The sequence below is a fragment of the Chamaea fasciata genome, unplaced genomic scaffold (genome assembly GCF_029207755.1).
Source record: "Chamaea fasciata isolate MVZ Bird 193981 ecotype frontalis unplaced genomic scaffold, bChaFas1.0.hap1 SCAF_10, whole genome shotgun sequence".
In the NCBI taxonomy this organism is placed as follows: Eukaryota; Metazoa; Chordata; class Aves; order Passeriformes; family Sylviidae; genus Chamaea; species Chamaea fasciata.
Window position 1 is genome coordinate 32,529,059 of NW_027094095.1, and position 62,880 is coordinate 32,591,938.

Here is a 62,880-nt window from a genome sequence, read left to right on the forward strand (position 1 = left end):
ATCCAGATTTGTCCACAAGTGGAGGAAATCTGTTGTGTCCTTTGTAGAAGTACAGGCGTGGTTGGCAGTTTGCACGCTGTGAGGGAGAGGGGGCAGAGCGGAAGGGAGAAGCTGCCTCTGGGATGCTGATGAAAATTTCCCACCTGACGTAATTGGCCGGGTGATTATCTGCTCCACGTGGCCGAGCTACAGAAGCTCTGGCAGGGAATAGGGCTGGTGAATCTCTGTGGACAGAGATCAGGTCTCATTCCCGGCTCTTTGCATTGGCCAGAAACACCAATGGTGCAGAAAGGATCCATTGTCATATCTGAAAAATCAGTTCCAGCACCGATTCTTTTTCAACAGGATTTTTTTTTCTTACAAATACCTCTGCATTCTGTCTTTTTCCCTTGCTTAAAGTAACCGTGCAGTGAGTCTGCGTTTAGTGACTGGGCCTGAAAACCAGAAACTGGATTAGAGAAACAAGAGTGGAGCAAGGAAGCAGACCTCATGTGCATTGATACCTCTGTGTATACCTCACTGATACCTGAGCAGCTGATGTCACCCCTGAGCACCTTGTCAGAAGGGAACACATGGAAACAACAACAAAATATCAGAATGCAAAACCTTTTTCATTTAAAAGCTCTTTACAAAGACAAGTGCTTGCAAATAATTTCAATACTAATTAAAATTACTGATTCCTTGAAGGAAACAATGTCTTATTTAATTGCTCTCTACAGAAGAAAATCAGGCTCAGGGGAAAACGTGTTTCATAGGAGTGATAGGTTAGTAAAACAAACAAAAACTCTGAAAAATGTAAATGAGTAGGACATGTTCCAAAGCAGTTTGTGGGACTGCAAGTAGTCTGTGCTGTTCCCAGAGAAGCCCCAACACACCAAAATATTTACCAGGAATGAGCTGCTAAGAGGTTCGTACCCTGCTTTGGAGACCTGCCAGTGCCTGGCAGCTGTGGTGATATTTTAAATTGTTTAACATATCAGCAATAGGTGATCCAGATTAAAACAATCTGGTGTCCAACCAGACAAGGGTTTGGACAGCAGCCAGAAGTGAGCGCAGCATCCCTGCAGCAGGTCCCAACATTCCCCAGCATGGCACAGCACAGGAGTGCTGGCACAGCATGGCACAGGACAGCACAGGACAGCCAGGACAGCTGGGACAGCACAGGACAGCCAGGACAGCAAAGGACAGCCAGGACAGCAGAGGAAAACTAGGACAGACAGGACAGCACAGCACAGGACAGCCAGGACAGCACAGGACAGAACAGCTGGGACAGCACAGGACAGAACAGCTGGGACAGCACAGGACAGCCAGGACAGCCAAGACAGAACAACCAGGACAGCACAGGTCAGCACAGGAGAGCCAGGACAGCCAGGACAGGGCAGCTAGGACAGCACAGGACAGCACAGGAGAGCCAGGACAGCCAGGTCAGCACAGGACAGCTGGCACAGAACAGCTGGCACAGCACAGAAGGGCCACCTCAGAGGCTCAGCCCCAACAGGCAGGCAGAGGGGTTGGTCATGCCTGGTTTGTACAGCTGAGCCCCAAAACCACTCAGGCAATTCCCAGCCAGGAATCCACCCTGCAGCCCTCGTTTCAGACAGATGGGTGAGCTGCCCGAACTGTCCACCCCAGCGTCCTCGGAGGTGTCTGTGGGTCACCACCCACACCTCTGCCAGCAATGCCAGGGCTTGGTGCCCAGTTCCAGGAGCTGGACTTTGAACTTCTCCCACCCTGTGTCTGCAGTGCACAGCTGGCATGGTTTTGAACTGATGAAATGCGTCTCTTCAGCTGTGGAATGTCACCAGGTTCCAGCTGTGTGAGACATGTCTGAGGCACAACCATCAGGAGCCAGTGACAGGCAACTGAAATACCTGACACTTCAGGGAGTTAAAAATGAGCCAAGAATGAATTTTGCCAGTGGCAACACTGTTGGATAGTTTGCTTTGCTCACATATGCTCACTCTAATAATTAGTCTTTTTTTCTTTTTGCTGCACATCTTGTTTTTCCCTAAGTGCAGCCTACTTTTCACTTTGAAGTTAATTACTAATTAGCATCACATAGGAGAGCAGAAAGGACCATGGGAAGCTTTTCCAAACCTATACAATTATTAAAAATTATCCATTTCCATGATTTTGCTTATTACCAAACTTCTGTCTGCTCAAATGACAGGGACACTAATGTTTTGGAAGCCCACACATGTTCCTAACCACAGGATTCTTTCCCTCAACTGTTGCAACCATCCACATAAGTGTCACTTATAAATATTTCAAGAATGTTAAATAATGAGCTGTCAGCAGTGCAGTTCCTTGCAGTCACGCTGCTCTGTTCATCAAGGCCTTCTCTGATGCCCCCGGGGGGCTCCCAGGGAATCTCTGCAAAGGCAAATCCCTGCATCCCTCCCTGTCTTCGCTCACCTGTAACCCTGGAATCGCCACCCGTGTGTCCCAACGCCCAGGTGCGGCCACCCCCACGGCCCTGGGCATGAGCTGTAGAGACACACCTGCACAAAGTGGCTTTAGTGGCACAAACACTCAGCCTAACGTCAGTCAGCCCACTGGCAAGCACAGACAAACACCGAAGCTCAGGCCCTGCTGCACTGGCAGGGGCTGTTCCCACAGTTAGAGCACTGGCACAGATTGAAGGAGCTGCACAGACTGGTACAGGTATTTAATAGACCTGAGTGCAGGTGTGGGTATGGACACAGAAAACACAAACCTCGGAGACAGTCCTCAGCACGAGTGTGCAGACTGGACGTACAAATGCAAACATCTCTAGTACAGGAATGTCTCTAGGAGCAAACGCACAGCAACCACTTGGTCACATTTGAGTTTCCAGTTCCATGGATATCGACCTGAAGTGACTCACAGCACCAACCCACTCAAAATCCTGCTCATTCCAGTGTCTTCCCTACCCGAAAATGCAGTTACAGTCCCCCACTGTGCAGGGCTGAGTCTGCTGCACGCACCAAGCTCGGAGTGCCTGGAGGGAGGCTGCCGCACACCCAGCCCCAGCAGGGGCCTGCCCAAAGGGCTCCGAGGGGCCCCAGGGCTGCCAGAGGAGCAGCAGAGCTGAGAAGAGCCTTGGGCAGCAGAGGTGGGCAGCCAGTTCCGGGCTGAGACAACTCTAGGCCCCCCTGGCAGCCTCAGCTGAGCTTCCATGGACCCCTCCTGGGTGTCTCCGGCAAAAGCAGAAGGCCGGGCTCCATGCACTTGCAGATACTTGTTAGGATTGTTCTGATTTGACAACTTCCAACATTTCCACACGCCGAGAGTGCCCCGAGGCGTGGCCAGCAGCGAGCCCGGATCCCCAAGGAGAGGGAAGCCCCCCAGGGCTCCTGGCACAGGGGCACCGTGCAGGCAGGAGGGCTCCCCTCCCCTGACATGGGGTGGGGAAGATCCCGGGATAAAAGCCCTGCCCACCTGCAGGAGCGAGGGGTGCTTGGGGGAGAAGGGAAAGCTCAGTCACTCCAGCATCTCTCCGATTTTCGAGAAAAACAAGCCAGGCAGCTGTGGAACAACCCTTGTGATTACTGTCTTCACCCTTCCAAAGGACGCTGTCTCCCGGGCTGGCACACACGAGCTGGTTTCAGCTGTCTGCTGCACGCTGAGGAGCTGCTCCAGTGAGACGTGACGGGTGGTTGTGGTTCCCACAGAGTAAACAGGGGGGTGACACCCAGCCGGCACAAAGCCACGGCCGGCTGAGCGCATGTGGCAGGACACAACACTGAGGAGCTGCAGAAAAGGCTCAGAGCAGAGCTTCTTCCCCATCCTGAGGCCGTTCGGAGGACGCGATGGGTGGGTCTGGGTGTGCGCCGTCCTGCAAAACAGCGACCAAACACCACAGAAAACGTGCTGAGCTCGGAGCTGCTGAGGTTCTGCTGTGTCATCTCCTGCAAGGACAGGCCAGGGAAGCCGAGCGCTCCCAGGGCTCACCCCGTGCCGCCAGAACTGCGACGTGCTGGGGAGGGCGAGCTGCTCTGCCCGGCCGGAGGGGAGGGAGGGAATCAGTGCCACAGCCAAGAGATTTATTTGCACGGGATTTGGGGAGCAGGAAACAATGCCGAAGCCGCCACCCAAAAGGATTTATCCCCCCTTGACCCAGACACCATCAGCAGATATGGGCAGGATAAGGAATGGAGAGATAAGGAATGGGCCGAGGTGGCGCGTGCTGTGTCTGACAGGAATCAGCCTGGGGAATGCCGGGGCAGAGCTGATCCGGACTCACCTGCCGCGGCCTGCGGCTCCTCTCGCCCGCACCAGCGGCTGCCAGGACACCCGGGCCCGCTCCGACGGGACCGTCCTTGCTCTGCTCCGCGGCTCCAGCGGCGCTCCCTGCACTCTCCCACACATCCCTCACCGCGCTCTCCCTCGTGTCTTCACAGGGGCTCGGCCGTTCCCCCTCGGCTTTCACTCCTGCCTGCTCCATCCCCTGCTCCATCCCGGCCCTGCCCCGCGCTGTCCCTGTCCCCGGAGCCGTCGGGCACAGCCCTTCGCCTGCTGCGGACCCTCTCGCCCCCGGTTCCACTGGCCCGTCCCCACGGGCAGGGGGGCTCGGGGAGGTTTCTGCAGCCGGCCCTTCCCCCAGTGACATCGTTCCAGGCACCTCTCCGTGCCGTGGGGCCCCGAGCACCGCGCCCGGCTCCCGCTGCGCCTCGTCCCGGCCCCCGGCCCCCGCCGGCACCGCTCCCCTTCCCTCGCACCCTCCCGCCGCCTCCTGGCTCTCCTCTCGCCCACCAGCCGCAGGTCCATCGCCCACCCCTTCCCCGTCCCTCCCAGACTGGGCGACCGCCTGGGCTGTCACCTCCTGTGCCACTGCCGGCCCTGGCCCGCCCTGTGCCCCCCGCTCTGCTCCTGTCACCTCCTGTGCCACTGCCGGCCCTGGCCCGCCCTGTGCCCCCCGCTCTGCTCCTGTCACCTCCTGTGCCACTGCCGGCCCTGGCCCGCCCTGTGCCCCCCGCTCTGCTCCTGTCACCTCCTGTGCCACTGCCGGCCCTGGCCCGCCCTGTGCCCCCCGCTCTGCTCCTGTCACCTCCTGTGCCACTGCCGGCCCTGGCCCGCCCTGTGCCCCCCGCTCTGCTCCTGTCACCTCCTGTGCCACTGCCGGCCCTGGCCCGCCCTGTGCCCCCCGCTCTGCTCCTGTCACCTCCTGTGCCATCGCCCCTGTGCCCGCCCCGGCCACTGCCGGCCCCCCGAGCACTGCCCCGGACACCGCCCCGGCCACTGTCCCGGACACCGCCGGCCCCCTGCCCGGGGCTCCCGGCCCGGCGTGGCCGCCCAGCACAGCGATGGCCACCAGCCCCGGCTCCCCCGCCCGGGGCCCGCACAGCCCCGCCTCGCCCACCACCCCCTCCCCGGGAGACCTCCCCTTCCCTCTCCCTTCTCCACAGCCCAGCCACCCCTGTGTCCCGGCTGCCGCCTCCTCTGAACCTGCTGCTCTCTCTGCGGCCTCCTCGTCACCTCCCGAGCCCGCTCCGGCCGCCCCAGCAGACCCTCCCACCACCTCTCCTTCGGCTCTTCCTCTCTCTGCTCTCTCTGTCTCTGCTTTGCTGCCCTGGGACGGGTTTACACTCCAAAGCGCTTCTGCTGCACCCTCCTCCTCCTCCTGCGCTGCCGGCGTCTCCTCCGCCCGCACTGACCCTCCAGTGGCAGGAGCCCCCCGAGCCCCTGACCCCGGTGCCGCTTCCCGGACAGGACCCGTGCCAGGCTCCACAGACTCTTCCATCGTGTCCTCCACCCTCCGGGGAGCCTTCCCTCCCACCTCCCATGCCTGAGCACTCTCAAGTTCTGCCGCTCCTGTGACAGCTTTCCCCGTCTCCAGCCACTCTTCTCCTGACGCTTTCAGCTGGGAAAACTCACTTGGCTTTACAAACGCTTCCCCTCCTGGTGCTGCCTCTCCTGTTTCCACATCCCCCAGTGCTTCCCGGAGAGCCCCAGGCTTTCCCATAGCCTCTTGCCCTTCGGAAATGTCTTCTTCCACAGCCTCTTCTCGTTCAGGGCCGGCAGCTCCGGCAATCCCACCTGCTGCCCTGCCAGCACCCTCCACAGCCTCCTCTCCCTCTGGCACAGCGCCCACCGCAGCGTCCTTCCCTGCAGACCCTCCCTGCCGCGGGGACTGCCCTGCCTGGGACACTGCTTCCCCCGCCTCCTCCTCCTCTGCTGGCGGCCCTGCTGCTCCTTTGGGGCCTTCCTCTGCAGCCTCCTCCTCCTCCTCCTCAGTGATGCCCCCAGCGCCCTCCTGCCCCCGGGGCACGGCTCTGTCTGCCTCCCATCCTGGCAGTGCCCCAGCTGGCCCCTGTCCCCCAGCCGGTGCCTTTCCCAGTGCCACCTCTCCCTCCACCAGCACCTGGTGCTCCCCAGGTGACACCTCTGTGCCCAACTTCATTGTCCCCCCTGTCCCCTTTTCTCTGGGATGTTCCCCGGGTGTGGATTCCTCCAGCGCAGCCCCCGCGCCCGCCTGGGGCAGGGAATGCCCTGCCCGTTCTGCTCCTCCTCGGTTCTCTGCACTGCCAGCCCCTCCCTCAGCAGCACCGTCCTGCTGCAGGGTGTGTCCCTGTCCTGTGCCCTGCCCTGTCCCCAGCCCTGTCCCCAGCCCTGTCCCCTGCCCTGTCCCCTGCCCTGTGCCCAGCCCTGTCCCCAGCCCTGTCCCCTGCCCTGTGCCCTGCCCTGTCTCCAGCCCTGTCCCCAGCCCTGTCCCCTGCCCTGACCCCAGCCCTGTGCCCTGCCCTGTCCCCAGCCCTGTGCTCTGCCCTGTGCCCTGCCCTGTCCCCTGCCCTGTCTCCAGCCCTGTCCCCAGCCCTGTGCCCTGCCCTGTGCCCTGCCCTGTCCCCAGCCCTGTCCCCAGCCCTGTCCCCAGCCCTGTCCCCAGCCCTGTGCCCTGCCCTGTCCCCAGCCCTGTCCCCAGCCCTGTGCTCTGCCCTGTGCCCTGCCCTGTCTCCAGCCCTGTCCCCTGCCCTGTGCCCTGCCCTGTCCCCTGCCCTGTGCCCTGCCCTGTCCCCAGCCCTGTCCCCAGCCCTGTGCCCTGCCCTGTCCCCAGCCCTGTCCCCAGCCCTGTGCTCTGCCCTGTGCCCTGCCCTGTCTCCAGCCCTTCTCGTACTGCTCCTCCTGCTGCCTCCTGCACGTCAGGGCTTCTCTTCCCTCTTGCCAAGGAACTTCCATCTGGAGCTGGTAGGAAAGAATGAGACGTTGGTTTACTCAGCACCGTGTCAGTGTGACAGGCTTTACAGGGTTAGGGCTAAAGGTGCCATTTCCGCTCTGCAGGGAGGGGCACCAGCCTGGGCACCCAAAGAGAACTTGCTGTGCTGCTGTCTTTGGTTCTGCTGTTCTGGCACAAAGAATGTCAGCAAAAATGTTGATGCAAGGCCAGTCACGCCTGCTCTGCCGCCCTCCCTATCTGCAGGGAGCTCGTGTGTGTGTGTGTGTGTGTGTGTGTGTGTGTGTGTGCAGCACCCATGAGCTTGACAGTGACACTCACAAAGTCAGGGATAGCGGGCAAATTGCTCATGTGAAATATGCCCACAAAGGAGGAAGAACATTCAGCTTCCTGTGGATTCTGGGATATCCAGGAAATAATACAGGGTTGATTCCTGCCCCTGGGAACCAAGGCATTTCCCAAGGAGGCTGCACACTACCTGGAAGCACATGGAACCTCACTGCATTCCTGCTTTCCACAGCTATTTTCCTGACTCTCAGTTTTTTCATGGCCTGGGTTCTTCTCCTAGAACCCTTTAACTGCCAAAAAACCATTAACTATACATGACTACAGATGCCAGCTAGTCATCACCTGATTTTTTTACAAGTTAGGAAAGAAAAAAGCACAAGGAGACTTTGATAGCCAAAGGAAAGGGAAAGGGCAAACACTTCTGTTAAAATACTTCAGGTGAGCAATTTAACCCTTGTCCCTGACTGACAGCCAATCTTACCTCCGCTGACACCATGCTCTGTATTTGCTGCATTCTTTTCCTCCTCACTGGCACACAAATCACCAGGTTCAGGGTCAGAATTCACAGGACAATCATTTCCAGTTGCTTTTTCTATTTCCTCCTGGACTAGTTTGCAATCTTCAAACACTATCACAAAGAATACAGGAAGCAAGAAAGAGAAACAATTAAAGAGCAAAAGGGGAGTAGAAGCCATCCCAGCTTTAAAAGGGTTTAAAATTCATTTTTGGACAACTCCTCACACTTGAAACAGAGAACCACGGAGCCAGTGCTCCATTCTGAGTGGACACTGAGCTCTCAGCGGCTCCAGCAAGTTCCTGAGCCGCACCGTGCACAGTGCAAAGGCAAACGCAGCAGCACAGGCATGCAGAGCCGTGCAGGGCGACTGTACTCACCAGCCCCCTCCTCACAGCAGGGAGACTCTTCCTTGCCATCCTCCACGTTCAGTGCCCTGCTTTCCCAAGGCACTGGGGGACATTTCTCCTCCTCACTCGTGTCACTTTCTCCCAACTCAGTCTGTTTGAATTCCCCATTAACCTCAGGATTGTCATGCTGCATTGCCATTATGTTTTCATGAAAAATTCTGGAATCTTCCCTTGCTGTTGGAGCTTCTGGTTTTGCCTTTTCTGCTTCATCTATTCCTTTCTTCCCCAGTGCAGAAGTCTCCTGGTTCTCCTCCATTCTGAGCAGTTTCTTCTCCCCGTTCTCATTTCCACAGGGTGCATGTGCTGCACTGTCAGATGGACTTTTGATGTTGCAGTCCTCTTTGCCGTTCACATTGTCTGTCATCGTGTCATGAGGGTCAGTGTCAGTGCTGCACTGAGTGCTCATGGATGAGACAGAGCCTGCAGGCCTCCCCACTGAAAACAGCAAACTTCATTTAGTGTTTGTCACTAAACTTCTGCTCATGAATGATTCTGACTCTGCAGGCCTCCCCTCTGAAAACAGCAAACTTCATTTAGTGTTTGTCACTAAACTTCTGCCTTCACTGGGCGCTCACAAAGGGGCACAATCCCATCCAACAGCATTCTTGGGACTACACCATCTGAGGATACTGTGACAAATTCCAGAAAGTGTAAATAGAACAACATTGCCCAGATGCATGAAGTTTTAAAATTAAAGCCATTTAATGTGGAAGGGTTTTTTTCTGATAATGGAAATACACCAGATTAGTTCTATCAATCACACGGAGATACACCTCCAAATGCACCTCCAAATATAGCTCAGACAGGGTTTAGCACAGACCAACAGCTTCATTTTTGATATGTCATTTTGACAAAAGATTTCAACCATGGCAACAATCCCTCAGTGCCCTTCTGTTAACTCATTGAATATTAGAGATCTCCAAAACCATCTGTAAACCCTTCAGGTTGAACTGGAGATGAAGTTCACTGTCTCCTCTAAGAAAACATACAGACATCATCATTTTAAATTCATAAATGGAAAATCTGAGGGGGAAAAAGGCAGAAATCCCTCATTTAACAGTGAGCTGACCAGCAGAGCTGACTGCTGCACAGCCTTGCTGCTGTCCATATTCTGGGTTCAAGAGGAGATTGGTCTAACTCGAGGCAGAAAAATCCAGTCAAACTGAGTAAATAACTGTCGGAACTATAACCCATGCAGAAGTGCATGTTCTGAAAAAGACGTTGCACCAAGAAACCGTACAGCCCCAGTTTAAAGATTCCCACTCAGAGTACTACTTCTCCACCACAGGAAAATCCAGATGGGTTCCTCTACAGACAGAGTCATAGAATCACAGAATCACAGAATCACAGAATCACAGAATAAGCTGAGTTGGAAGGTGCCCACAAGGATCAAGTCCAACTCCCAGCCCTGCACCATCACCTTTCCCTTCAGACAATCTAGTTCTAGATCTCTGGCACAGCCAAATAAATTCGGGCCATATTCAGGGCCATTAAAGACAGCACGTTAAAACCCAGGGTGGCCTGTCAGGTTTTTTGGGACCCCTCAGGGGCTGTAAGGGGTCACAGATCCCCATTTGTGAGAGGCTGCTGACACGGAGAGCTGTCCTGCCAGGGTTCTCAGGGCCAGCCTGCTGCCAGGCTCCATGTCAGCACCTAAACAGCCCAGAAAGGCCCATGCTCTCACTGCCAGGGGGCTGCCTGCACCTCAGTGGCAGAATTAATAAAACAGCTGTCTTTCACCATTTCAGTCGGAAGGGCACAGGATTTCCTATGCAGGCTCAACGTACATACTGGGCACACACAAACTGTAAAACATGCATCAGCTCAGCTTCTCCAGGCCTTGTTATGAACACAACTAACCTTGTTGATCATCTTCAGAGCCCCTGCCATCAGAACATCCGTCACTTTCATCTTTTTCACTGTCAGAGCCCTGCAGCACCTTCTGGGATGAGGTTTCACTCTCCTTTCCATCGTCTAAATTACGGGTTTTATCATCTGAGGATGACTCTGACACTCCATTCATTTGATCACCAGTCTGTCCTTCTTCATTAACTTCTTCATCTGGTTCAAAATCATCATCATATTCTAAAACAGAAGAATTGTAGTGTGAGACAGGAAACGGAATTCACAATTAATAAAGTTCTTTTTAAGCAGATAGAAGTTAACATACTTAATCTCCTTTTGCCCTTGAATTTGCTCAGTCTTTTTAAAGCCACGAGAGAATCTAAGACCACAGATAGGAATTGTAAGAGCACATTATCATAAAAAGGATCGTGTTCTTCACACAGCAGCAAAAATGCAGCAAAACTACAACTACGATTAATATATTAAAACAAAAATAAACAAAATTACCAGCCATGGAAAGTACTAGAAAAATTCGGAGCTGGGAAAATTCAGAAATTAAATGTAAGAATCTCTTATTACAGAAGGAAAAACTGGTGGTGATGGAAAAAAAATCACAAACAATTGAGAAAGCTGGAGAAAGGTAAGATATTGTAGCACACAGTAGGATAAATGTGTATTGACATGGCTAAATAGCAAAGAAGTGTCTCATAAGCTCAATGAATTTAATGTACTCCAGCCAAAGGGCACTGCAGAGGCACTCTGTCATCACCCTGCTCCAGCGTGCTCCTCCAGGGCCCAGGGGAACAGCCAGGGCAAGCAAAGCCTGCACAGAACTACCACTCTGACATCCACACTCTGGAGTCCAGCCTGACAAGCTGTGACACCTCAGAGATCACAGAGGCAGCTGGGCTGGAAGGGATCCACCAGGATCCTCGAGTCCCAGCACTTTGCCTGGCTCTCCAGGTGAAGACCCTCTTCATGCAGGTGCATTGGAGAAGGCTCCCCTTCCCCACCAAAGCTGTGCCGGGCGCACCCCGGCCCCAGCACAGGGATGTTGGTGGTTCCCACCCCAAATCCGGACACGGCACTGCTCCCTGCACACGCAGGGAACACACCTGCACCACGCAGGCCAGCTGTCCCTGCTGCCACACCAGCTGTCCCTCGTGCCCATCATTCCTCACTTTGCAGATTTAATTGCTGCCCTCCTTTCCTTCCATCAGGGCTTTTACACACTGAAATGACAGAACAGCAAGGACAGAAATGAAGAGCTCCTGATGCAGAACCACTTAGGCAAACAAACAATTACCAAGACAATGAGAACTAAGGGAATAAGGAGATTTATTTTCCTGTATTAAAAATCAATTGCAGTGTTAGCAGTGAGGTCTCTTTAGGTGACTGTCAGAAGGGCAGTTCCTCCTGAAGGAAAAACGCTTCATTAATCCCAAACACACATCCGGAGGGATTAATAACTGCCAGATGAGCAGCAACACGGCAGAACTGTGAAAGCAAAAATAGGAATAGGAAGTAGGAATTAAAATCTCTCTGTGAATGCGATGTGACACAGACATCACCACATCCTCTCCTATTTCCCATCCCCTGCTCATGTTTGGGAATACTGTACCACTATGACTGGTGTCTCTCTGACTCTCCTTGTCCTCCAGACTAGATTCGTCTTCTGTTTCCTCCTCGCTGGACTCCTCTGCAGTCTCCAGTGTTTCCTCCTCAGTTTCCACACTTGTTTCATTGCACGGCACGGTGGCTGACACCGACTCTTCCACTGATTTCTGCTCAATGCTGTCACATGGGTCGCAGTGCAGAGCATGTCCCCAGCAACACACCGGCTTGTGACAGCACCTGGACCTCCTCTTCTTGGGAGGGAACAGCTTTTTGTCCAGCCCCATCGCAGCAATGCACCTGTAAAACAACACAAATGGGGAAGTTTTGCTTTTTTCTTCCTTTGAACAATGGAGGGCAGCAGACACAGGGAGTTCAGCTCGTTATTAGCAGTGGAACCAAGCACCCATCTGCCTGTGCACTGACACCACGGCCCCCAAGGAGAGGCACCCTGAAACCCCAGAGAGCTCCCCTAACACAATGCAGTTCTTCCCTGAAGGACAGTAATGCTGCCCGCACTTACGGGCAACAACTGACATACAAACAGAACCAAGATTTTTACAGGTGCCCATTAATTTGAGGCTGCACCAAGCACTGGCTGTGAAGACAGAACCACTGAGAAAGGCAGAGGAGCTGTGAGTCAGACGAGTCCTGGATCAGATCCTGCTGTAACTCCCCGAACCGTGATAACTGAGGGTTTGTGGGTGAGACTGGGGGTTCCTGAACTTATCTGCTGGGTCTAAGAACTGTGGGGGAAGGAGAAGGTTGAAAGGTAATAATTTTCTCGTTCTCTTTTCCTACCTAAAAGAAACCCAAACAGATGGAAAACAAAGCATTTTGAATGAGTTGTTGAGACTGCTCCTCCTGTATAAAATGGAGTGCTGTGCTCTCTCTCTCTCTTGCAGTCAGGAGCTGTACAGAAATGCTGGACCTTGGCCAGCAGAAAGCTCCCAGAACAAGGCTGACAGCACAGCACAGAAACCACTGCAGCATCACCTCGGTGTGAGCCAAAGCCCTGACCCTCCAGGGAAAACCAATGGGACTTTTACTGGGAACCAGTGGGCACTCAATGCATGTCAGAGCAGAAAACAAACCCACGAGAGCGCTTGGCCTAAAGGGATGTGAAAATTGTTGTCATTTATAGGGAAATCAGGTTAATGCAGATGGGGTTTAGTCATCAGATATGGTTGGCTGGATTGATAAGAGGCAGGAAAAGAGAGATATCACTAAGAGCAAGAGGGAAAGGGGGACAGAAAGGGGAAGTAACTTAGGAATGAATTAATTAGTTTTTGGTTACTATATTAAATTCAGAAAATTCACTTCAAATCTTTCTAGAAATCACAAAAAGCTGAGATTTGGGCATTTCCTAACATCTATAGCTACTATATCCATTCTGAGTTCAGATGCTTTTCACTCCTTTGAACATGCATTTACATAAATCATGTTCATTGTTACACTGGAGCAAAAATTATGGTACAATAAACTGGCTTCTTTTTTTTTTTTTTTCTTCTTAGAATTCAGTCCTCATCTGAAGGAACAGAGTACACCTCTGTGGAGAGTTTCTTGTTCCATCTGCTTGCTACTCTTTTAAAAATTATTTATTAACAGAACATTAAGGATTTTAAATTATCCACATGTCCATAAGTTCACTTGTATGGCCTGAGTTAACAATTACAGAAAATGAAGATTTTATGAAAATGAAAACCTCTTGGCAGAATCTCAGCTGTTGGTCACAGCAGTGACTTTTGCCCAAGCCCAAGACCTTTCTGCACATATTTAGTTTCTGAATCATGGCAAATACTCAGTGCTGCCTGATTCTGAAGCCAGGGGGGTATCACAACAGAACCTCACTTCAGGGGCAGAGCTGTTTAAAAATCAACTATCACAAAAAAAGCCTCTGGAAACCACAGCTAACTGTGCAGCATGCTCGGTATTTCTTTCACAGCCACACGGGAGGAGCTCGTACCCCACCCCGGAGCCAGTGCCCCCTGCTCCAGCACAAGCACTGTCCCCAGGCTGTGCACACACCACGGGGACCCCGGGAGGTGACACCTGACAGTGACCTCCATCCTGCACCTCCCAGGGGGCACTGAAACAGAGCAGGTTTTACAGAGCTGTGTGGAGCCAGAGAGATGAGAGAAGAGAAACGAGGTGGAAACTCCCTCCAAAGGGAGTCCCAGGGAACAAAGTGCACTTTCTCCACACCTGTAGCAAGGAGGAGCTCCGGTGACATGGAGAACCCTGAAGTAGTTGTTTGTGCCTCGCAGCTGGGAACACCTCTGATATCTGTACTCGCAGCAAGAGCTCAGCCTCTCAACCTGCAGCCCGTTGAGATAAAAGGTGAGGCTGAACGGGAAGCCCAGGTGCCTCTTGGAGGTGAACTGGAAGGTATCTGCAGTCACAAAAAGAAAGGGTTCGAGGAAAAGGATTACCCTTCACTGTCAGCCTGTTGCAGCTGCTGTGTCTCAGCTGCACCACCACAGCTCCAGCCCTCTGTGGATGGGCACGGGGCTCTCAGGTCTGTTCGACAGCGGGTTCAACTCTTCCCCTCCACACACAGAGCCCTGGCTCTGCCAGCCCCAGAGTCCTCAGGTGGGACAGCAAGGACAAGTGTCACACTGTCAGTCTGGCCACTCTCAGCCACAGCAGGACAAAGGCCAGAGCCTCCCAGCCATTTCCTGTGCCCAGTTTCCCAGAACAAAATCCATCTTTAACTGGTGTGATGGAATTGCACTCACATAAAAAGAGATGGGAACTGGGCTCCCACTACATACTTCTCCTTCTGGAATAACATTCGCTGATGTATTTTAGCAATGCAGGTGACCCCTTTTTAAGGACATTTTATTGCTACAAGTGCTCTATTAACGATATATCTCTACAGAAAATTAACCTAAGCCACAAGTATCTTGCTAAATCAATTCTCTAAATTCTTCTACCATCCTTGTAAAAGTAACTGTAACCTCACTTTCAACCATGGGACAGCAGATCCAGATTTAATGTGGAGGCAGGTGTTATAAACACCCCTGGATGCACATATCTCGACCAAGCTGAGCTGAAATCATTCTGATGTCAGGGCAAAGTTTTAGCTAAAACAATGTTGCCAGAATCAATAGGAACTCTCTGACTCCGTCCTTACCTCCTTCCAGCAGCTCGCCTTTGTAGACACAAATGTTTTCTGTTCCACAGTGCTGCTGATAGACTCTGATCTCATCCTTGTACTCTCGGTGGGACACGTGTTTACTCTTCCCTCGGTAGACCATGGTGACAAAGGCGTTGCTGCACAACGGGGACTTGGGGTACCCTCTGGTATTCTGCAGCAGAAAATGCACAGGAATGCCTTCAGCTGCCGGCTCCAACAAGGGGTGAGAACAAAGCTCACATCTGTGCAGCACGCCCTTGAGACTTCCAGCCTTTTATAACAAGTGCTGAGCTGATAAAATTGGGAAGTGTTTGTAACATGCAGAGGGTCTGGGATATATTTCCAACCGGAAACCCAATGCATTGAATAGCCCTAAATTGCAGGGACCAGGTTTAATGACCCACATCATTCCTCCCAAGTCTTGGGTTCCCACAACTTTATTTACAGGAGTTAAAACTGGCTGGAGACAGTAACTGATGCAGTTCACAAATCCCTGAGATCCTGGTGCCAGAGACAGGATCAGAGTGACTGAAGTGGAAGGCTTTGAATGACAGTTGCTATAGGTTGTTGTTCAGCACCTTTTTTCTCCCCAACTGATGAAAAACACCAAATGTTTTAGCTTACAGAGGCATGCACAGCAATTACATATTTTTACAGTTAGACATTTTCCTCATGCAAACTAGGCATGCCCATCTTTCAGCCCGAGGCAAACGCCCCAGCGAGGGCTGGAACACAGCTGCACACGTTCGGACAGGCCTCACCCTGATCAGCACTTGCTCGTTGAAGCCGGTGGTGGGGTAGAAGCGCGTGGCTGTGGAGGGCTCCGGCCGCAGCACCAGCGCCCGCCGGCGCCTCCCGCGCATCCCGGGCGGCGGCACCGGCACCAGGCACCGGCCGATGACGGGCAGCCGGTACGGGGACACGCCAGCCATGGCATCCAGGAGCCTCAGCTCATTCCTCTCCCCCTGGAAAAGCATTTTAACCAAGTGGCGCAGCTTTTGCTAAAGCAGCTCCAGAGCGGGTGGAACTGGGCATGGTCTGACTGCTTGATACTCTGAGCAACATGCGTCCTGCTGAAACAGCTCCTTGACTCAGGGCCTGAAACTTGGCTCAGTGAAATATTTCTGGGCTAAACCCCTTTCTTTTAATTTGCTAGGCAACATTCTTCTTGCTTGAAAGTGTGACCCTCAGAGATGCAGACAGCCCTGCACAGCCAGCCCTGGCTGCAGCCCTCATCTCAGACAGAACCCTGCACAGCCCTGCAGGGCTCCCCTGCAGCTGGAAAGCACAACCCCAGAGCAGCCAGCAACAGAAACATCACTTGGCATCGGTTATACAAGATGTGCCTCAAAATGCTGCTTGCTCCTCTGAATAGAGATTGAGTCCCCTTGCAGGATGAAATGGACCACGGCCCCCAAGAGTGAGACATCACTAGAGAACAAGTTCTGTAAACACTGCCTGCTGTGGCTCTGAGTTCTGCATCGTGTTCTCTGAACTGACATCTGATTTAGCTGTTTTGTCAGTTGTGAGTGCTAAAGAAACCATTAAATCACCCATCATTTGAGAAGACATAAACAGGACCAACCAGCAAATTCCTGGAGAAAGAATCGTAACCATCCTGATGCACAGCAAATGCAGATCAGAAGGGAGTTGTTTACACAGTGTCTGCCAGCCACTGGTAGCAGGTCACAGTCCCACCCCAAAAGCCTCTGACCCCATGGAGCACATATCACAAAACCAATTACATTATGTTTTTGATGAACAGAACAGAAGACAAGTCCAAATATCACTTTAAAGTAACTGCGAATATATCAAGACCATGTTTGACTCTCATTCTCCCAGCCCACTTAGCATGATTTTATAATATAAAAGGTAAGTCACCACATTTTTACTCACTGTGATCAAGAACTAGGCATTAGTCCAGTAAGACAATGTCTTGAAAGTTGAGGGGAAGTGAAAAATGACAGTTTAAATAAAAGTTGATGCCATTTGAAAGGGATGTTCCCTGATGTATAGAGTTCTGGGAGCTACAGTACTTAAACAATATTATCAAACTGTCCCGAAAATGCTATTATTTTCAGAAGGAAGTACAGCCTCACCCCACAGGCAAAGTGCTGATCATGTTCCAGTGCATGGCACTTCTGTTTGGAAGCCTTTGGTACAGACCTTGCTGCAGCCCAGCCGGGAAGGGGCTGGAGGTGAGGGAGCTGCTGCACATTTCCTGGAGCTGTGTTTGGTCGTAAGGAACTCTACAAAAGGAGAAAGAAAAACAATGACAGAATCTCAGTGTATAGATTCCAGTGCAGAGCTGCACCACAAAGAAAAACAGCAGCACTGATGAAGATATCTGGAAGTGACGAGTGATTTCCGGTACCTACAGGACATGACATTGTCCAGTCTGCCTCCAAAGGGCCAGACCCTTTTAGGCACCTCTAACTGACCATCCAAAACAACTCCTGGCCATAAATACAAGGTTTGCTACTGTCCCTTCACCACCCAGCCTCGGAGCAAACACAATAAACTCACAGAAACTGCTGCAGTTTGCTATGGACTTCAGCACATGGACCCAAAGAGAGTGCACAACAAAAATGTACCTATTTTTGTTCAATATTCAGCTCTTTTTTTGAGTGTTTTACTTCATGTTTTCCTTGTATGCCCTTCAGAATGCCAAGTTAAAATGTTAACACCTGTTTCACTGAGGTTAACTCACCACCTTAGAGGGGGAATGCTCCCTGCTTTGGTGCTGATGAGGATAATGTCCACAACAACGATCAAGTCCAGGTGCTCTCTGTAAGAAGAGAAGGTCATTCGGGACTCAAAAGTTTCTCTTCATTCTGCACTAATTATCATTACTGGTATAGAGACTCAGTTGAAACTGAGCTAGACATTTGACCTTTGACTATAGACTTTAGTACCGTTATATTTCAAGAGTATATTAACACCTTTGCTGTTAACAAAGAGCAAAAGCCAGAGCTCCTAGACCACAGCCCTCTGGAATGAGCTCCAGTCTGATTTCATCCCTTCAACTCTCTTTTCTTAAAGACCCCCACCATTTTCAGGGCTTTACAACGTGTGTCACCTTGTCTATAGCCCCTGTGTCCACTGACAAAGTCCAACACACTGATTCCGGCCTACCTGAGGTCATGATGCAGCTAAAAGGGAAAGACTGAAGCAGATTTATCAGAGAGCAAAGTTTTTGGGGTGTTTTCTAGGTTCTGCTGTGCCATTCCTGCAATACTAGTTTCTGGAGATTCCTCTTTGCCAGAGCTGGGCAAACAGGAAATCAGCCTCAAGTGATCGGGGCTGAGGCCCTAACCCAGAATGATCCAGGCAGTGAGAGCTCTGTCCTCAGGCCCACGTGCACATTCCAGCTGCCTGTGCTTCCAAGAGAGCCCACGGAGAACTGATGGAACTCACCCGGTGTGAGTGACAAGCTCGTTCTCCAGCCGCCAGAGGACAGAGCTCGTGGTGGCACCTCGGAGCCGGTGGTGGATGTGGGCAGTGCACATGGGTGATTTCTTCTGCTGTTCTTACATTCTCCACCTGAAAGAACAGGAATTTGGGATTCTGAGGCACTGAATCCAAAGACAGTGATTGTCTCGTTACGTCCGTCTTCCACTGGACAGCTGTGACAATCAGCTGGCCTGGATCCAATGGAACAGCTGGATGGAAAGGAAACCGTGGGAGAATGTGAGGGACAAGCAAAAAGACTTTCCCCCGCCTCTGATTCATTTTCCTGCAGCTCTCTCCAGATGCTGATCCGTCAGATTCAATTCATGTCTGTTTCTGTGTATCTCACAATTCTTTGTTTGAAGGTCTCTTTGCTTTTTTAAATTTGAGGCACCTGCCACTTCCCTGCTGTGCTGCAGCCTCTCCCCACCTTCTCTTCTCCCCGACCCAGTGCTGGGACGGCTGCCCCACTGGAAACAGACAGCTCTGTCTCTCACCCTGCCTTGCTCAGCCACCTGCCTTTCTCCTTTCAGATCAGCCACTCGGATGAGCTCACTGGATGGATGAGGTGAGAATTAAATTACAGGCTGGCTCCAGCCAGGCTCCTGCATCCCAGCACAGCACACACAGATCAGGTATCTGCAGGCCTCTTACTGAAGGAAGCATTCCTGGTTTACATTCCAAAATTATCCGAACCCGGGATCCCTTGACAGGGTGCCAAAATCGCTGCTCCTGGGGGTGACTTCCTACCACAGGGGTTCCACCAGCAAACAACGCCTTTGCAATTTCATGGTGACCAGTGTCTTTCGGGAAAATCTCCTCCTGTCTTTACCCCATGACTTGCTAAAAGATGTATTATTTACAATTTAACAGATCTGACGCTGTTTAGCAGCTGCTCAATGAAGCAGACACCTTCTCAAGGCACTCTTCTCTAAGCATTCATGTTCCTAATACAGAAATAAAATGCTGAGCATGTTTCTGACAAAACGAGGATGACTTTTCCCATGTGAATTCAGGCAATTGCAGGGGGAGAAGAACTATTGATTTCTACGGGATTTTCATGACTGTAACTACAGAATCAAGTTCAGCCTACATGACACCTAAATGAAGACTCCTGAAACCTCTATCATAACTCACGTGCCCGTTCTGCCCAGATCCTGTGGAGAGGCAAACAACCTGACACATGAGCTCAGTGCTCATCAGCAGTCAAAAGCAGAGAGGGCTAGAATTACTAAGAGGAGAATGTATCTTGAATTATTCATTCTGTTATGGTTCCCCATTTCAAAACAGAAATAGTAGAACGAGCAAAGGTAAAAAAATAGCAACAGTAATGAGAAGCCTGGAATGGCTCAGGTAAGAAAAATTCAGACTGGGGACCTTCAGCTTGGAAATTTGAGAAGGAATGTGAAGAATTTATGTAAAACCACAGATGCCTTGGAAAAAGAGAACATTTAATAACCTTTGTCATACCAAGAACAAAGGAGCATCGAACAGACATATCAGACAGCACATACATTTATCACTAGGCAGAAATGCAAGGAGGTACCATTTCATGCAACTCACAATTAAATCACCCAACCAAGAACACTGCAGAAGTAGAAGAATAACTAGATTCAGAAGGATTAAATGCATAAATGGAAGCTCCTGAGCTTCTGGACAAAGGATGAAGGAGATGTAACTGGGGCAGGACCATCCTCTACTTGCCTGCTTGTTGTACTTTTCTATGCCAGAGACAGAGCATTTGTCTCAATGAATCACTGGTCAGGCTTATGGTTATTACTCGACACACGCAAGACTGCCAGGTCCCATCAGCACCCAGCAGTGCTCAAGCCTTACCTCGACTGGCTGCATCCTGTCGCTCCTCCTGGAACATTCCCGCCTCCTTTTTACCTCCCGCTGGTGATGACGCTGTCAATGCAAGAGGAAGAGAAACCCCATTACTGGGCACTATGAGCTGCCGCTGTGTGCAGGAACTCTTGCTTCTGTCCTGCTTGTCCCATGCCTTCCCCCGGCCACTCCCCTCACTGAGCCCCTCACTGTAATAAAACTGCTGAGGACTGAATCCATTTGCATTTTACCTGCATATTTTCACATAGCCAAGGGAACAACTGGTTAAGTGGGTAAAGTTGTAGGAACCAACTCCATTCCTGACACACCCCAGGAATGTGCCCAAATTTTGCACTCAGAAAATATATATAAACATGTTCAAACTGGTTTGTTTCTATCAGGATTTTTTTTTAAGCAAACTAGCCCTGTGAATATCATCTCACAGTCTGGGAGCTGCCAAAAGGCAGTAAGGAAGCCAGGACAGTGCCGGCTCTCACAATAGCATGGTTTGACAACCAGAGGCCCCATGGCGGTTTCATGTGGGGAACTTCAAGCAGAAGGACTGTCCTTTTCGCCTGCAGGAAAGAGCCTCCCAGGGAAGCATGAGGGCACAGACGGAAAACAGCCCAGTCCAAGTTAGCAGCCCCAAGGAAGGAAGGAAACACCTGAGAAGGCTCACACACCCTCAGGAAGGGCGTACCTCCATGTCAAGGATCTTGTGAGATATGGCATCAGCCAGGCACTTCAGGACGTGTTTCTGGTGGTCCCTCCTCATGGCATTGAGACGGTATTCTTTCTCAGGTATTATCCTTCCACTCCTGGAGACCTGCCATACACAAATAGTACTGAAAGTTAATGAAAAGGAGATGAAACAGTACCATTCCCCAGAAGACCCCTTCCTCCTCCGGGTTAGTTTCCACCTCTGCCCTGTCATGGCGCTGGAAGTCACCTTCCAGCACTGTGTTATCTTTGGCCCCAAGAGCTCCACCAGCCAAAGGGAAGGAGCAGCAGCCACATTTCTGATAGCCCAGGGCACAGCCTTTCCCTTCACAGGCCACTGCCCAAAGGGGTGGAAAGGATTTAACGCTTGCCTCCCTACTGCACCTGCCTGCGCAAAAGAGAGTCACACCTAGGAGCGCACCAGTGCTTTCAACAAAATGTTCAGCATACTCACCTTTACCAGATCCTTTGGTTTTCCATTAAACACTTTTGGAAAATAACACTGAAGCTATTTAAGCAAGTCAAAGATGCTTATATTTCACTGTATAAAAACCCTGAGTGAATCAATATGATGCTGTATATCTGCAAAGTGAAACACTTCACAGAGGGGAACTCCAATGAGCAATAGGAAATATGGAAAAAAAGCATTAAAACATTCTGAATTGAATGTAGAATTGAGGGAAACTTTTCAGTCTCACCAGTCCTGATTTCTGAAGATGTCTTCTTATCCTGGCATTGCTGAAATATCCAACCAGGTGTTTGTCTGTAAGACTGTTGTAGGTTTCAAGAAGTCTGCAAAAAAAAAATGGAGATGTTTATAACTCTCTTGACTGACAAACTGTTACAGTTTAAGTTAAACAGAGATACCCAATAGTTTCCTACACAAAATGCTGCCTTAGTTAATCACCCTGGATTTGGTCAGACGAATGCCCATTAGATTATGTAAAAGCAGTTTCTTGTGGCCTCCTGGAAATTCGTAACAGTGACTTGTCCCTAAGGCCAAGAGCTGAGCGTGGAGCAGCACTGCCACCACCACAGCATGGGACCTGGCAGCTCCTCCACCTGCAGCTCCCACAGCACCCCTAGGTGACCGGCCCTGACCACGGGCAGGAGAGGGGAGCTGGATTTCAGCTTCATAGACACAGCTGGAATGGGTGATCCGCTCCTGGGTGACTGGCCCTGACCACGGGCAGGACAGGGGAGCTGGATTCCAGCTGCACAGACACAGCTGGAATGGGTGACCAGCCCTGACCATGGGCAGGACAGGGGAGCTGGATTCCAGCTCACAGACACAGCTGGAATGGGTGACCAGCCCTGACCATGGGCAGGACAGGAGAGCTGGATTCCAGCTGCACAGACACAGCTGGAATGGGTGACCAGCCCTGACCATGGGGAGGACAGGAGAGCTGGATTCCAGCTGCACAGACACAGCTGGAATGGGTGACCAGCCCTGACCATGGGGAGGACAGGAGAGCTGGATTCCAGCTGCACAGACACAGCTGGAATGGGTGACCAGCCCTGACCATGGGGAGGACAGGAGAGCTGGATTCCAGCTGCACAGACACAGCTGGAATGGGTGACCAGCCCTGACCATGGGCAGGACAGGAGAGCTGGATTCCAGCTGCACAGACACAGCTGGAATGGGTGACCAGCCCTGACCATGGGCAGGACAGGGGAGCTGGATTCCAGCTGCACAGACACAGCTGGAATGGGTGACCAGCCCTGACCATGGGCAGGACAGGAGAGCTGGATTCCAGCTGCACAGACACAGCTGGAATGGGTGACCAGCCCTGGCCACGGGCAGGACAGGAGAGCTGGATTCCAGCTGCACAGACACAGCTGGAATGGGTGACCAGCCCTGGCCACGGGCAGGACAGGAGAGCTGGATTCCAGCTCACAGACACAGCTGGAATGGGTGACCAGCCCTGACCATGGGCAGGACAGGAGAGCTGGATTCCAGCTGCACAGACACAGCTGGAATGGGTGACCAGCCCTGACCATGGGCAGGACAGGAGAGCTGGATTCCAGCTGCATAGACACAGCTGGAATGGGTGACCAGCCCTGGCCACGGGCAGGACAGGAGAGCTGGATTCCAGCTCACAGACACAGCTGGAATGGGTGACCAGCCCTGACCATGGGCAGGACAGGAGAGCTGGATTCCAGCTGCACAGACACAGCTGGAATGGGTGACCAGCCCTGACCATGGGCAGGACAGGAGAGCTGGATTCCAGCTGCACAGACACAGCTGGAATGGGTGACCAGCCCTGACCATGGGCAGGACAGGAGAGCTGGATTCCAGCTGCATAGACACAGCTGGAATGGGTGACCAGCCCTGACCATGGGCAGGACAGGGGAGCTGGATTCCAGCTGCACAGACACAGCTGGAATGGGTGACCAGCCCTGACCATGGGCAGGACAGGAGAGCTGGATTCCAGCTGCACAGACACAGCTGGAATGGGTGACCAGCCCTGACCATGGGCAGGACAGGGGAGCTGGATTCCAGCTGCACAGACACAGCTGGAATGGGTGACCAGCCCTGACCATGGGCAGGACAGGGGAGCTGGATTCCAGCTGCACAGACACAGCTGGAATGGGTGACCAGCCCTGACCATGGGCAGGACAGGAGAGCTGGATTCCAGCTGCACAGACACAGCTGGAATGGGTGACCAGCCCTGATCATGGGCAGGACAGGAGAGCTGGATTCCAGCTCACAGACACAGCTCCCCGGCCACTCTGCCATGGCAGGGACACCTTCCACTGTCCCACGTTGCTCCCAGCCCCATCCAACCTGCCCCTGAGCATTTCCAGGGGTGGGGCAGCCACAGCTGCTCCGGGCAGCCTGTGCCAGGGCCTCACTACAATCACCAGCTACCAAAGATCAGGGCTTCAAAAAACTGAACCTCAGATGTGAAAGTTGAACACAAAACCTGAAGCATCCATAATCAGCAGTTATATTGTCCAACTATTCTTAGCACAGCCATATCTTACTTCACCCTGAGGAAAAGAGAGGAGTCAGTGACACCAGGATGCAGTTTGTAATACTCTAAATCCTTTCACATTTGTACAGTTTTCACGCCCAGGTACAGGTTGTGTGATTTGTTCAGCCTGACCTCTGGGCTCTCTGGGCAGGATGTGCTTTGGTTACACAGGAGACTGATCTCTTTTGTTTCCTTTGGCTGCAGATTTAAATGCACTGTGCCTCTATTACATCCCTTCCAGCTGGATAATTCAGTTAATGTCTATTGCTATGCTGATCTGCCACACACAAAAGCATATTCAAGGCAAGAAAGGACAATTTTTTTAAAGTAAAGAGATCATGGATTCACAGGAATTTTATGTGGGGTTTCACAATAACCTCCAAGGTAGCTGCCAACAATAAATTAAACTTTAAACAAACAATGTAGGTTACCCTTTTATGCCTGTTAGTTAAACCCTGGTAGGATAGCAACTGTTATATGTTACTTTTTTATCCACAGTTTGCATTTGAAACTATCAGATTCCACCAATTTTGCTGAGTACCCATTTATGGTATCACTTGGCAACTGCATGTTGAGGCAGAGAAGAAACTCAATCCAACTCCTTTTCATTCAATTCCTTCCCTCTAAGATATCCTGGACTAGTCAAAACTAGTTAGATAAAGATATCCTATAAATAGTTAAAATGCAGCTCCCACCTGAACACAGCGATGTGGCAATTTCTGTTTCACCAAAGCCTCAAAACATGTATTTTCTCATTTAAATTATGAACAGGCTGGCCCTCAAAAATGTTGAATTAAATTCAAAGTTCAAAAGGTATTAGAGGAAATAAGGAAATGTGTTGAGCCTGAATCAAAACCCATTATCACTGGAAAGAATGCAAGCCCACCAGGCCCACCGGGGTCTGGCTGCGCCGTGCTGCCCACACAAACATCAACTTTAAAACCTCTGCAACAGGCAGAAGTGCAGAACTGACAAAATCCACGTCAGGAAAAAACACAGCAAACTGTGAAAAAACACATAACTGTGTCACAGTAATCACATTCCTTTTCTGGGTATTCCTGGGACTCCCTTTCCTCTGCCCATTTATGCTGTTCATTCTTCTCTCCAAAAATGCTGGGGTTTTATTAGAATAGCAGACAATTTTCCTGGCACAGAACCTAAACTGACTGATCTGTAGATTCCTGGAGTAGGTCTGAAGCTCTTCTCGAGATGAGTGTCATGTTTGTTTCTCTGGCATTGCAGCCAGTGACAACACGTCACTCTTAAAGCAGTAATTTTATATTTAAGGTTATTTGGAATTCTGTGATGCTATGATCATTGACACTATTATTTATTAGCAGTGTATTTGTTCTCAGCTGGCAGCTTACCCAAAGCACTACACTCAGAGCCAGAGCTGTGTACCATGGTAAATTTTAAGACCACTCTCACTCATTTGGAAGGATATCAAGACAAAGCCACAGCAGGCATCCTATGGGTTTTGTAAAGCAAATCTTCCCAGTTAATATTTCACAGTGCAATTAAATCAGCGATCACCAAATAAACGATGTGAGAGAGCACCAAGGCTTCAGTTATTAATTGGCAGAGTCACAGGGGATCATGGTGCCTGTGCTCCACCTGGCACCTGTCTCCCTTTCCCCCCCCCCAGAGGAAAGTTAAAGCCTCACAACCAGACACGGAGCTGGGAGCCAAAGGGCTGTTCTGCTGATTTCTTGTGTGGCCCAGGAGCAAGTTCTACCACGGCTTCCTTTCTCAGCTCATTGCCCACTGTACCAGGATGTGCCAAATCTTGTCACAGAGCCCTGCAGAGGTTCTCTGCTCCTCACTGTGACATCAGCTCGGGGCAGCCCGGATTCTCTGAGCTCACACGCCGCAGGTCCGCAGGCCGGGAGGTAACCAGGGCATCACCACCCGCAGCCCGCAGCCGCATTCCCGCGGCTCCATCGCCGTGCGCGGAGGAAAGCCTTCCCCGAACGGAGACCTCGGGCTCCCGGGCGCCCGCAGCTTCCCCGGGGTGTCTCAGGGCAGGTCGGGCCCCCCGAGCCCCCCGAGCCCCCCGAGCCCCCCGGCCCCGGTGGGGGCTGCGGGGGCGCCGCTGCTGGCCCCGATCCTGCCCCGCTCCCGCGGGGCTGACTGGCCGGCACGGAGCGGACCCCGGCCCGCGGGCCCCCAGCCCGCCGCACTCACCGGGGCTGCGGGGCGCTCATGGCAGCGGCGGCGGCGGCACAGCCCGGCCCCGGAGCCGGAGCCGCGTCCCGGGCGTCGCCAGGAGACGGCGGGAGGGAGGGAAGGACGGACGGAGGGCCGGACCGGAGGAGGGGAGGGAGGGAGAGAGGACAGGGAGGGAGGGAGGGAGGGAGAGACGGGAGGGGGCCGGTGCTCCGCCCGCCGCCCCCGCGGAGACACAGAATCACAGAACCTCAGAACTGCCGGGGTGGGAAGGGACCTCTGGGGAGTCCAAGTCCAAGCCCCTGCGGAGGCAGGGTCACCTAGAACAGGTGACACAGGACGCACACAGGTGGGTTTGGAATGTCTCCAGAGAGGGAAACTCCGCGCCCTGCCCAGGCAGCTCTTTGAGAGGTTTGCCCCCCTCCATGGAGAGAATCTCTTCCTCATGCTGCGGTAGAACTTCTTGCGCTTTAGTTCGTGGCCATTGCTCCTCATCCTGTCGCTGGGCATCACTGAACAGAGCCTGGCACCATTCTCTGACTCCCTTTGGAAATATTTGTTTGGATTGGTGAGGTCCCCTCTCGGTCGTCCCCTTTCCACACTCACCACGCCCAGCTTGGGCAGCGTCTCGGCGTTGGAGAGATGCTTCAGAGACCCTCTGCTGGACCCACTCCAGCGGCCTCTTGTCTTTCCTGCACTGAGGAGCCCAGTCCTGATTTCCATCTCTCAGCCCAGATGACAGGAAGCGCCAAAGTGTGCGTTGGCAACGGACACCTGGTTTACTGAAATAAAGGAGTTACAACCACCCACCCATGCTCGTTTTTCCCTTCTTCCCGCGGTTCTTGTGAGTCCCAGCTGAAGTACAAACTCACAGGGTAATGCTTTCAGTGACTGATCTGAGCAGAGATCCCTGCAATGAGGAAGAGCAGGGACAGCCTTCCCTCCTGATGCATCTGTTCCAAAATGTCAGACTTCGCCATCCTCAAGTTTTCTGTGGCATTATCCACCCACACTCAGTATTGATCTACCTTCTGTAAAGGGAGCAATTATTAAGGACATCAATATTCTCTTGATATTTTATCTTCCCAACTCTGTAATTAAAGTCTCAAACTAATTGTATCATCCTGCAGCACAGGAACAGACACAGGACAATTACAACAGGGAGGCAATTCCACTTCTAACGACTAGAAAATGTAGGCAGCATTTATTTGGGGCACAATGAGATTAACAAAGAGCAGCTGCTTTTCAGAACAATCCGCTCTTTTCTGTTTCAGAACAGTTTCCAGAACTCTGCATTGTAGACAACTCCTCACTTTGAACCCCCAAACCTCTCCTGCAGATGCCAAAGTCAGCACAAATACCAGAGCCTGTTCAACCCTTCCAACCACCCATGGCAGCACCAAGCAGGCTGCAACTGGGAACCACTGCCTCCAAAATCCCATCCCGTCAAATCAGAAGATTCTTCTCAAACTGAGAGAATTATTCCGCCAAACTCAATGGTCTGTGGCCCCCAACTCTTCCTCCATCCTTTTCTGCACTGCCAAGGGGCAGCATGCCCCAAAAAGAGCCGAACCAAGGACTCTCCAGGGTGACACATTCTCTGGATGGGCGGCTTGCACAAACCAGACTCACCTCAGTCCTACCTCATTAGTTCTATTCACACTGCTTCTTCCAAAATTAAAAAACTCCTTCCATTTATGCAATGCATTGGAAATTGACAGAAGAATAAACGTTATATGATGTTCCCAGTAAGTGTCCCAGTCCTGCTGTGCCATTCTGCCAGGTCGGCTGGCGGAGAGCAGCGACGATGCGGTACCACAGGACTGCTGTGACACCTTCTGGTGACAAACTCCATTACAGCCACGGCCCTCGAGACAGCAACGACGGGGACAGACCAGAGACTCGCTCAGAATTTCTCCTCTAAACATCATCCACAGTGCAGCGGCAGCACTGAGCAAGAAAGCAGCCACTGCAAACCATCAGCCTCTCATTCGTGCCGTAGACCCCTACCAAATTAAGACTGAATTACAAATAATTTAATATTTGAACACAGATCATAGAGAAAAGGTATATACTTTGATATGCACATCATCTCCACAATCATATCCGTTGTTAACCATTACTTTTAACCTCTGATAGTCCTTTGATATTAAGAGGTCTTTCTCTAGCAGCGTTGCCAAGAGGAATAGCAGGTTCCCAACACGGCACCACTGCTCAGGCCACATTCTGCTTGAGACAAGAGGAACAGTCAGCACCTTTCACCTGGATGATCAGCTGAGACACTACCTACACACATCACTGAAATCGTCACATGAACAGCACAGCTCCCTCCTCCTGTGGGAAGTGCTACAAACAAGGCAATCAGCTTCATTCCCCCAGGGCAGCCTGGAGGGAGGAAGGACTCCACTGCACCTTGGCAGACAGGCTCCCGGCCTCCCCACAGCTGAGCTGGCCTCATCCTTCTCTCCCAAGCAGCTCTCTGAAACCACTCACTGAAACACTAAGTTGAAATCACTAACTCTGGAAACACCCCATCATCTCTCCTGGCAACACCATCTGCTGTGCAATGGATTTAAGGTTTATGAGAACAAGGCACAATGAAATGACCCCGGGGTAATGGCAAAGTGACCCCACACAGACACCTGCACACAGGCCCCAGTGCTGAGGCTGTGCCCTGCCCACTCCAGGGGATGGAGCTCGGGAATTTCACGGGAACTCTCCGTGCCACAAAAGGCACACAGCCTCTGCTCCCCATGCAGCCAGGGGTCCAGGAGACTTTAATTAAGGTCACGGGAAGAACTGAAATCTTCAAACCAGCCCTTTGCCATCTAGGAATCAGCTGCTTCAGTCACACTCATCAGTTCCAAAGACGCAAACCCCAGCACGCAGCTCCAGAGTGACAGTCCCTATGGATGAGCCAGGACTCTGCCACCTCAGCCCCAGAGGCACAGACAAGTAGAACTCTGCTCCAAACAGTTCATGTTTGACAGATTCCGCCCATCTTTTGAGCTGGAAAGTGAACTATTTTGTCAGTAAAAGCTTTTATTTCAAGTAAATTATGTGACAAAATTTGCGTAAAAATTTTGAGTACAAATTTTGTGGCTATAATAATTTACAGTTCTAATTAACACACACAGTGAGTTATTTAATTTTGTGCATCTGTAAAAAGCAGCTTCATTCTGTACTACCTACAGTGGCCTCATTCTGCCTTCACATGGACCATACCAAACCCTACCATCCCCTGCAGCACAAAGCACACCAGCAGAGAAAATTTATTCTTTCCACACCAATGAAAAGAGCTACCGAAATTACTTTACAGTAAATGCAACTCTGCTCATTACAAAAAGAAAATGTTAACTAATTCATCCAAGTGAGCATTTTCTGCTACAGTCAAACGTGATCAAAGGTGTGTTTATAACACACATTCAGTGAGCCATGTAAGCAAAGGTGCAGCGGGAACAGCTACAAAGTAAGTGGGAAAATGTGCTCCTCTATAGAAGTAGCACCATCTTCCCTCGGGCACCACTGCTACAAATAATGTCTTCATGAGCCTTGGCTACTTTCTCCAGGGGATATTCCGAGCCCACAACAGGTTTCAGCCAGCCAGCTTCTATGCCATCAAGGACTGCTGTGGCACACTCATGCCTTTCCTCCTGCATGAAACAAACACAGTGTTTATGACAAGGTCTTTGCATTTTAGAATACTATTGAAAATTTATGCAAGAATTGAAGCAAATTCCACAATGTGAAAATATGGTACAATGTTCTGAGATTGAATCAAAACATAAAGGAATGAACTAACAAGTTTGTTACAGTGAAAGTATTCTTTCATTCCTACCAATGATTTTAACTGTAAACAGAGGGGTGCTGGAACAAGTCAAGAAAGCATACCTTAAGACAGAAATGTTTCTTACCTCAGTTGCAAGAAACAGACTCACTCCAATTATGCTGGACTCTTTGCTCATCGTGTCTCTTGGGTTTATCTCGATGCGTCCTCTGCAGCCCACAACCTGCCCAGAGGAGCCCAAAGCCTCGAGTCAGAGCTGCTCAGTGTGATGCTGAATGCACAAAATCAGTGAGACAAACACTCACCATCACCCTCCCTGCACAGGACAGCAGCTGCAGGTCAGTGTCCAGGTTGACATTGGAGAGCATTTCTATGATGATATCGACTCCCCCCGGCCCTGCGCACGCCTGGACAGGACAGAGGATGTTATCTCAGTGCTCGGGTACCACCATTTATTTTAAACACTACAGAAAGTACCCACTCTAGAGCTCATTGTTCAAATTTTCAGCACAGCCTTTGTACTGCAGCTGGCAGCTGATGAGCTGAATTGTGGCACATTTTGCTGTGCTAACTTATGATGTGATCCCACACTGGAATTTGCTGAATGCAAGAAGTTCTAAATGCCACTGCCTGAGGCCCTTCCAGCCTGAGAAGGTTTTTCCTTGAGTAGAAATGAAAAAGGCAGAACACTGTTGCTCAAAAATAAATCCACTTTAAAGTCTTCTGCAAACAACTGTTCACATTTTGTTAAGAACAACACCACCTGCATTCCTGAGTGCAGACACATGCCTACCTTAATTCTCTCAGTGTAATTCGGGTCTCTGTGATTAAAGGCTTGGTGAGCACCGTTTCTCAGGATCACATTCATGCCCTCCTCAGTTCCTGCTGTACCCAAAACCTTCAAACCACAAGCTCTGGCAATCTGACATGCTGCTAGTCCTACCTGACGGCAGAAAAAAAAAAAAAAGAAAAAAAAAAAAAAAGAAAAAAAAAAAAAAAAAAAAAAAAAAGAGAGAGAAAATTATTTTACCTCTTTCTTAGAATTTTAAATATTCTACCAGTGACTTGGAACTTCCCCGTTTAAAAACCTAGTCTGGTAATGTGTTTTTTAGCTAATAATTTGTATCTTGAAGAAAGCCAAATACTCTTTAAAAAAGAAAAGACATTTACAGAGGTATGGTCATTTTTGAGGTTTTTTAATAGCTATCAGCATTTGACATACATCAGTGTAGAATGCTGAGTATCTGTCAAAGCTGGGACATTTCTTTTTATACAAATCCAAGGAAATTCTTCTCTTCACAGAATCAGCTGCTATTAGTACCAGCATTATACATTGCTAAGAAAATCTGCAGGTACAAATTGTGCTAACATTACTTCTTAAGAAAATAAATTCTCAGTGTCTCCTACCAACCTTGCACTCCAGTAAGAATAGAAGCACTACATTTAGTTTAGGACAATTTAAAAAAAGAGTTATGATGCTAAATGCCATTCTAGCATCTCAGAATAAGATATAAATTCATCTTTTTGTTGTCCAACAAATAATTAAGGAAACTTGGCCTGTTCACAGCAGTTGTTTGGTGCATCACCAGAAACTGAGCAAGTGCAGAGTGTGGGAGATAAACCAGAATATTGTGTCATAGAGATCTAAAAGAAGTTTGTCATGAAAACCCAAAGAAAACTAGAAGTGCAATTTCATGTAGTATTCAGTCACAGGTTTATATATTCCAGTACTTTTCCTTGTGCAGCCAGCTGTTGGCTCACGGGTAAAAACATCCCAGAAATGCACAGTCACCCTGAACCTGTGACTTATTCTCAGAGGACTGAGAACAACTTGTACAAACTGGAAAATTAAAGCTTTCTGCTCTCAGTGATAAAACTTCCAGACCAACTACGACCTGCAGCAAACACCTGTTATGTGTGTGATCCTCTGACTGGGGATCTCACACCAGCACTGTGCAGTCCCACAGGTATTGGGAATAACAGGGTTTGCTCTGAGAAAGTGTATCCTAGAGCATCTGAAACAAAAACTTGACCTGCTGATCTGTGGATACAAATACGACCATAACTCGCACCCCAGGAGGAAGCAGGTGCAAGGACAGAGAGCAGTGCTCTCCACCACGTGCCTCCTTGGAATACTTACCCCCCCACTGGCACCATGGACCAGCACGCTTTCCCCTGCCTTGGCACAGCCTCTGAGGGAGGAACACAAGAGATATTGGCACTGTGACTGCAGCACACACTGACACCAAATCTCATTGTTCACACAGCATTGTTCCCAATTTATGTTCCAATTATATTCCAATTTATGCCTAAACAGATACCATAAGCCTTTTTGGGAGAACAGGGAGGCAAAATAAATCTCGCGATTGATGACTTGAAGCAACATGCAGCCAGCAGGCAGAGAGAGCCTGGTACTGAGCCTCAGTTCAGGACTTCAGCCTGTCACAGGAAAGCACCGGTTCTGCTCCACAGCACCCCACAGCTTACTGAGCAAATTATAACTACTGCTCTTCTTCTTCCCCAGCCCAAACACCAGTGAGTGCTGGAAGGGAGCCACATGTTTTATTCCATTTTCAGGTAGGTTCTCTCAAGATAAAAGACTTAACAGGAAAACACAGTCACAAGCTTCTAGGTAACAATTATCTGACAATGCCACCAGTGCAACATTTTTAAACATTTCCCACTCATCAATCTGCCCATTTTACAGGACAGTGAAAATATGAACTTTGGTACTGTAAACACTGAAGATTAAAGTGCACAAACATGGATTTGGTGCCCTACTTCTGGAAAAGGGCCCGGTAGGCAGTGAAGTAGGGCACTCCAATCGCTGCTCCCTGCCTGAAGTCCAGTTTGTCTGCCAGAGGAAAGACCCTGTTGGCTGCAGCAACTGCATACTCTGCATATCCTCCAGAAAGCGTTTCAAGGCTGAAAACTCTGTCACCTTTCTGGAATGGAGGGAGAGAACACAGAGACATCAATAACTTCCCTTACTGTTTCTTTAATTAACATTAAGAAGAAATTTACAGAGGTTTAGGCTATTGTTAACAGCTCTCCTATCAAAAATAACCAGCTACATTTGTCACGTAAATTTTTATAAATATCGCTATGTACCATCCATGAGACACAAATGGTATAATTTCTTATACAAACCTACTGCCCCATTAATATGAACCTTAATGAACTTGGACCAAAGTCAGGAATTCCACCCCCAGATTCCAAATGCAAAACCTCAAAAGTTTTACAAACACAAAAGAAACATTTCTAAATTATTTAAGTGTGGAAATATGCATCCTCTTAATATACCCTAAGCCATGTCTCTCTCACTCAAGCCAAGAGCATCAATTGTCAGAGGAAGCAAAAAGTCACACACAGCAGAAACAGCAAACTGCTAAGAAAATATGAACAGTGATGATTCTTCTCTCTTGATAACCTAATCTCTCAGGTCTCCCAAAATTGTTACATAAATTCCAAATCAGGAAATTCCAGCCCAATTTTACCTACAATTTTTTGTTTGTTTGTTTGGGACCAAATGTCTAATGACTTAAATGGGGGAACCAATTTAAAAACTAAATTGATTTCATAGATATCTTTTAGCGAATTGATATTTGCCTTCTCCTTTCCCACTGAGAAATCCAAGTAAAATTCCTAGACAGGACCAATACAGTATTTGAACAGTTTTAGCAACAAATAACAGAATTTATGGAGCTTTAAAAGTAAGCAATTTCCATTTCTCAAATACTTTACAGAAAAATTTTCAGTTCTGCCTGAAATTACAACCCCCAGAAAGAAGCATCCAACCTCCATTTTTTCTGCAATGCCAGAAAAATAGCTTCAAACCCTGACTTTGGTACACCAGATATCACCAGATACAAAGAGATCTGCTCTAAGCAGGCAGACTGCAGTGCCTCTTCTGAGACCTCTGAACTTGAGGAGAGCACAGCATTCCTCACAGTCCCACCAGCAGACTGGTTTGCCAATGGGATCCCACCGTGTGCTTTTGGGAGCCCGTGAAGGGGACCCCCCCCTTGAATGGATTATGTGATTATTAGTAACAAAACCAGGTAGAGCAGCACAGCAATCAGCCAAAGAGGACCCGTTAAACAATAGTGAATCATACCCCAGCGTGTGAATACCTTGAATGCAGTCACGTGCTCCCCAACACTTTCAATCACCCCAGCCACATCCGAGCCAGGAGTGTAGGGCAAAGCTGGTTTCCTGGCATAAGTCCCAGAACGAATATATGTCTCAACAGGATTTACCCCACAGGCATGGACTTTAATTAATACCTAAAAGAAAAGACACTTCTTAAGCAATAACTAAAAAGATTTAGCCCCTGAATTCACAGCAGGGCATTGTAGCATTTTTACTGCATTCTGAAACAGCCTCGGTTATCATCCAATGTCAAACCCAGGCTAATTTCATGAAAATCTTGATGTGGAATATATAGCCCACTGCAGAGTAAAGAGGCCACATTTGTTAAGCATGATATCAAAAGTGGTGTGAACACACTGATCAAATCTCACGTACTCTAGGTGTAGGGCTCTGGGTTGTATCCCTCACTGTGTCTTGCAGGCACTTGTTAACGTTCATTATCACTATTTCCCTTCACAGAGCTCACATATACCTGGTTTTCCTTTGGAACAGGAACTAGCACATCTGACTGGAGTTTAAGCACTTCAGGGCCACCAAACTCAAACACTCTGACCGCTCTCATCACATTCCTGGTGGCTGCCATGACGAGCAGAGGATCTGGTAAAAGATTCAACGAGATCCCCGCTACCGGTTCATGTCACGGGGAGCCTGAGCCACCGGGAGATCCCTGCGGACAGCGCCGAGGGTTCGGGGCCGTGCCCGGCACGACGGGCCTCGACCGGCCCCGCCCACTGACACACCCGCATAGCCAGGCCCCGCCCACTGACACACGGCATAGCCAGGGCACGCCCACTGACACACCGCATAGCCAGGCCACGCCCACTAACACACCCGCATAGCCACGCCACGCCCACTAACACACCCTCATAGCCAGGGCACGCCCACTAACACACCCACATAGCCAGGCCGCGCCCACTAACACAACTGTTTTACCAGGCCCCGCCCACTAACACACCCACATAGCCAGGCCGCGCCCACTAACACACCCGCATAACAGGCCATGCCCACTAACACACCTGCCCCGCTATGCCCCGCCCACTAACACACCTGCCCCGCTATGCCCCGCCCACTAACACACCTGCCCCGCTATGCCCCGCCCACTAGCACCCCGCGCCGCCAGGCCCCGCCCCCTGAGCCGCCTCCTGGTCAGGCCGTGCCCCGGAAGCGCTCCAAGCGAGCAAGCCCCGCCCCTTCGAGACGCCCCTGTAGCCGGCGCCGCCTGAGGCCCGGCCGTGTCCGCCGTGGCTGTGGAGCCTGGTTCGGGTAGCGCAGAGCCGCCTCCTTCCCGTCCCGTCCCGTCCCGTCCCCCCGGAGGAGCGGCGGGGAGCCGCGCGTCCACCCCCTACCTGCTGAAGGCCCCTGCCCCCGCGGCGGAGCGCGGACCCGGGCGGGGCAGGACGCGGACGGGGGAGGACCCGGGCGGGGCCGTACCACCGCTCGCCCTGCCCCGCCGCTCGGCCGGGCGGGGAGATTTGTCCCTCATGGGCCGCCGTCCCCCCGCGATGGCGGCGTTCGCGCGGCTCAAGGCGCAGCGGCTCGCGCTGCCCGACCTCAGCCGGAAGCGCGCCCTGGACGCGCGAGCCGCGGAGCTCGTGCGGCTCCTGAACGCGCGCGAGCGCTTCTGCACCACCAGCTCGTGCGACGGGAGGGTCACCGTGACGGTGGGTCCGGGATACCGGGATACCGGGAGGGTCACCGTGACGGTGGGTCCGGGATACCGGGGTACCGGGAGGGTCACCGTGACGGTGGGTCCGGGATACCGGGATACCGGGAGGGTCACCGTGACGGTGGGTCCGGGATACCGGGGTACCGGGAGGGTCACCGTGACGGTGGGTCCGGGATACCGGGAGGGTCACCGTGACGGTGGGTCCGGGATACCGGGATACCGGGAGGGTCACCGTGACGGTGGGTCCGGGATACCGGGATACCGGGAGGGTCACCGTGACCGTGGGTCCGGGATACCGGGATACCGGGAGGGTCACCGTGACGGTGGGTCCGGGATACCGGGAGGGTCACCGTGACCGTGGGTCCGGGATACCGGGATACCGGGAGGGTCACCGTGACCGTGGGTCCGGGATACCGGGATACCGGGAGGGTCACCGTGACGGTGGGTCCGGGATACCGGGATACCGGGAGGGTCACCGTGACGGTGGGTCCGGGATACCGGGAGGGTCACCGTGACCGTGGGTCCGGGATACCGGGATACCGGGAGGGTCACCGTGACGGTGGGTCCGGGACCCGGGCTGGGCGTCCTGGGAGATGGATGTCGGGTTGCCGGGATGCCGGGGTGTGGGTTCCGCCCCTCCCGGGGGTTTTGCCGGCACGGGGCTGGGGTCCCGGAGCTCCCGCTGTTCCCGGTGCCTCCGTGCCCGTGCCCCGGTTCTCCAGTCGGTTCCGGGGCCCCAAGGCGCCGCTGCCGGAGCTCAGCCGGGCTGGGCACACGGACGGGCGCGGCTCGGCCGCGGTGTGAACGGGCCGTTGTTCCGCGGGACGCTCTTTATTTCCAAGGGCCGTTCTTGTAACAGCAGCAGACTAACCCTGACCGGGCTGCGGCGCCGAGCTAATGCTCTCTGCCCACGCTAGGACACGGCCGGCACGGGGAGCCAGAAGAAGAACTGCACGTGGCTCCTGGTAACACACGACCCGTGTGTCAAAGGCGATGTGGTGAGGGCGCGGTGTGATACAGCCTTTAGATTTGTTCATGGGCATGCTCCTGGTGTCATGGAAAACACATCGTGTCCAGGGGTTTTTATTCCTGCTACTTGGATGAATTGATATTCTACTCTCAAAATTAACTTTTCCTTAGATGTGTTGCTTTATGAATTCTTCAGCCCCGTTTTAAGAGAATGCTTTTAAACTCAATATCAAATTGTCTGCATAATTATAAATGCTGCTGATATTCCAGAAGCTTATATAATTTCTTACTGTCTGGAGTCATATTTCAAACTCTGGAGTTAAGAAAACTCTTGAGCCCAGCTTGCTGAGCAAGCAGACATCTGAAAGTGGTGTAATGGGGCATCTCTTATACTGCATTGTTAATTTAGTATCAATAAATCCTCTGAAATTAAAGAAGTCTGTAGTGCAGGGTTTTTCATTTCTAGTATGCTTTCAAAATAATCTACGCTTTGCGTATATTGCTTTGTCCCACAAAAGAAGCATTTGCAAGGTCAGTATTTTCTCACTCAGTTTGTAGTTCGCTTTACCATACGTATACATTCTCACACATGCACAGGAGTCTCCTCCAGAATATTTGTCTCCATCAGTATTTGTTCCAGCAAAGCAAAGCTTCCTAAAATTTCTATCAGAAAATTTCGGGCCAAGGAGGATGTGGTGGGGTGTTGTTAACTCTTACGAGAGGAAATGCTCTGATTTTTATATAAATGTTTTGGTAATTTTATATAAATATTTTCCAGATGACAGCACTAGAGAAAGCCACTGGTGATGCTGTGTTCAAGTTTGAACCATTTGTTCTTCACGTGCTCTGTCGGGAGCTGCAGGATGCACAGCTGCTGGTAAAACCACGTCAAATACAATGTGGCATTGTTGTTCTGTTACATTCCTGCCTGCAAAAATAAAAGTATTGGCTCCTGGGTAAGCAGTTGCACTTAGAAACAGTCCCAGATGTTCTGTGTGTTTATTAAGCAGAATAGTAAAATAAGCTGATGAGAAAACACAGCTTTAAACTTGGTGAGGGTTTTACTGTACTTGGAATGAAAAATGACCCACCGGCAATTCAGCCTTCGAGCTGAAGCAGACTGCAGCATGAAACATGACCTGAGGGGCCTGGGCTGCTCTCACTGGCTGAAAGGGATGGATTTTAGATGGTACTTTGCTACCAGCCAGGCCATTTGGCTCCACTTTCACTGCACTGGATGATGCCTCTGCCCTCTGCTGTCCCAGCAGGGCTGCAGGGAGCAGTGTGTGCTGTGCCTGTTCTGTCATTAGCACAGAGGAGCTGAGGAGCTCGTGTGGAGTGCAGGGCACTCGTGGCTGTACACGAGGGCACGACTGTCTGTGGATAAAACAGTTCACTTCCTAGAGAGACACTGCATCCCTTCTGCCCTGGTGCATTCAGACAAGCAGGGGTCACCGTGGGCCTCTGAAAACCACCCACCATTTGTGCTTTGATCTTAAAAAATATTTTACCATAACTATTTTTTAATAAGTCTGGGTAGATGATTTGAATAAGTTATTTTGCGAAACCAAGATTGTACATTTCATTGCAACCCATCCATAAATGTTTTTGGCTGTGAAAGTGTGCAAGATCTGTTTAAGCATTTATTTTTTCTGCAGCATTCAGTGGCTATTGACTCCGGATTCAGGAACTCTGGCATTACAGTGGGCAGAGGAGGAAAAATTACAATGGTAAGGACTCTGCTACTGGAAGGGATGTAACAAAGTCACACTGTTACGTTAACCTTGACTTTTTGTATGAGCCAAGACTTGACTGGTGCTTAGGAACTGTCACAGGATATGCTATAGCAAAGAAATAGCTCGCTGCTTTAGGTGACAGCAACCTAAGTAATCGTATGGATAAGCAGGTTTTTGACTATAATGGACTCCCTACATTATTTAAATAACCTTCATGAACTAAAGAACTTTATTCCAGGTAGATCATGTGTGTGTTTTCAGGCTGTGCGGAGCACTCACTGCTTAGAAGTTCCATTGAGCCACAAAGGGAGATTGATGGTCTCCGAAGAATATATTGAATTTCTGGTACATGTAGCCAATCAGAAAATGGAAGAAAACATAAGGAGGATTGACAGGTTTGTAAGAATACACCAGTTCTGTTCATGACATCTAATTTTTCTTCAGTATTAAGTAAAACATTAGTAACCACTTTTCTGCCCTTGCATGTTTTGATTATATTCTAAAAGCATTAGTTTCTCAGAGTAATTTGCAGGTCCTGAGCAAATCTATGAGAACAGTAACTACAGAATCGTTTCTGCCTAGGTTCCACAAGGGCTTGGAGCTGGCTCTGGAAGCTGCTGACCCTGCAGACTCCGTGTTTCCCCAGGAGCCAGAGAAGAGCCGCTCCGTGTACGTGCACAGAAGAAAGAGACGGACTGCTCAGGAGCAGGCGGGTCCCAGCAGAGAGCTGGGAGCCCAGGATGACACTGACAGCAGTCTTGATCTGTTTGCTGAAGTCATGATATAGACTGGGACATTTGAAAGCAAATGGCGAACTGAAAAACGGTTGTAATGCTCTTTCCAAGAGATTTATATACTCCTGTGCTCCAGGTAGTAATGTCTTATGGACACTGACCAGAAAAAAAGGTAATTAACAGAACAGTGAGCAGGTGTAGCTACAGGACACAGAGAACAAAGCCACAGAATGTTTTGGGAGTTTTTTAAGTGTACTGTTGAATTAACAGTGTGGTACTCCATCAGTTACCCCAGAAATAACTGGTTTGCTGCAGCCTTTCTGTGGCAGCAGTTCACTTCCAGCTTCCTGGGCTCTGCAGAGTCAGCTGGCTCTGCAGGTTTCTCCTTCAGGGAGGGGAAGAGGTGCTGGGGACAAGCACTGAAGGCTGAAGACCGTCCACTCGTGAGACAGCCAAGACATGAGGTGGAAATGCCACTGAAACCTTCCAAAGTAGCACCATGTGCTTGCACACAGAGGAGGTAGTTGTTGCTTGTGGATTTCAGGGAGTTTGTTCAGAATAGTCTGAACCCTCCTCTGCATCTGGCTTTTCTAAAATGTCTGGTGCTGGTCTGTTGGGCATGGCCCAAGGGACTGACAGCACCAGCACACAGTGCCCACAGACACTGTAACAGCCCAAACCCTCACCCTGCCTAACAGCTCTGCAGTGTTTACATTCTGAAAAATACAGTTTGTCAGGAACTGATGTGTGCTGTGATCCCACATTCCTCTGAAAAGTGATGAAAAATTCAGGAAGACTTCCTGGCACCTTAACACAAAAGTGTTACCCTAACTGTTGGTATCTTGGTACTTTATTCCAATCATCTCCCGTGGTTGAAGACTGTTGGGCACCTCATACTAAAACTAAACAAGACCCTACAACAAGAAAAATAAACAAAGATCAGGGAAACATGTTACTTCAGTATGTAGAACAGTTTTTGCAAGGTTTTTCTGGGGTTTTTTACACCCTCTCCGAGGTTGCAGAGGATGATGGTGAGGTGTTTTCACCACCCTGACACATTCTGTGACCCGCAATGCCTTTCTCCATTCCCCTCTGCCCTGACACCAGGGATCATCACACCCTGCCCCACGTCACCCGAGTTCCACCAGCTCGTTTTGAGGTTAATTTTGTCGAGCTGTGTTTTATTTCCAGCTGCTGTATGGGATTCTGTGGGCTGTAAATGTGCAGAGCCATTGGGAAGAGCATCCAGAGGCAGCACCCCTGAAAAGGGGATTCTGGGGTTTGTGGCTGAAGGGAAATTCACCAATAAGCAGCAAGACTCCTAAAACTCAAATCTTTACCATTTGTAAGTGTGTTTAGCCACTTAATTAATCTAAAAGGTATTTTTATACTTGCTCTCACTGTGTTAAGTTTTTTAAAATTACAGTTTCACTCCCTGTGCACTCAGTTACTGTTTCAGGGGAGGCAAGTGGGTTCATTCACTCCAGGAACTGATTGTCATTTCTCACCCCACAGCATTTCCCATCCACACCAGGAAACTACTCAAATCAGCACTGCAGCACTCTCAGCTGGTTGTGCCAGAGGTTCTGAGCCAGTTGTGCCCCCCAGCACATCCATGCACTTGGGCACAAAGTCACTTGACCGATTCACTGGGATAATTCTGTACAGGCAAATCACAGATGTCTGGAGCACAAGTGTTCACTTGAAACAGCTTCTTCCTCTGAAATTCAGGTACCTAAATTGCTTTACAGAGCATGGCAGTAGCAGCTGCAGAGTGCAGTGAAATCCGTGTTTTCACGTGGGGTTTAACCTCTCCAGACCAGGGCAGCTTTGCAGCTCTCAGCCTCCACTCCTGCCAGGGCTTCACTTGAATTTAACCAAGTCTCAGTTTAATCCGTCTCAAGTTTTTTTAATTTGTCATATTTAATGTATCATGCACTGGAGGCTTAGCAGCTCTTCAGTACTTTTGGTTGCTGAAAATACACAATTATTTTGCAATAAATTGTCAATTTGATTTTACGTAGTGGGATATTATGAGAAATATTTCACTTCTGATCTACCCATAGTTGGAACTACCCCCAGGGGAACATGCTGGGTGTTTTGTGAGAGAGTAATTTGTATCTAAAAAGTTACATAGATGCCTAAATTTCCTGAGCTGCCCACTTCATATCTTCACAGCAGGAGAAAATGAAGGTGGTCAGAATTGCTGTCAAACGTGCCATGCTGGCAATGGTGTGACAGCTACCTGGGGTCAAGGTCAGAGAATTCTCAGCTCTTTTTTTTTTTTTTTTTTTTTTAAGTCAGAGAATGACTCCCAAATTCAGTATAAAGATTACATGAAATATCTTATTCTGCTTTCTGGATGCAGTTTATTTATGGTACCTGAGCACATACCCTATTTTGGTATATTTTATGCTGGAGGGGAAAAGGCATATTTTCATTTTCTGCAGGATCGCAAGAACAGAGAAATCTTTTTCTCAGAATGAAGTTTTATAGTTGTGATTGCGATTTGCGATTTTCGCAGAATAATTCTGACAGCTCAGAGCCCAGTTATTGGGTGCTTGACCCAGCTGGAAGAGGACACCTGCTCTGCCCCATCCGGCACCGCCGGGCTCTGCCCCATCCCGACCCGCCCGGCCCAGCCCTGCTCCATCCCGAACCGCCCGGCTCTGTCCCGTCCCAAACTGCTCGGCTTTCTCTCATCCCGACCCGCTCGGCTTTCTCCCATCCCGCACCGCCCGGCCCTGCCCCATCCCGCACAGCCCGGCCCTGCCCCATCCCACACCGCCCGGCTCTGCCCCATCCCGCACCGCCCGGCCCTGCCCCATCCCGCACAGCCCGGCTCTGCCCCATCCCGCACCGCCCGGCCCTGCCCCATCCCGCAGTGCCCGGCTCTGCCCCATCCCGCACCGCCCGGCCCTGCCCCATCCCACACCGCCCGGCTCTGCCCCATCCCGCACCGCCCGGCCCTGCCCCATCCCGACCCGCCCGGCCCTGCCCCATCCCGCACCGCCCGGCCCTGCCCCATCCCGCACAGCCCGGCCCTGCCCCATCCCGCAGTGCCCGGCTCTGTCCCATCCCGCACCGCCCGGCTTTCCCCCATCCCGCACAGCCCGGCCCTGCCCCATCCCGCACAGCCCGGCCCTGCCCCATCCCGCACCGCCCGGCCCTGCCCCATCCCGCACAGCCCGGCCCTGCCCCATCCCGCAGTGCCCGGCTCTGTCCCATCCCACACCGCCCGGCTTTCCCCCATCCCGCACAGCCCGGCCCTGCCCCATCCCGCACAGCCCGGCCCTGCCCCATCCCGCACCGCCCGGCCCTGCCCCATCCCGCACCGCCCGGCTCTGTCCCATCCCGCAGTGCCCGGCTCTGTCCCATCCCGCACAGCCCGGCCCTGCCCCATCCCGCACAGCCCGGCCCTGCCCCATCCCGCAGTGCCCGGCTCTGTCCCATCCCGCACCGCCCGGCTCTGCCCCATCCCGCACCGCCCGGCTTTCCCCCATCCCGCACCGCCCGGCTTTCCCCCATCCCGCACCGCCCGGCCCTGCCCCATCCCGCACAGCCCGGCCCTGCCCCATCCCGCACCGCCCGGCTTTCCCCCATCCCGCAGTGCCCGGCTCTGCCCCATCCCGCACAGCCCGGCCCTGCCCCATCCCGCACCGCCCGGCTTTCCCCCATCCCGCACCGCCCGGCTCTGCCCCATCCCGCACAGCCCGGCTCTGTCCCATCCCGCACAGCCCGGCCCTGCCCCATCCCGCACAGCCCGGCTCTGTCCCATCCCGCACAGCCCGGCTCTGCCCCATCCCGCACAGCCCTGCTCTGCCCCATCCCGCACAGCCCGGCTCTGTCCCATCCCGCACAGCCCGGCCCTGCCCCATCCCGCACAGCCCGGCTCTGTCCCATCCCGCACAGCCCGGCCCTGCCCCATCCCGCACAGCCCGGCTCTGTCCCATCCCGCACAGCCCGGCTCTGTCCCATCCCGCACCGCCCGGCTCTGCCCTATCCCGCACCGCCCGGCTCTGTGCCATCCCAAACTGCTCGGCTTTCTCTCATCCCGACCCGCTCGGCTTTCTCCCATCCCGCACCGCCCGGCTCTGCCCCGGCCCGCACCGCCCGGCCCTGCCCCGGCCCGCACCGGGCGATGCTGCGCGGGCAGACTCCGGCGCTCGGCGCATCCCCTCGGTGCGCCGGTGACACGCTCCCCTCTGTCCCGGGGATTCGGGCAGAGTGGAAGGTGCCGGCACGACCCGCGCTAAAGGCGGCTGAGAATTCATACAGCACCGGAGTTCCCCCCGTGTGTAACGGAGCACGATTTTCCGTTTCTCTGAATAAGGACCTAATAAGTTCTGGTTTATCGTATTTTAACACTGCACTGGGAGCGTAGCTCTCCGCGCCTGCCCTGGTCCTCCGGTCCCTCCTTCACTTCATGTCCTGGCGGGTGTCTGGCGGCGGCGGGAGCGAGGGGCATCGGCACCCGGCGCGGGGGTCGAGCCCCAGCGTGGGCACCGAGCGGCGGAACCGACCGGGCGCTGAGCCCTCGCAGCCGCCGGTCCCGCTCCCCGCGCCGGTGAGCCCGGAGCCGGGGAGCCCGGGGCCGGGGAGCCCGGAGACGGGGAGCCCGGAGCCGGGGAGCCCGGAGCCGGGGAGCCCGGGGCCGGTGAGCCCGGAGCCGGTGTGCCCGGAGCCGGTGAGCCCGGAGCCGGGGAGCCCGGGGCCGGTGAGCCCGGGGCCGGTGAGCCCGGGGCCGATGAGCCGGGGGCCGATGAGCCCGGGGCCGGTGAGCCCGGGGCCGGGGAACTCGGGGCCGGGGAGCCCGGAGCCGGTGTGCCCGGAGACGGTGAGCCCGGAGACGGTGAGCCCGGAGACGGTGAGCCCGGAGCCGGGGAGCCCGGAGCCGGTGAGCCCGGAGCCGGTGTGCCCGGAGCCGGGGAGCCCGGAGCCGGGGAGCCCGGGGCCGATGAGCCCGGAGCCGGGGAGCCCGGGGCCGGGGAGCCCGGGGCCGATGAGCCCGGAGCCGGGGAGCCCGGGGCCGGGGAGCCCGGGGCCGGGGAGCCCGGAGCCGGGGAGCCCGGGGCCGGTGAGCCCGGAGCCGGGGAGCCCGGAGCCGGTGAGCCCGGGGCCGGTGAGCCCGGGGCCGGGGAGCCCGGGGCCGGTGAGCCCGGGGCCGGTGAGCCCGGAGCCGCTGAGCCCGGGGCCGATGAGCCCGGGGCCGGTGAGCCCGGGGCCGGTGAGCCCGGAGCCGGGGAGCTCGGGGCGGGTGAGCTCGGGGCCGGGGGCCTCGCCCGTCGTCCGTGCCGGGAGAAATCAGCACTTGTGCCTCTCCCCGCTCACGTTCCGGCTGATAGCAGGAGAAATTTGAACTCCCGAAATACCGAACAGCTGGCAAGGAAAAGCTTGTTTTCCTTGGGATGATCAGCAATTCTCCGCTAATGGAGATATAAATGCTCCCATCACTTCCCAATTGCTCGTCCCCGACAGATTCGGCATCCAAGTTACACGGGCAGCACTGCTCTTTACAATCTGCTCATTTGAATAGTTTTGAATAACATTGCTAACAAAAAATCAAGAAATATTTACAAAGGAAATGCACCCAGAGTTTGTGTATATAATCCATTTTTTTTCTGTTATTTTGCATCCCTTGTTGCTTTTTTTGAGAGTTTTCTTCAATTGCACTTAGCCTGAGCCTTGTTTTGTTTTCTCTCAGTGGAAACACCTTGAAAATACTGTAGAGAGAGTGATGGAGAAGTTAAATCTACTAGGATTTACTTAGAGCTCTGTGCAGGGTCTACTTGTTTTTCCTGCAACATATTCACCTCGTAGTGACATACAGGATCCAGGGACACACCAGCTTTGGAAAACATGCAGGAATCCTGTGGGTAGTTCTATATGGGATCAGAATTTGGCCCAAAATGTGCAATATTAAAAATGACCATTTCCCCTTCATTCCTATTACCTAGATATGAAAGTTCCAATTCAAGAATGTGTTTTCACATCCACAGCACTCTGGGGTAATATTAAATGAACTCTGTTTAATAAAACACATTCCAAGTTGCTATTTTGATTGAGGCATTATACTTCTTGTCTAGCTGTAAGTAGTTCAGATTTCACTGGGTCATTGAAAATTTTTGAATCAGTCTCTTTTCAAACCATATTTAAAATACAGACATAAATAACTGTGACACAGATCCCTTCACAGCACAAACCAGGAGTAAGGGACTCAGTGCTGCACAGCTGGTGCTGCAGTTACCTCCCAAGATGGGAGGAAATTTTGTCATTCTCCAAACACACTGATCGTACCTTTCATAAAACATCTCACATTCATCCAGGGAGACAATGGCATCCCATTTTGTCCTTGAATCATTGAAATAAGAGGTATTTTGATCACAAATGCCTGCTATTATCAAAACACTATCATGATTTCCACAGGATTAGAATAGATAACCCAGGTGAAGCTGTGCACAGGTCTCCCCCAGCACAGGTCCCCCCTTGTTCTTTTTTCTGCATCGAGTTTATCTGTTTTTAGACACTGTCATTGAGAACACCAGCACCAAGCAAAGCCCCTAGTTCTGTCCAGGGCAGCTGTGGCCCCCACAGGTGATGGCCAGAAGGAGCATTGTCCAAGTCCTCTGTTTGGATGTTTTCTCCCTAGAAAACCCTCGAATCACAGAATTGCTTTGGTTGGAAGAGTCTCTAAGATCAACTCTGATGTGCATGTGAGAATCACGACACTTGCAGAAGATGTTGGAAAAAATATTCACATAAATACTGAAATAATTACAGAAATAATTTAATTACTGAAATAATTGCAGTTCTCCCTGCTTGAACCAGGAAACAAACGCAATAAATGCGGCTCAGGTACCAGGGCTCCAGACCTGCTACTTCCCATCAGGAAAACCTATGGGTTGTCAGTGTCTCTCTGCCTACTCCAGACAGTCCAGGCAGGATTGGGACAGCAGCACCAGCTCCATCCAGCTGGGTGGCCCCTGAGCAGGGGTGGGCAGCAGCTCTTGCTGCAGCAGCACCCCACATCACCCATCCACCTGCATGGGTGATCCTCTTCCTTTCCTTTGGGAAGTTCCTATTGCAGAAGGTTTCCCACTCCAGGGAACCCACACGGAGCCCCTGGGCTGGGAACAATGCTCAGTGCACCACTGATCCCTGCATGAATCCCTGGGCACCACACAGCAGCAAAGGGAAGAGCCATTTCACCTCTCTGTGCTTCATGTAAACTCCTACATGTCGGAGTCCCACAGTCAAAGGATCCCTCCAGACTTTTCTTTCTTACATATTTCCACTGTACATCACTTCCAGTATGAGATCAAGGAGAAAAGGGGTGGTGGAAGTAGAGCAGTAGCAGGAAAAAAAAATGCCTGACAAACAGCAACAGCTCCCCAACACCCCTTTAAAGTAATGACGATTTACCAAATGGTTGGGAAGTTGTTATAATTCCTTTTCCAAATTATTACTCGCCCTTTAGATTAGAAATGAGGCCAGGGTTAGCAATCAGCCATAAATGGTAGGATTTCTGAAGTAGAAGCACTTGTCTGATTGTGAAGTGGAGGCCATTATTGCCTTGATTGAGTCTTTTTTTTCTGGGGTTTTTTTTTTGTTGTTTTTTTTTTTTTAAGCTTGCTTGATTTGTGGCTGAGAGCACACATTCACCACAGTACTGGGAGCAATCAGTCTTCCCTGCTCTTTTTCGCTCAGTGATTTAGGGTCCACTACTTCGGCACAGCTGCCACCTTTTAGCCTCCATCAAGCAGAGATATTTTTGAGTGAACTGCATTTTGTGTTTGTCGTTTATCCCCCCACTGCCTCCCTCATGCTTTTTTTTATCTTTTTTGCTACTTTTTTTTTTTTTTTTTTGGTTCTTTGGGGGTTTTTGGTGGGGAGAGGTGGGGAGGGATAGATGTCTGTGAAAATATTGTGTGAACTTAACTTGCAAGAATGAAGTCGAAAGAAGGCAGCTGAAGCTGGCTGGTTGTCATCGGGCTCCATGTACATACCAGATCTGCAGTTACATGAAAAATAGAGCTGAAGTCATTTGCTCAGGGACTGAAGTAAGCCAGAAGCACTGATGGGTGTTTGGGTGCTGGAGTTGAGTTTAGTTTGCCTGAAACTCAGAGTTCAACCAAGAATTTGTATTTATATCCTTTATTTCCAGAAATTATCTGTTTTGCTGGCACGTTGTATTTTAGAGCTCCTCCCAAGCTTATCTCTAGATAGCAGAGCTGGGGGAGCTGGTGCCTGGCAGACCCCAGGGCTCAACCTGGCCCCCAGCCCATCATCCCTGGAGGCAGCCAGTGGAGCCTGTGCAGGAAAGGCAGCAGAGCCACAGCAGGGCCACCCTGCTCCAGTCCAGCCACAGAACCTGCCAGCACTGTGGGCTCAGGAGCCCATCAGCATATCTGCAGGAAGCCACAGGCATCAGCCTCATCCCTTTAACTGCTGCTGCTCTGAAATAGCTGACTTTTGCCTCACAGCCCGTTTGCAGGCGGGAACTCTGTCAGCCAACTCAGTAAAACACACTTCCACGGGCCACTGGCACATCCCTACAGCCATGGGGAATGGAAATGCACCACATCCCCAGCTCCAGTGGTGTGATAGGCCCTGGGAGCACGGGGACCAGGCTGTGCCATGGGATGCCATGGAGGAAATTGATGTAACATATACCATGCAATGTCATGTGATGCTGCATTAGAAGGCTAGTGCTGCTGACTGTGTGCAAAAACGGGCAGTGAAAAAATAATAAAACTGAGGTTTCCTGGTACTGGAAACTGCAAATGCAGCAGAACAGGTATTTAGTGCATGTCTGCAACTCACCTGTTCCTCAGACGTGTTTTTCAAAGTGTCAGTTTGGAGGGTCTGGCGCCTCACTAACATCAGCCACGCCTCCAGTTCATCTGGGTGGGACAGACACAGAAGAAACCTCTCCCAGAGGTTTTGTCTCTTTCTAAGGACAGCCCGTTTGGAGCCAGGGAGGGGATGGGTGCCAACACCATCCCTGAGGGGAAACTGGGGACAGAGGCAGCAATGGTCACAGGGCCAACCTCCCCCTGTCTTTGCAACATCCCCCCAGGGTGTATCTGCTCATCTGACAAGAACCTTCTGTCAACTGAAAAAATGTTATTGTTTGAACGATTCTTAGTTAAAATTTCAGCCCAACTGAAATCTTGGGGTAGATGCTGTGGTTATTTGTGTAAGACAAATATCTAGTATTTTTCCAGGGATTTCATTTCTCCATATTTGTATTTTAGGGGAGGTTCTGTTAAAAAGAAACACTGGAAAAGGTTGGGCAGTTGCTGTTACCCGTCAGCCCACCCAGAGACCTCTCCAGCTGTATTTTGTCAGCTCTGAGGAGTTTGGCAGTGGGGTGACTTGTCAGATCCACACCTCTTGTGCCTTGGCCACTTTTATGAATTGAGGGATGTTGCTCTGCACGGACTATGGGAGCAAGAGGAAATGGTCCATTTCTCACATGTGCCCCTTTCCCAAGATTTCGCCCCTCCTTTTCCGTGCATCAGGCTGCTGTGGTTCCAGTCCCCACGGTGCTGTCGGGCACAGGACAGGCAGAATTCTCTCGGTCAGCCACAAGGTCCAGCACCAGGAAGGGAAGTGTGTCTCACTTCCTCCCTGCAGCCTGAAGCTGGGCACGTTTGGGGTGCAGTGGTTCAGAGCTGTCACTTTCCATTAACAGCGACATCCCCTGCAGTCCCGGCAGCCCCCGGAGCAGAGGCTGCGCTGCAGGGTGGCAGCCTGTCACCGGGGCTTCCAGGGAGAGGGATAACCATCTTGCTACAAACTTGACATCCATAAATTGATTACATAAGTGGGCAGTGGTGGTCCTTTCAAGTATGTTCCTTTTGTTTCAGCTTTACAGTAAAATTACCAGCAGCAGTTTACAATTAAGGGAAATAATAATAACTGCATATGCTTTCATCTGCACATACAATTACAATAAACTGCTTGCTTTAATAGGATTGTGAAAAATCTATGTTTGACCCCTACAAAAAAGTAAACATTCTTGTTCTGGATACTATATCATTATCACAACAAAGGGAAACTCCTGAAATCTGATGATTTAAACATCTGGAGAATGTTAATCACTTCAAAATGACGGATGTTTTTTATTTCAGCTTTTGACAGACACACTCCTTTCATAGATAGATGATTATTTACAAAAATTACATCACCAATGTGGAAAAAAAATCCAAAATAACTTCAAAGGATAAAGAGCTTAATTAAAAGGAGGCTTTTGCATTTCTTCTGTTGTAGAACACAGAAGAAATAGAAGAATTTGCAAAGGGAAAAAGAAATGCCACCATTGTAAACGTTTTGCAGTTTGGCTGTTGGCTTTTCCCCTCTGTGCATGGGCTGTGGGGTGCACTTTGGAGGAGGCTGAGGTGCAGGAACAGCACTGCAGGGGTGGCCCCAGTGCCCCTCCCCAGGGAACAGGGCACGCCGTGGGATGGGCACGCGGCCGAGGGGCAGCTCAGCTTCTCAGCCATCTCTGCAAGGGCTCTGCCAAGGTTTTGGGGCCACTCTGGCCAGTGCCTGCAGCTTCCACTGCTCTCTTACCATCAACTCCATACAACATGAAGCCACTGACTTCAGCAGAACTGTTCCTCACCAACTCAGATTTGCTTGGCTTCACGTGTATTAGTAAAATAAATAATGTTAAATACATAACAAATATACGGTATGTTCTGTATAACCTAACGTGTCCTATTTACCATAATGTGTTCTATTATAACATACAGATCTACAAAGAGCAGCACCAAGGTACTCATCAAGAGTGGGATTATGGGATCTGCATCCAGTCCTTCAGTCCTGGGCCTCAATGTCACTCATCAGGAAGCAAATGCAGCATCCTCCCCCCTGCCGTTGTGGATGATGAGAGCAGGCTCAGCTGCAAGCTTTCAGCTCCCAGCTACTTGTGAGACAACAGTTTCCAAGAAGGTTGCAGGAATGAGTGAGAGGAACATGCAGGAGCATCTCACTGTGTGACATCTGCAGAGACCCCCGAGCCCTTTGGGCTCAGCTGGGGAGCCCTGCGTTTACCACAGGCGCTCTGAAAGGCTGCTGCACGCTCAGCGCAGATCCCAAAGGATCCCTGCGCAGGTCTAATCCACAGCCACTGCTCCAGCTGAATTCCCTCGGCTCCAGAAGGGCTGGAATGGGCCACAGTGCAGCAGGACCCTGCTGGAGGGGCTCTGGGCTGTGGGGCCGTGCCCACCACGCTCGGCAGGCCCGGCACAATTTAACTGATCCGCTACAATTTCCTCCCGCACGCTGAGCTGATCCCACACTGACCTCGGCCAATTTGTCCTCTTTCTGGCAGAAATGTCATCCAAAAGGAAGTTATTAAGTCAAGGAGGTAATTCTGCAAGAGCAGTCCACTGTATAAACAGAACTTGACCCAGGGTAATTTGTTTCTCGTCCCGCACAAAGGTATGATCAATACACTTCGGGATCTAAATACGCCAGTGAAGGCCAAAACATACGAATTTTAGGCAATACTTCTAAGGAGCTTTCTGTAATACTAGGAACTGAGAAACAAGTGTAAAACAGCCTTTAGAGTCTGAAGAGATTTGGTATCTGTATTTAGGAGAATAAACCTCTGCAGACAGTAGAGTTTTGAGAGACAGCAAAGGCCTGAAGTTTTGCTAACCAAAACTCTTATTTAATTCCCTGCCTAATGTGTTGAACTACACTGATGTCCCCCCACTTAACAACATTACAAAGGACACCATTTACTGTCTTTTTTCTTTACCAATCTAAAAACTGCTTAAAATCTTTCTTTAAAGGAGGCAAAGAGTGAAAAAAATACAAATTCCCGCTCTCCAGTGTAGAACAATGTAGAAAAAAAATTTGGAATGCAGTCGGAGGCCTGTCTTCCTTACTAATATTAAATCAATGTTTTGCTTAGCCTAAAGCAATTTCCAGTTCTCAACACATCCGTGAACACAAACCATCAGCTTTTCTTACACTGGATGCACACACAGACACCCAACAGCTGGCGGGAAGCTGCTGCTCCCAGCCCCTGCAGTGGCCAGTCCTGCCCAGGCACAGCCCTGGGCCCCAGCCAGGACCCTCCACCCTGGGCAGGATGGCAGCCACAGTTCCCCTCTGACATGCCACGGGCCTGACACCCTTCTAGGCTGGTCCTAGGGAGGGGCCCAGGGGTGTGAAGGCAGAGAAATCACCAAGCTGAGTCTGCAAAGAGCAGCTGGAACAGCCCCCGATTTGGGGCAGGAGGTGTGAGGGTTGTTCTGCAGGCAGGAGACAGCTCAAGTCTAGTTTCTGGCGAAACTATAGGCAGTGCTGTCACAGTTTCAAGAATCAACAGAGCATGGAGGGCTAATGCCACAGTTTCTACGTCATCAAACCCTTTCCTGCTGTGCAAAGGTATGAAATGGTTAATTGTGTTTGTATTGAGAGTGCACGTCTTCCCCAGCTTTGAAAAGCAGCTCCCTTTCTTGCCTGATATTTACTCTTACATTAAATAATTCCCTTTCCAGAAATACCAGCATTTGAAGTTTAAGGAACTTCACAGTATTTAATATTTCCTTGATGTCTGCACCTGGACCCAGATGAGCTCACTGTATACAGCTACAGCCCCACTCAAATGCACTGCCTGCTCTGTTTGTTTTCACCAGTGAAACATGGATTTATGTCTCCAACAAACACAGAATCTGCTTTTTGTTCTTGCTCTTGTCACCTAGAAGGGATTTCACAACATACTGTATATTATCAACTTACTTACAATGAAAACTACTTAACCTAACAGGAATAAAAAGACAACTCAGTTTATTCACTTCTGATTGCCACGTTGCTTTTGGGTCCCCCACCACCAGCTAGAAAGGCTTCTTCATATTTTGTGCCAGAGAAGTGAGTCTGTTTCTTGGCTTTATTTGTACATTCTTCCCTCCTTCCACATATTTCCACTTGAAATTTCAAATTCTTTTCACAAGGGGTTCACTTTGTCTGCTGAAGCCAAAAAAATCCTGTTTCCTGCCCAAACTTTATTCCTGACACAAAGCAATGAGCTGTTGGTCATCTGGGGTCTGCTCCTGCTGGGATGACTCGCGGCACACAAGTGGGTGTCTGGCACGGAGAACAAAGCCCATAGCACACAGCACACTGCTGACACCCTGCACTGGACACGGCCCCAGGTGAGGACAAGGCAGGTCCTGGGAACTCTGAGTTCAGGAAAAACCTCACATCTTTGCTTCGAAGGTCTGGCTGCAAGAAAACTTTCATATTCTGCATGAGAAAACATAAGGGAGCAGTGTGGGACACTGAGAACAGAAGCCTAGACAGCTTTCTGCTCCCAAAGGAGGTGCCCAGAAAGGTGCCCATCAGAGAGGATCCCATCTGCATCAGTCCAGCCCAGAGGAGGGAGGGAAAAAAGTGTCACCCCAAAACTTCTCTATGAAAGGTATTATGTATATGTTATCTGGTTTTTTATCAGTTTCCCATGGTTTAAACCATTTGAGTGAAGTTGTAGGATTTATAGTCCTGCCTGCAGTGTGAACCAGAGCACCACCTCCAGCCCACCAGATGGGCAGAGCAGTGGTTCTCTCTTGGTTTGTCCTCGAGCTGTTTTCAACCAGTCTTAAACAAGAATTTAGTCCCACATTTTGTACCATTGAATGTATCGATCATTTCGATAAATAATATCTGAAAACAGCCATAAATAATGTGTGAAACCAAGCACGTTTCCCCTTGTGTGAAAGCTTGACTTTGGCGCAGCCCAGAGCTGGCAAAGCATGAGACTGCTGGCACTCCAAATACTCCAAGTCCTCCGGCAGCATCCACAATCTCAGCTGGAAAACAGGTCTCCAAATAGCCAGCAAAGGAGACAGAGAATAGGTGAAAGCAATGAGCTCTTTGATGATCAGCCTGTCACAACGTATTTCTGTGGGGAGTTAAACAAACTTCTAACATGGTAAGCAGTGGCATGCAATGCCAACTGGAGCTGACTTGAGCTTGACAAAAGAGCTAGCAGCTCAGAATCAGAGAGGAAAAGTGACTCAACAAGACAGTTCAGGCTATCAGATGAACAGCAGTTACTGCTCCAAACAGACTGACTGGTCCACAGGAAGTTAAAACATAAGCAGACACCAATCTTTTCCCACTTTTGTCAGGTTTCAAGGGTCTGCAAGGGTTGTCATTGTGGAGTTCTCCAACCTCCACAAAATCAAATAGAGAACAGTATTCATTCAGAGTTGTTTAGGAACAGGATGTATAAGTACCCCATATCAACAGTGTTCAGAGGGTCAGAGAAATGGCTTGCACTGTTTTAGAACTGGAACTAATAAAAAACTCAGGGCAGAAATTTCAAACAGCCTAAAGTGCCAGACATGTTTGTATATATCTCTGTAAATCTCTCGGCTGAGGTTGTAATTGGCTGAAGCCAGCACAAGTCTTTCAAGTAAGTCTGTCAATAGCAGGCTTATGGCAACCTGATTCCCTACACATCTTCCCTCATCTCTCCTGCCATTTTAATCTAATTAGGGGCTTTTGTAGTGCAGGCATTGAGAGATCCTGGGAGTTCACACTGTCCAGTCGTTCATTGCCATTGAATTTAACTGTTCTGGGAAAGAAGATGGAGGTTTCATCCCCCTGACTCTGGAGTTATCATCTACCACTGACTGATGAGGATCCAGGTTGGGTGATCAGAGCACACAGTAAACCCTGCTTCCTCAGCCCCTTTCCAAGAAGAAATCTTTGGACTAAGCTTGAACTTTTCAGTCATGCACAATTTCTAACATGTTTTCTGTGGTCAGGACTGATAAGGTGAAAACTTTTATAAAAATCAAGAAGCAGAGAGTGAAGCTGAATCAATCAAAGTGGCATATGGAGATATGAAACCTGGCTCCAAAACTGAGCCAAAGAGGAGTGAGCACTCTGGCTGTGCCCAAGTCAAGCCATGCAGCTCTACCACTGCATAGTAAAGGGGACACAGTGCCAAGACACAAATTCTTAGTATTGACAGAAATTAATGGTTGGAAGGAAAGAAAACCACCTTGATGATTGTAATTCTCCGTCTCCACTATCTCCAGTTGACTTATTGGACTTTAATTAATAACTGGAGCAGTTGTGTGAGCATCCCTCGATTTTGTCCACAGTTTTGTCCACAGTAACTTCAGAAACATGCTCTAAGAGAACATGGAAAGGACAAGAAAATTGGTTTTTGAGGGGGGCAGCACAGGAGAGATCTGAGCAGAAACAGAGACAGAGGGAGTAATTTGGGTTCTGGTAACAGCAGCTCACTCCACAGAAGTGAAACAGCCCAGGCTGTTGACATTGTAATTCGGATATTCAAGTCCCTGTGCACTCTGAGAATGCTCTTAGTAGTTTTCAACAAAAAAAGGTGCAACATTATTAACCTTGGGCAGAAATTATGCCAAGGAAAACAGTGGCATGGTGCTGTGACCCTGGGAAGAGTAACTATTCCACATTAAAAAAAAAAAAAAAAAAAAAAGGGAGAGGGAGAGCCTGAGAGCTCCCCGGGGGTGGAAGCATCACTCCCAAGCCCACACCATTTCTCCTGTGCTTGGAGCAGCAGAGCAAGGCACAGGGATGGGCAGGACAACTGCCACGGTGAACAGATGCTCAGCCCTTGTGGGGGGAAAACAATAACAAAAAAAGCAAAGCTGCCCTTGAGGCTTGAAGTGAATTAAAAAGAGACCCTGAGCAGTCCCCAGGCTTACTCAGACCCCTCCTGGAACTCTTCCCTCCACTGGCAGCACAGTCCGGGGCCTGGAAGAACACCCAAGTGAAAAACTGATCTCCTGCAGAGTTGATTAGCAAAAAAACAAGTAGCAAGGGTGAAAATAAAGTTATGAAATAATTTTTCACAAAGCAAATGTAAAATGAGATGTATGAAAATTAAAAACTACAGGAAATTGAACACAGGTTCCTGCTTATATAGCTGAATCCCAAGCGCCCTCTTTTATTTGGTTGCCATATAAAGTCATGTTATTTTCAGTGAGTTTCATATCAGACATGCCTCAAATTCTTCTTGCAGCTGATAGTTCATCAGTTCTTCATACTATTATCATAATAATTGTTTGGAATTATCATTACTATTATGTATGCAGAGAATAGAAAATTAAAGTAGCACACAAATCAAATGGGAAAATGCATTTTAAAAGACCAGAATTCAAATCTAAAGTGACAGGCACAACAACACTACCTCTCTGTGGAAAAGATGTGGGTCTTCTTCACAGCTTTGGATGAGGCACTCCAGAAGATTGTTCATCAGTTTGCATTTTAATACAAGCTTAAAATATTACAATTAGAGCTGGGTGAAAAGTGCTCAGCCAAATAATTTCAGTTCTGCCTGTTTCAGAGCACAAGCCCTTCTGTCCCCTTCCTGCTGCCTCAGTGTCAGCCGCAGACAGGGTGACAGTGGTGTCACCCAGGCAGGGCCAGGGTGTCCCGGGGGGTTTTACATCTTCTCCAGCTGCAGCGCAGCCGGAGAACCCCCTGCTGCAGCAGAGCTGGTGAGGAGCCTGGGGCCCTGGGATCTCCTGGGTACCCACCCTGGACCTAGGTCAGAAAAAGGATTAAGGGAAAAACCAAAGGAGGAAATTTCACAAATAAACATTTCTTTCTTTTCCAAACCTCAGCGATCTTTTTTGTGTGACAGTTCTGAATTCTTCTGCTGTATTAGCAGCTTAAATACATGTGCCACGGACAATCAACACCCAAACACGACACACCTGTCCGAGTTACCGAGTAGCAAATCTGGAGGCAGACACACTTCCAATGAGCCAGAGTCTGGCACGGATGTCAAAACACTTCTGCTTAGGTCAGTCCTCGAGCAAATTGAGGAGAGAGGGTGGTTTCCAGTGCGACACTCGGGTTTACTCATTTGATGGAGAATGCACAATTGGAGCAAGCGAAAGTAAACTGCAAGAAGAGTTTCCTGGGCATATAAATAAACATGCATGCTAACACGTGCAGTTTTATCTCGGCAAGTGCGGCAGGCAAGGAGCCATTGCACTGCCTCCTTCCTGCCGTAGGGAGCACTGAGACCTCTGGGGATTTAACAAAACAAGCTCCTGATGAAAGTGCATGTAAAAGAGAGTGAAACAGGTTTGTAATTGTAGTTGAGGCCCCTGACTTGAGAGAATTGATCTCTGCCTTTTGCTTTCCAGTAGATTCTCCGTGTGACTTAAATCCATGCCCCATTTTGCACAAAGCAAACGACAGTTGCCCTTGTAACATGAGCCTTAGCCTCAGACAGTGACTGTAGTGTGCCCAAGGCAGCAGCTGAAGCACCTGCTCGTAACTCACAGTCCCAAACACCTTTGCCTCACACACTTCTCTTGCACCGCCCGACAGTCTGTGAAGGTGCATCCAGAGCAGAGCCTCGGGGAGCTCTCTGCAAGCATCAGCCACTGAAACTTGTCAAGGGGGTCTCTGAGGCAGGCTGAGCTCTTACAAAGCCTGCCCAAATTGCAGTCTTGTTCGAGGGTGGCTCAGCCTGTGCTGTGGGTCCCCGGAGCCCTGCGGGTGCCAGCTGTGCCACTGGACACAGACCTGTGCATCTGTGTGCAGAGCCAACCCCACAGAAACCCCCAGACAGACATGCAAATGCTGGGTTTGAGCTGCTGATGCCCAAACCAAACACTGCAACCCATTATTACTCACTGCAGACGGAAACAGTGTAAGCCTACACTTTTCACACCACATTTTGATTCAATACCAGCCAAAGACCGGAGCCAAAGTTCTGTCAAGACTTTGTTCTTTTCAGTTTTGATTCTTTGAGAAAGAATCTGAGAGAACAACACGACTAGGACTCCTTTAACCTAATTAAAAACTTATGCCCTCTTACAAATGAATAGGAGAGATATAGACAGTGAAAGGAAATGTCATCAAAATCCCAGGGTTCCAACAGTCACAGGGATGTGAGCAATCCTCTGGTAACCCTATAGCTGCATCAAAAGCAGGCAGTGAGCCCCGGGCAGTGTTGCCAAGATGATTACTCAGTTCCTCTTGGAAGTTTACATCCAGCTCCGTGTCTCACGTGCCCCGCGCTCCACATTCTGCTACAGGTAAAAGGAAGCTAAGCCATGTGTTCCTGTTTCAATTACAAATCCAACCCTTTCAACTCACTCCTGGATGACTTAATCATGCTGGCAGACTGAGCAAAGCTGACAGGTGAATGTGAGTATAAGGAATACACAGTTGTTAATCTAAACCTTTCCTCTGTGCTGGGGGACCGTGGACTCCCACCACGGCTGGCAGAAGCGAAACCCTCGGGCACCTCAGGGAGGACTGGTGTGGTGCAAGGCTCAGGTAGAAACTCCCCATCTCTAGTATATTTTCCTTTGTAAAACCCCTAAGAAATGCAGTTGTGAGCCATTTGGCAGAAAATGAATGGAGGCACACCAAGGGTCTGAGTGGTTTACCCGAGGGCACACAGATGTCATGCCACAGCAGGGGACTGAATTTTCACGTCCAGAGCCTTTGCCTTCTTTGCCAAACACAAGGGCACTCTGCACACCAAACCCATGCCCAAAGGCGTGTGCCATGCAGCAAGAGCCAAGAGAACAGCAGAGGGTGGGGTGTTTAAAGTCACCTTCCAGCTGTAACCACACGTGGTTCAGCATGGACTGCCCTGGTGCCCAGCACGGCATCACGGCGAGTGGACGGGGCTCCCTCTGAAGCAGGAATGTGGCAAGGAAAGCAAAGGGAGGTTTGACCTTGTCCAGGATTTTCCTTCCAACATCCATTACCACATATACCATAACACCCAGTATCAAATTGAGATCTCCTAGCAGACTGATGATGGAACATTCCAGGCCCTTCTCAGCCCTTGGGATGATAGCAGATGGCTCTGTACTTCACCACTCAGATGAAAGCCCTTGGGTTCAGAGGTATTTCATCTCTCTGCAGCATGTCTCAGCTTTTTCTTTACCAATGATGATTATTCAATAAAAGTTTGTAACTGCAACTTCATATCCACAATATAAATCAGTTTTAACTGCACAGTGTAAGTATGTGAATGTTCTGGCAACCAATTGAAAACAGATAGGTTCCTGCTCACAGCTCCATGGCAGTGAAAACCATGACAAGCTGAGGAAGGTATGTTCAGAAAGGAAAATCTCACACCAGTGCTCATATGGAAATGATTCTTTCAAAACTCTGTGGTATTACAAACCCAGCCCAATAAACAGCAAGGTCACAGTAGCATTGTTCATCATGGCATCTCCTGTAAAATTCAACTTATTCAGCATTTTTGACTGTCAAGACCCTATTTGCTCTTCCATATTAAAAGTTAACAGCTGAACAAGAGTCATCTTCACCACTACAAATTATTCCTAAAGGTTCTCGAACTCAGGAATTAGGTTATACACTCCTGAGTGCTGGAACCTTACCTATAAAATCGCTGCCTAGGTACCAACATGGAACATTGCATATTTGCTACTTACAGTAACAAAAAATAACGACTTTGTTAGTCAGCCCCAAGCCTGCCAGTGCTTAAGAACTCTTTGAACAAAGCTCTCAGATATATGGTTTAACTTTCCAGTTGCTCTGTGTGGAGTCAGGAGTTGGACTCAAGGGTTCTCATGGGTCTGTTTCAGCTCAGGATATTCCATGATTCCATGCATGTTGTTGGGCCAAGACCAAAGTACCCACGACAATATGTTCAAAAGCCATGCAAACGTGTCAGTTTACAGAGGTCTTCTTGAGAACCTGTGTGGGCTGCACTGGATATGTCTGTGGCTGGAGAAAAAGCCATGATCAAACACATGTATTTAATTTAAGAGGCAGGAAAACTACACAAAAAATTCCTGAGCGAAGGTTAAATTTGGTCCACTTGGAGATTTCATTAATGAAATGTAGTGATGAGCAAAGTGACCAAAAAATAAAATGTCCCTACCTAGTCACCCAGCTCTGAGTAAAGGCTGACCAGCTTTGAGTGGCTTGGAAGATCCAGATGCTGGCTGGATTTCCTGGCAGTCATGGGATGGACGGGCAAGGAGGGACAAGCATTCCTCTGCTCAGGGTACTCTGGCTTCTTGCACAGGGAAAATTTTTCAGCTGTTGCCATGCCAACCATCGTTTTGGCTTTCATACCCTTATACAAGACATTTTATTCATTTTCAACGGTTCCTAATCCAGGAGAGGAATTAAACGTGCTCAAACACCCACTGAAGTCCCATGGAAGGAGAGAGAAGTTTAGGAATCAGTGCCAAAGCAAGGAGAATTATTCCAGTGGTTTGGGAAGCAGTGTTGTGGTTTTGCTCTTCCCTCCTTTTCTCTGAGCCGTTTGCTCTCATCCCAGCGCCTGGCCACCCTCTGGGCTAGCAAGGCTGTGTGCCACTGCCAGAACAACAGGGCACCAAAATCCAGCTCACAGCCCTTCACCAGCAGCCCCACAGGTGTCCCTTCAGTGCTTCACTGTGCTTTTATCACAAACCACATCAGCCCAGGAAGCCTTGAGTGGAGCTCGAGAGTGCTCAGTGGCAAGGACCACATACTGCTTGAAGATTGGAAATGTATTATTCCCACCAAACCTAAACCGCAAGAACCATCGGCAGGCTGAGAGGAGATGACCTCAAGTTGCACCACGGGCAGTTTAGGTTAGATATTAGGAGAAAAATCTTCATGGAAAGGGTTGTAAAGCCCAGGCACAGCTGCCCAGGGCAGTGGCGGAGTCACCATTCCTGGAAGTGTTCCAAAAGCATGTGGCTGTATTACTTAAGGACGGTATGGTGGTGAGCATGAAGCTGATGATGGTTGGACTTGATGATCCAGAGGTTTCTTCCAGCCTTAACAATCCTATAACTCTGTGATTGGAGACTCTTCTCTGCCATTTGGGAAAACCTTGTTTTCGTTATATTTTTCATTCGAGCAGCTCATTAGGGACCATCGTGATGGTGTCATACAGGGAGGGGCAAAAGGCAGCTCCAGGAGCAGGAGGGCTGCTGTGTCTGGGGAGAAGGAGACCATCAGCTTGGTCTCTAGCAGAAACAGGTAAAGCATTGCTGCTACCAAAAAATCACAGGTGTGACTGAGCAGCAGCCACAGTCACAGTAACAGTCAACCTTTAACAGGGGAGCTTGCACAGACACAACCAGCAGAATTCAGCTCGTTACAGCCCTGCTGGTGCTGGATATGCATGGCTTTTTTTCCTGAAATGTACCTCTGCCATCCAATTGCTTGTTAAATAATCAGCCTAAATGTGGTCTCTGAGTGGTTGTAGCTTTCGGGGGTGAGTGAGGGTTTCTAACAGCTCATTCCTGTCCTCTCACTGACGTGCATAAAGAAACATGGGCGAAGAAAGGGAATAAGCCAGGGACCGACAGCACTGGGGTGGGCCAGGGCTGAGCATTGTCCAGAGACAAACCCCCACACTGCTGTGGACACTCAGGAATCCATCAGTTCTTCCCCATATGTTGTGGCAAGCACTTACACGTCCCACTAAGGGGCTGTGTTCACTGATAAATACCAGATTGCCTCAACATGGCTGTTCTGGGACTAAAGTTTCTCAAAAAATGCAGCTTTTATTGAAGATAATTAAGCGTTGTTTTCTTTGGTGTGAGTCACTGAACTGCATCGTGTTCTGCCTTTGCATTTTCGATGATCAGTATGATGATGCTGGGAAAACACAATAATTTTGATAACCGCAGCAAGAGCAAGGGCAACAACTTCTGATCTTAAATTTCACAATGCACATCTATTACTACTCCCATATTACCAAAGCAGAGCCCTGAACATGTTCATTTTTCACCCGTGCTCCTTGGGAATATTGGAATAGCTATTGTTCCCCCCAGTTCTTAGATACTACAGCTCTACAGTTTACCAGCTCACGCCAAATTCATACTGACTTCAGGAAACTATTAGAATATTTCAGCCAATTTTCCTCTAGCAAGAAGTAATCACTTGGGAACAGAAAGGATTAAACTCCGTCTGCAATGGGATCTAAGCGGTTTTTTAGGCACTTTTTCAGGAACACCACACTGGAGAACCAAGATTCACAGTCAGTCTAGTAAAAGACTTTGCATCACCAGTAAAAGCCTTTGGAAGTGAACCAAGACTCTGCTGTTATTTAGTCAGTGGAGCCAAATCTTTGTCACCTCTGCAGCCGAGGGGGCAGGATTTGCCTCCGGCCACTTGCGGGGAGCAGACACTGAATTTGGGGCTCATCCACCTCACACACAGAGGCAGTGCTCCAGGGTTCTAGCTCACATCAGAAATGCTTCTGGCACAGTGACATAGAGGTGTAATGCCAGAGCTGTTGCATAAATTACTTGGCTTTCTTTTCTGTTGTAATTGCAGATTAATTCCCAGGCAAAACCGGGCACTGGACTATAGGCACACTAGAGTCCACCTCCCTCCCATCAAGAGCTGCTCAAAAGTCAATGTTTACTTGGTGGAATTTCTATTAATTTCAAGGTCTTGTGCCTATTGCAAAGGTAAAAATCTGCCTATTGAGAATAAAAAAGTGTTAGGAATCAGGCATTATCAATTATCAAATTATCAATATTATTATGTAATTTCAGAGCCTCAGAGGCTCTGCTGAAGCATTTTCTTGTGATCTGTTAATAAATGTTTCATTCCCTGAGAAAAAATACTCTCATTTTGGTTGCTAAATATGGCTCAGGCCCATAAAACCTGTTCAAAATACACTAAACCCACAATAACAAAGCAGTGGATTTGATTCCAGCTCCATACAGATTTTCTGAAATTTCCGTGGCCTGATCTCCAGCTGATAAAAGAGGACCACGACCATCTATGTGAGAATAATCTACTCCACGATGGGACAATCAGCTGTATCTAAGACAAGAGTGAACCTCAGGACTGTTGCTCTGTTTTCAGCACAGGTGACAGCTCTCAGCTCACGGCAGGACAAGACTTGTGAGCATCCCAGTTCCCAGCTGAGGCAGCTGCCAGAGCATCGCTGTGGGAAGCTCCAGTCCTACTTCCTTTGTCTTGCTTGTTTGGATTCCAGAAGGCTTCAGGGCTTCACAAGTCCTTGGAACACTAGGCCAATTGGTTTTATTTTTTTTTTTCTTTCATGTAGTTAGAAAATGGAGACTGAAATGGGGAAGAATCTTCCAGAAAAAAAAAATTTATAGTTTCTCTTAATGATCATGAAAATATGAGGATATATAGAAGAGTTAGATTTCATATGGAAAATTAATTATTGTCTCTAAAACTTGATTACCTAAACAAAATACATCTCTGTGACAAAGCTTTCCAAAGGAGTGCAACTAGTTTCTACAGGATAAAAATCACAGAAATTTCTCAAGGGATTTGTTTCTAAACCATTTTTATTTTAAACTCATTTTTATTCCTAATACCTGCAATAAATTGTTTTTGCCACTTTCTGAGTTACAGGCTCCCACAAAATGACCAAGATGCACTACTGGAATAAAACGCTTTAAAGCTTACCATTCTTATGAAGTATTTTGATTATGTTATTCAACTGAACTTAAAGATAAAAAAAAAAAATCACGAGGGAAATACTTTTGTGGTTCAAAGCCGCATACTCCTGGTTTCAGCTTTTGTTTTTTTCTTGAGTTAAAGCTATACTCATTAACTTGAAACAAGACACTCAAACTTTAAATGTGTGAGTTGAATTTGACTCAATGTCCTGGCACATCCCTAGTAAGGTGCTACCCAGTACCTTATTTTGCTTTCACAGATCTACAACAACTTAGAGCTCCATAGACAATGCTGGTGCCTCTGAAATAGTCCAGATATAT

The 62,880-nt window shown here is 50.1% G+C and overlaps 3 protein-coding genes across 4 annotated transcripts; 1 reads left to right on the forward strand and 2 right to left on the reverse strand.

Annotated features, from left to right (window-relative positions):
* Positions 1-3,503: 3,503 nt before the first annotated feature.
* Positions 3,504-26,193, reverse strand: ERICH3 (glutamate rich 3). Its single transcript, XM_066193039.1, has 18 exons — positions 26,120-26,193; positions 21,656-21,749; positions 20,938-21,063; positions 20,247-20,318; positions 18,378-18,503; positions 17,671-17,748; positions 17,060-17,209; positions 15,722-15,925; positions 14,958-15,132; positions 14,027-14,213; positions 11,829-12,121; positions 10,223-10,447; positions 8,333-8,797; positions 7,920-8,066; positions 7,066-7,161; positions 5,066-6,555; positions 4,226-4,789; positions 3,504-3,817 (listed from the first exon to the last, which is right to left on the reverse strand). The coding sequence occupies exons 1-18, from the start codon at positions 26,137-26,139 to the stop codon at positions 3,746-3,748; spliced, it is 4,584 nt and encodes a 1,527-aa protein (XP_066049136.1). The 5' UTR covers positions 26,140-26,193; the 3' UTR covers positions 3,504-3,745.
* A 2,930-nt stretch (positions 26,194-29,123) lies between these two features.
* Positions 29,124-35,447, reverse strand: CRYZ (crystallin zeta). The gene is made up of 9 exons (XM_066193041.1): positions 35,387-35,447; positions 34,513-34,637; positions 34,022-34,174; positions 32,670-32,833; positions 32,029-32,080; positions 30,682-30,831; positions 30,194-30,295; positions 30,016-30,111; positions 29,124-29,754 (listed from the first exon to the last, which is right to left on the reverse strand). The coding sequence occupies exons 2-9, from the start codon at positions 34,621-34,623 to the stop codon at positions 29,593-29,595; spliced, it is 990 nt and encodes a 329-aa protein (XP_066049138.1). The 5' UTR covers positions 34,624-34,637; positions 35,387-35,447; the 3' UTR covers positions 29,124-29,592.
* Positions 35,237-40,535, forward strand: TYW3 (tRNA-yW synthesizing protein 3 homolog). Of its 2 annotated transcripts, none has more exons than XM_066193043.1 (6): positions 35,237-35,701; positions 36,624-36,671; positions 37,454-37,552; positions 38,334-38,405; positions 38,673-38,806; positions 38,994-40,535. In XM_066193043.1, exons 1-6 carry the CDS (start codon positions 35,522-35,524, stop codon positions 39,196-39,198), a joined length of 738 nt encoding a protein of 245 aa, XP_066049140.1. In that variant the 5' UTR covers positions 35,237-35,521; the 3' UTR covers positions 39,199-40,535. The 2 variants fall into 2 exon arrangements, with proteins under 2 accessions (XP_066049140.1, XP_066049139.1); XM_066193042.1 differs by having other exon boundaries at positions 35,238-35,701; positions 36,624-36,704.
* Positions 40,536-62,880: the final 22,345 nt, after the last annotated feature.

Excerpts from the sequence above, each read along its gene's own strand:
- ERICH3 (XM_066193039.1), bottom strand. The coding sequence starts at position 26,139 with ATGAGCGCCCCGCAGCCCCG. Across the intron at positions 21,750-26,119 it reads ATGAGCGCCCCGCAGCCCCG|ACTTCTTGAAACCTACAACA; the intron begins GTGAGTGCGGCG and ends TTTTTTTTGCAG. Across the intron at positions 12,122-14,026 it reads GGAGCTCCTCCTTGCTACAG|GTGCATTGCTGCGATGGGGC; the intron begins GTGTGGAGAAAG and ends GTTGTTTTACAG.
- CRYZ (XM_066193041.1), bottom strand. The coding sequence starts at position 34,623 with ATGGCAGCCACCAGGAATGTGATGAGAGCGGTCAGAGTGTTTGAGTTT. Across the intron at positions 30,832-32,028 it reads TCCATGGTGCCAGTGGGGGG|GTAGGACTAGCAGCATGTCA; the intron begins GTAAGTATTCCA and ends TTCTGCCGTCAG. Across the intron at positions 29,755-30,015 it reads GTCTGTTTCTTGCAACTGAG|GAGGAAAGGCATGAGTGTGC; the intron begins GTAAGAAACATT and ends TGTTTCATGCAG.
- TYW3 (XM_066193042.1), top strand. The coding sequence starts at position 35,522 with ATGGGCCGCCGTCCCCCCGCGATGGCGGCGTTCGCGCGGCTCAAGGCG. Across the intron at positions 35,702-36,623 it reads ACGGGAGGGTCACCGTGACG|GACACGGCCGGCACGGGGAG; the intron begins GTGGGTCCGGGA and ends TGCCCACGCTAG. Across the intron at positions 36,705-37,453 it reads CGTGTGTCAAAGGCGATGTG|ATGACAGCACTAGAGAAAGC; the intron begins GTGAGGGCGCGG and ends AATATTTTCCAG.